Source organism: Pholcus phalangioides, unplaced genomic scaffold (assembly GCF_987345545.1).
Source record: "Pholcus phalangioides strain wild (caught in Gottingen) unplaced genomic scaffold, Ppha-v1.0 ptg000024l_1, whole genome shotgun sequence".
NCBI classification, from domain to species: Eukaryota; Metazoa; Arthropoda; class Arachnida; order Araneae; family Pholcidae; genus Pholcus; species Pholcus phalangioides.
The window spans coordinates 18,887,593-18,956,591 of NW_028301616.1; the positions used below are offsets into that span (position 1 = coordinate 18,887,593).

Genomic DNA, 68,999 nt, shown 5'->3' on the forward strand with positions numbered 1-68,999 from the left:
ACAGTCGTATCTTAAGTACGGCAAAATATTATTCGCCTCAAGTGGCAGAATTTCTAGGACCGGCCCCGCTCATACGGGCAGGGTAGGCGAAGCTTCCGTAATTCTTTTAAAGTGGTGTTTCTCAACCTTTTTTTTTTTAACCACTGCCCCTTTTTGACCATATTTCCTTCTCGGGCCTGGCCCCTTGATCAAGATTTTCGAGATTAAGCTTAGGAATTGGTAATCAAGTAAAAGGGCCTCAGAAAAATCATTTATCCCGCTCTTAATACGGCCCAGCCTGCGTTTGTTCGTTATTGGGTGGGCGTGACGAACATTTGTTGCGTCCAATGTTTTGATGCGTGAAAAAAAAGCAGTCCACGATTTTAAAGTATCAACTCCATTTATTTAAAAGACAGTGCAAAAAAATCTACACAATGAATACTAGCACGTAATTGAAAAATGTACATTATAAAGTTTAAGTGTCCGTTTTTGATTGCCGGTCTCATTAGGAATGCAGTCGGATAAAATTGTGACATTTCTGACATTTTCAAATACGCAGTCGAGTCGCATAAATGTGACCACCAGCTCATGTTCAGAAGAACGGTTTTGTGCATTTCTTTTAGCAGTAAGATGTTAGAACTCTGTTACATAAATCTCTAGATCCGAGCAGGTTGGGATGTCGGAAGATCTACTTATATATATATATATATATAGTCGGATCCACACTCTCGGAACGCTTCGCAGTTTGAACCTGCTGGAAAACCAGTTTGGAGGTGTGGCACGCACAGCGCGCACTATTTTAATGGTCAATTTTGAGTAGACACTCCCATTTCAAGATCCAGTGACGACCAGTCGTAGAGTACGAACATAGTTCACGCTGGTTTCCGATTCTGCAAGTTGGCGCCGTTACGAATTTGTTCAAAAGTTGAATTTCAGGGTCTTTTAACCAATACGTAACAGCGCCGATTCGCAGAATCGGAAACCCCCCCTTGCTTGTTACTCCCTACAGTTGAAAGTGTGTTTCCAGAAGAATCATTGATCCTAGTCAATGTCACAATTGATTTCTCTTAGACCAGTGTAAGGTGTCCACACGGGTTGCCAAGTTCATCAGTAACGTCATATCCGTTGTATATATCCATTAATTGTACAAATTTCTCGAATTTCATTCGTGTTAGCTGGAAATCTAGTTACGGACACTGGCGTAAATATCCGTTGAATTATATAAATCAAAACAAAACTGCAAACGAACAAAGGCAACTGTTGTGTACAAACAAAGAGATTGTTGAAATGTTTGCTGTGAATCTCTAGATATGAGTAGGTTGGAATATGCTCGCCGGTGCGGATTGGTTAAAGAGGTGAATTTCGGGTCTTTTAACCAATCCGTAACAGCGCCGACTTGCAGAATCGGAAACCAACTTCGAGGCGCAAATGCGAGTCGATCTCCCCATTAAAAAGTTTCGCCACAGAGAGCAACAGGCCTACAACGATGAATTATTCAATCATTACACTTCACTCATAGTTAGAAAAACTGGTGGAAGATGGCAGCACTACACATAACAAGCATTACACAGAAACAAACTTCACATCAGGTTTCACTACACGTACACGCACATTCCCGCATGTACCAATTCGTTAGAGGTTCCGCAAAGGAATATGGACGAGGTGCATGTCTGGGTTTAGTAGTAGTAGTAGAATCGGAGACCAGCGTGAACTATGTTTGTTCACCTACGATTGAAAGTGTGTTTCCAGAAGAATCATTGATTCTAGTCAATGTCACAAATGATTCCTTTTTGTCGAGTGTTCCTCAACCGTTGGTTGAATCGTGCCGGCCAGCAATTCCTAGAAATAGAAGGTCTCCGCGTGGGTTGCCAAGTTCATCTGTAATTAAGACTACTTAGCAAGTTCGCCACATTTTCAACCACAGCATCCTATTTCGTTTCTTCTTATTTTGGCGTAGAATCTTTGGCTCACAAATACCACGTGGTGATTGGATATGGGTAGGATGACCATATTTCCTCGAGAGAAATACGGGACATCGCCAAAAATGACGCCAAAATTAAACAAAGTTGCCAAATATTGGTAAAACTAAGGAAAAATCACAATGGCGGGAAATGAAGCATTACTGCCAATTACAGTGGATTAAAATGAATTACACGAAAAAAACGTTCACCAAGACCAATGCGGGAGATTAATATTCTTATTTATAGTTGTAATTATCACACTGTAATTTATGAGTTGAAAAATAATTTGCCTTTGACTTCGATAAAGAATAAAAATTCAAGTAGGCTTCGTATAAAAAACGGAAAAAACCGTGACACTTTTGCCAAAAAGTCGGGACGGCCAGAAAAACAAAAAATACCGGGACTGTCTCGGGGAATACGGGACGTATACGGTCACTCTAGATATGGGGGCATAGAAATTGCCAATGCTGAGCCCGATCATTTCTTTTGAATACTATGAAATTTTCTGAGTCTCTAACTGTGTTGAAGTTTTTGTTCTACCTGTACTAAAAATATTTTAATATGAACTGCTGTTTTACCGCACTCCAACTCCAGTCATATATCGCCATATAGCAATTTCCAACTAGAGTGGAGTTGGGTGAGAAATGAAGGCGTCATCTATCGGTGGTCGCCCCAGGCTCGATACATGAAGAACTTCTTCCCATGTTCTTTTGGCTGGATTCTAACCCATGGACCTTGACGGCAACCTTCTTAGTGGAAGACGAGCATCTTATCTCTGCGTCACTCGCGTCTTCTTACGTTTCAGAAAATTTTTACCCTTTTGTACTGCTTTTTTTTCAGGTTTCCGTAATTATTTTTCTTTCTTTTCTGGGGAAAATTTCTCTTTTTCCGGTCTGGGTGGGCGGGAGGGTCGTTGTTACCTCTTCACATTCAGAAACAAAGAAAACAGGATGCAAACAAACACTTAATGTTGATTCCTAGTGGCGCCATCTGTTGTGAAAATTAGAAAAAAGTGTCGTTGAAAATACTGCGCGCAGGCGTTTTCTCCGTTTTCAAATCCGGTAACCCCAGTTAGGTTTGTCATACTGGTGCTGACATCTGTCTCACATACTTGAAAGTGAAAAATAGCAGATGCCTCGATTTTCTTGTTATGTAAGTATCGTGCTGAAAATGCTTTTATGCGGTTGATGTCAAAACTTAGAGGTGGTCACAATAATGTGACTTAACTGTGTATTTTAATAGGTTCATCATGAAAAATACGATTCAGAAGCATATCATATAGACACATCATGTTAAAATTTCTCGTAGAATGCATCGAAAACGTTCATATTATCACATACAAGGAGCTTTCTAAAGCTGATAAGTTGGCTTCGATGACGACGAATTTCAGCTCCTTCCGGTATCGGCAAGAATGGCAAACGTATGGAATAATATTGTGCTTAGTTATTGGAGATATGATGTAAGACAGCAAAAAAATGCGAGGTTTCAAAGTACAGTTGCCTTCATCTTCTTGGCTATGTCCTGTAAGAGTGTGGCTTGTCCAGCCGGAAGCTTGTAAAATGCATCCTCCGTGATCAAACGCCATCCCATTGTGCGCTGCAAAATCAGAAAAAAAAACCCAATTAAGTACATTTCAATCTATGCATCAGAGGCGCACAACCTGCGGCCCGCGAGCAAATGCGGCCCATCAAAGGGGGGGGTTCCTTTAGAGGCGCATTTATGGTTCTTCCGCCTGCGGGGCTGCACGAATTTTGCCACCCTTCTCCCCATTCTAATCTAATTTTCTTGACTGCTCTTTCCTCGAATTCGCCAGCCTGTGCAATATCCTGCTTGGCCTCTCTCCACTCCTGCAAGCACATCTGTGTTTCTAAATCAATCTTTTGGTCACTCCGATGCTAACACACCCTTCAAGTCACTCATTTAGTCATTCACATGCCTGCGCACTATTTTGGTCACTCCCATGCTCACACACTCTTCAAGTCATTCATTTAGTCATTTATTTATTTATACAATATTGTTGGCTCCAAGGCCTATACAAGAGGACGCGGTAGACTGTACATATGCTTTGAAACATTAGACAAGAAATCGGAGATCGTGAGGGAGTTAACAATAGTAGAGGGGAGTTTGTTCCATTCAACTATGGTATTGGGAAAGAAACTGAATTTAAAACAATCTGTAGAGGCAAGAATAGGTTTTAATTTTTTGGGGTGGTCGAGCCTATTGGAAACATAGGAAGGGCTAGACAATATACCGGACGCATCGAAAATTTAAATTACCATGAATAATTTTGTATAGCATGGCTAAGGGGTCACTCAAGTATTACGTCAGCATCGGGGGGAAGAGGGTTTCGGATTTGCTGACTTTTGATGACAAGGGGGTGGGGGGGGGGGTTCGAAGGTTGTTTTACGTCATCAACCACCCGTTTTGAAGATATGAAATATTCTAAGCTGCTGACGAAATTTTGCTGACAAGAAGTGGGGGGGGGGGGGTCAGTGTTTTGCTGACTTTTGCTGGCAAGTGGGGGTCAAAAATGGCTAAAAATCTGCTTACGTAATACTTGAATGGCTCCTAAGCGGGAGATAAGTCGGTGAGTAGCGAGTGGGTGGAGATTATCAGCCGAGATTATGACTCCCAGATATTTAAATTGAAAAACTTGGGATATGGTTATGTTATTGATCGAGTATGAAAATTCGAGGGGAAGAGTTTTACGTGTAGCTCTCATGAAAACTGATTTAGATAGGTTAATAGGCATGTGCCAACATGAGCACCAATCAGAGATGGAAACAAGACTACGTTGGAGAATTTCTTGATCAGATCTGTCATTAATTGCACTGTAGATTACACAATCATCGGCAAAAAATCTAGCAGTGCAGTTGAGGGTTTCAGGGACATCGTTTATATATATTAAAAACGGTAAAGGCGAGAGAACCGCTCTTTGAGGAGTACCTGAATTTACCGTGGAAAAAGGTGAATCATGATCTTTGAAATGAACGAATTGTTTGCGATTTTTTAGGAAAGCTTCTAACCATTTGAGCAATTGTACATTAAGACCAAGATTTGAAAGTTTAAGAAGGGGTCTATTGTGCGGAACTTTATCATAGGCTTTAGAGAAATCCAAGAAGATGATATCAGTTTGTACCTTCCCCTCAATGGCTTTGGTAAGGTCATTGATGAAAAGGGACAGTAGGGATGTAATAGAAACGGATCGTCTGAAGCCGTGTTGGCTGGAATGGAACAGGAACAGTATGACGTAATAGATATTGACGTCATTCACATGACATGTTTTGGTCACTTTAATGATTGCACACGTTCTAGGTCACTGGCATGCTTGCATACGTTCTAGGTCACTGGCATGCTTGCATACGTTCTAGGTCACTCGCATGCTTGCACACGTTCTAGGCCACTCTCTTGTTTGCTCACTCACTGACATGGTTCCTTGCTGGGTCACTCTTTTGATCCTTTATACGTTTACATATGCTTTAGGTCATTCTTATAGTCATTCACAATGCCATTCAATGTCATTCTTATAGTCATTCACAATGTCATTCCTCATTCTTATAGTCATTCCTCATTCTTATAGTCATTCCTCATTCTTATAGTCATTCCTCATTCTTATAGTCATTCCTCATTCTTATAGTCATTCCTCATTCTTATAGTCATTCACAATGTCATTCATCATTCTTATAGTCATTCACAATGTCATTCATCATTCTTATAGTCATTCACAATGTCATTCATCATTCTTATAGTCATTCACAATGTCATTCATCATTCTTATAGTCATTCACAATGTCATTCATCATTCTTATAGTCATTCACAATGTCATTCATCATTCTTATAGTCATTCACAATGTCATTCATCATTCTTATAGTCATTCACAATGTCATTCATCATTCTTATAGTCATTCACAATGTCATTCATCATTCTTATAGTCATTCACAATGTCATTCATCATTCTTATAGTCATTCATTGCATACGCTCTAGATCACTCTTTTGGTCATTGAGAAGATTGCACGCACTCTAGGCCACTGTTTTGGTCATTCACAAGCTTACAAACTTTCTAGGTCACTTTTTTTGGTCACTCACTGACCTACAGCTGGTGGCTAGGTAGAAGCGGATTTATTGAGGTATGCAAGTTTTGCCGCAGTTCTCCTAATTTTCTTGGCCACTCATTCCTCAAATTTGCCGCCCTTCTGAACTTGCTGCCCCAGGCTATAGCCCGGTATGCCCCTCTGTAAATATATTTATTTGATTATAATTAATTATGAGAAAAATCCATAATTATCATGATATAATTCATACAAGTTTCTGTCGAGTAGCAGAAATATCCCCCATACCTGACCCGCGGACTGAAAAGGTGGCAGTAGGGCAGTAGTATGCCCTCTCGGGGCCCCGGACAGACATTTTCTTGGGGGGTACCCATGGCCCCCCCCACATCGTGAAGCAGGGCCCCTAGGCTGGGATCTTTTACGGGCCCCCGACCAGACTTACACCGGGCCCCCTTTATGATGAATTTATAGCGTGAAAAACAAAAAATGATTAAAATCCTCCCTGGCCCCAGGGCTGGAGCCTTGTCAGCCCACCCCTTGTGGGGGGGGCCATGGGGGTACCCATTCGTCTCGGCACAAAGGGGCAGTGCCCCGGCGGCCCCAGCCTAGTTACGGCCATGGGTGGCACACCGTTTCCTTGATCAGTGTGTTCCACTTTCATCGTCGTTCAATTTTCGCAGTATTTGCCACCTAATAATTGGCAAATCTAAGTGTGGACGAAAAACCCATGATATATTCTAGAAATTAAGAAAAAAAACCAGCGTTTGACACAAAAAAAAAGGGAAATTTGCACGAAAAATAATTATAATGGCGTAAAGTTTTTTCTCTTTCTTCTGATGAATTCAAAAGACGAGGTCAAAATTCTGATTAGTTCAAAATTTCTTTCATAGATGGCGCTGTTTCGAAAAAAAATTCAACATGCATATAATACGACACGAAAAAGTGCATAATTAATGTTTATTACGATTATTGCGTCGTGATTTTTCATTTACAGCGCCATCTGTTAGTGAAATTTCAAACTATTTTATTAAGTTCATCCACACAAAAAAAAAAAAATCTCTACGTCATAATAATTATTTTAGTGCAAACTGCGCATTTTTCGTGATTTGACTGACTTTTTAAATTAATTTAAATTTTGAAAGAATTTCTTCTGAAATTTTTTGGCACCGAAACTGTGCATGCGAATGACCAAAAGAGTGACATGGAGAGCGAGCGATGGACTAGGTGAATGAGTGGCCAAAAGAGCGACCAAAACAGTGTGCAAGCAGTGTGAATGACCAAAAGAGTTTCCTAATCACCGTGGGACCAGGTGAGTTAAAGAACAAGAAAGTGACCGAGAAAGTGAGGGACAGGTCAATGAGTGACCAAAAAATCGACTTAAAAAGTGAGCATGCAGTATGTAGATGACTGAGTGACTTGAGGAGTGAGGGATCTGGCCGGTGACAATCAAAAGGCTGATTTGAAGAGCGGAGGACCAGGTCGGTGACTCAGAGTGTGTGAAAGCACGTGAATGTATAAAACAGTATGCAAGCATGTGAATGGGCAAAAGAGTGACTGAAAGAGCAAGAGATCATTGACAGTGAGAGTGACAGGGATGTGATGAAATCACAGAGTGACTTAGGAAACAGAGGCTGTTTACAAGGGGGGGAGGGAATAGCAATTTCGGAGAAACAGCAAATTAGCGATCAAGAAAATTAGATCAGAATGGTGAAACCATAAATCTGCTTCTGCACGCGATTAAAATAAAAAAAGCAACATTGCGGACCGTGGTCCGCTGGAAGAGTGCCCCTCCCCGGATTCTATTGCTGTGATAACTCTGCTTACCTGAAGACTATCGGCAATAGTTTCAGCCGTATCGTAGTGAAAATGCCAGAGCTCAACTTCTTTCCAGGCGTGGTCAGTGTTGGACGTGTCATCCATGTACCCTTTGTGGACCATTTCGCTCGACACTTTGTCCTCCACGTCGTTGTCCTCCTGGTCCGAAGACGAAGAATCCACAGCTTGGTTCCGGAAAAACTGAAATCAAATTTTTTAACTTGGAATTCCGATGTTATAACAACCTTTAACATTACAAATTAGTGCAAGAAATTGGGTAGGCTGTGTCATAGACACAGTTTTGACGTGAATACGTTATTAGGGCTTACCTTCGCGTGCTGGGAACTGACATAATAAAATTGGTATCATCGTATTTGTCCTTGGAATAGCTAACAGACGATACCAATTTTGTCTGTGTGCGTTGCGAACCTCTCGAGATACAGCGTAAAACAATTTCGTTACGAATGTGGGCCGCGGGCCTGGTGCCCAGATCAGAAGAGGTATTGAAACCACAGTAGCGCCATTGGATTTGTCTTGAAAATGAATATCAGACGACACCATTCATTTTTTCTTGTTTGCGTTGCGAACCTCTCGAGATATAGCGTGAAGCAATTTCATTGCGAAAGCGGGCCGTGAGCGTGGTCAACAGCATCTATATCAGAAGGGCTTCACGCGAAGCTCGTGTCGTCACTTAAGTCGTCCATTTCACCTATAGTTATTGGATATACTGCTAATTAAAGTTAAGAGGTAAAGATATCTTATGCGTCGGCCTGCTATATCCAATGGCTACAGGTGAAATGACCTACTTCAGTGACGTCACGACCTTTCACAGAGGCCTCCCGCTTATAGATGGTGTTGGCCTGGTGCCTAGACCAGGAGAATTAGTGAAAACAGAGTAGCAAGATTTGTCTCAAAAATGCCTATTAGCTTCAGTTAGCGTCGCAAACCTCTGGTAGATATAGCGTAAAACAATTTCATTACTAAAGCGGGCCGCGAGCCTGGTGCCGGACTAGAAGAAGTATTGCAACCAGAATAGCATCATTCGATTTGTCTGAACGAAATCTACCCGCAGACATACAAGCACTGAATACTTCCTGAGACATGAGCGTTCAAATTATATTTCGTTACACACAACTTCTTGCGAATGCACTCGGTACCGCCAGATGATTTAAAAGACGTATTCATGCCAACAAAAAAAAAAGTGTTGAGGCTCATCTTACCTCCATCATGGTGTCCTCATTTTGCCAAACTGCGGATCCAGAAACTTCGGTCTTGAACAGCATACGTATGACGTCATAACGGTGCTCTCCAGACACGAAGCCCTATCAGATAAATAACAACATTCTAATTACGCGTTTTGTTTTAGCTGCATTTTACAAGTATACTATGTTCTCTGACAAATCTAAAGGTAGAAACCGGAACACGGTACGTCAATATGTGGATTTTGCATGAGTTGAGCCTGGATGATATGCACTAAAATAGGGGCGAGATATGCTCTAAAAGAAGGCGAGTGGGCCAATGGGAGATGACCTAATAAAACAAGCTAAAAAAGTTGTTATTTGGGTGTGCGGTACAATAAAAAGGATGAAATTCACAAAGTGAAACCCTCTTTGGCTTTTCGTGACTGTGATCATGAAGGATCCACATCAGAATCATTGTTTCTGGTCTGGATCCTTTTTTGGTTGACTGACTGACTGAGGCAGATGTATTTTCTCAGGGCGTACCGAGTCTATAGACTCCCATAAGCCTTCCTGTTCGATGCTGCTCCGTACGAGCTGGATGAAGAAGATTGGAAATTGTTTGTATGTGATTGTTGGGTGGTGAGTGTACGTGTATGAGAGGCGTGACATTAAAAGATAATAAAATTTACAGCCTATGTACAGCCTGTACTCAGAGAGTCAGTATAATATCAAATCAGTTGAAGTATGTTGAGTTGAATTTTGATACTTCACACCTCCTTCGGAACTTAGCTTAGCTCTGCAACTTACAAATTTCTATGATTAGTAAGCCACAACTTATAGAACTCATATTTTCTAAAATGAAGTTGTGGCTTACTTATCATAGAAAATTGTAAGTTGCAAAGCTAAGCTAAGTCCGAAGGAGGTGAAGTATCAAAACTCAAGAAGGCTGAGTAAACTCACTGCATTTTATTGGCTAAGCCCATGATTTTCATATGTAATTATAGAATCTAACTATCAATTATCTGAGCTAAAAAATAATCTGAGCTGACAAATATGTGTGAAACCCTCCACCTAATGGTTAGGCAGAGTATATACGAATAACCGAGGCTAATTTAGCGAAAGGCGTGAGTGTGCTAACGAAACAGAGATCGCAAGCAATTGAAGATATTTAACAGTTATTATTAATTTGGATCAATCGAAAACAGTTAGAACAGTTAGATAGCGATTCTGTTTCGGAGGAGGCCATCATATGTGAAAAGGCCAGAGTGTTGCATGCCGATTTCATTAAGAAAATGCCTGGGACGAGTGATAGTGCTTACTTAGTGATTTTAAGGCCAGTAATTCAAGAGGTGCACTGGCATACACAGTATTACTAGGCACGGCGAAGGTGCGAGCTCGAATAAATCTGGAGCCGGAAAATTTTTTGTCCGAATTCAAAGATTACGTAGAGGTTGAAGGATTCATCTTCAACTGTGATGAAACGTGTCTCCTTCAGAAGAAAATACTGAAGAGGACGTTCATTACACAGGAGAAAAAGGCAGTGCCAGGAAAGATAGGCTAACTCTTGCGGTATGGTAATGCTAGTGATGATTGTAAAATGAAGCCCTTACTGATTTACCATTCAGAAACTCCTAGAGTGTTTAGATACAGATTATCTGATGATTTTTTTTATGAAGTTTTTTCTCCAGTTTTAACCTGAAAAGTTCTTCCAACAAGATAATTATAAAAAAAACATAACGAAGTGAGGAGGAAAACTATGATCAATAATGAGTTTGGCAAGAAGTGTTAGATGGTCACACTTATTGAAGGCTTTACAAATATCAAAAAGGCAGCTGCCGCTTAATCTCTGTGATTGAATGCATCAGTGATATACTCTGTAACACGTAAGAGCTGCGTGACACAGGAATGCTCATGTCTGAACCCATGTTGCTTGGGATGTATAATATTGTTATATTGTTGTAAGCTATGAAATTGTCCAATCGGGTAGCAATGATTCGTTCAAAGATCTTACTTACATTGGATAAAAGGCTAATCGGCTTGTATGAACTTGGTAAGATAGGGTCTAGACCTGCTTTGTAAATGGCCTTAACTACTGAGTGCTTCCAGAGATTTGGGAAGTAGTGGATTTGAAGAGCTGCGTTAAAAATATTTGTCAGTGAAATAAGCATAAGAATAGATTTTTTAGAGAAAGGTACTGATAGAATCATAGCGCTTTTTTGACATTGAGTCTGGAAATCATATCAGTAACTTCAATCACATCAGTAGGTTCTATAGAGTGAGCGTGATTATTTCTATGATAAGTTCTTCCACCACTATTTAGCGTAAGTCAGTTTGTGTTTAAAGCAATTGAATGTGGTTTGGTGAGAACTGATGTTCGAAAGTAGTAGCAAAAGTTTCTGCAATTTCCTCTTCCGTAAAAAACAATATCAGTACTTGCCTGAATTTTTGTGATACTATGTGTTCCCCCTTGGTTTACAAAATTTCAAAGCCCTCCAAATGCTATTGTCCTCGGCGGCCTGAAGTTCCTGGAATTTCTCGGCCAGTCAGTACGTCTTACTATACACTTCTCGTGAGGACGCAAAAAATCTATTTGGAAAAAGATGGGGTTATGGGGGAAAGCTAAGTATTGGCTTAGTGTACAGTTTCATTTCATGGAGGAGAGAAGTTTTTAGAAATTCCAAAATGAATGACATTTGTCTGGGATGATATGTGAGTTGGTGTGTTGGAAGAGTCACACTTAGATAATTGTCTTAGCAGTATTTCCGTAGGATCCTTCCACAGCTGTTATATCCTCGACTGCAAAAAATTCTATTTTTACAGTTCCAGTCTCCACCAACAAGTAGGTTAGTGTTGAAAATGTGATCCAAGAGAGGGATGTCAATATTATTACGTGGTGGCTTGTAAATGGCACAGAAAGTTAATATTGTTTTATTAAATACAAATACAACGCCACAACAGGCAAATTGCCCAACGAGGTGGCTGCATCAAAGATCCCCGAGCCCCTACCTACTACTGCTACACCACACCCCCCCCCCCGCGGAACCCCCCAACGAATCGATACATGCGGGAATGTGCGTGTACTTGTAGTGCAACCTGACGTAAAGTTTTGTTTTTTCTGTGTAATGCTTGTTATGTGTAGTGCTGTCATCTGCCCCCAGTTTTACTAACTATGAGTGAAGTGTTATGGTTGAATGATTTACCGTTGTAGGACTGTTGCTCCCTGTGGCGAGACTTTTTAACGGGGAGATCGGCTCGCATTTGCGCCTTGAAGTTGGGAACCACAGAAAACCAACTTCAGCCGACCACCACTGTGGGGTTCGAACCCGGATCCTCGCATCACGAGTCCGGCACTGTAACCACTCGACCACCACAGCGGCAATGCCCTGCGGCGGTGATATGAATATTTACAGCTATTGCTTCCATTTTGCGTGGAGGGAGGGAGTATGATGTCCTGAAATATAGAATATCATGCCTAACTAGATTTGCCACACCTCCTCCTCGATTGTGCAATCTGTCTTTTCGTGCAATTTTATATCTGTTGACTTTCATTGTTTGACTCGGTAAAAACCAAGTTTCACTTAAGAGCAGAATGTCGATTTGATTATTAAATAATTCCTCTTTTAGTTCGCGGATTTTGTTTCTAAGACCATTTGCGTTCCACGCCATAATACGCAATGGTCGTGCCGTGGTATTACGTGTTGTGTTAATTGTTGGGTAGTAGAAGAATGGTAATCAAAGCTTGGAGTAAAAAAAAAATTATTTTGTTACTGGAGAAACCGGCTGCACTGAGGAGACCACTAAGGATTTCACTCAGTTGTTTAATTTCTTGTGAGTTTGTAATTTGTTCTTTTTGTGTATTTTGTTCGCTGGAGTTCATTAGCCTCATTGTATATGACCCTTCTGAAATTGTTTGGAGCAAGTGAGGAAACAGATTCACGAAATTGTTGGACATTTGTTTTGATTGTAGGTGCGGAGATGAGTTGTGATTCTCTCTCTCATCACAGTGTTTTTTCGCAATTCATTACTAGTTGGTTCATTGACACTAATAAAGTCCACATCTGAATTTGAGGTAATGTTAAAGCGATATGTGATTGTTAATAATTGATGCAGCACCTATCTGTGTTTTCTATGAGTTTCAGTAAGCAATAACTTAGCTTCGATCACATTCAGCACCGTTGATTAATCTTTAGCAGTAGTGTTTGGGCCAGGCAACTTGAGAATGTTGAGGTGTGAGGATCTCTACACTGATCACATCTAATTTTTTTCCAAATTACGCATTAAGTTTTTAGAATTTTCAATATATTTATCATTAAAGTATCCTTACAATAAAGCGATTGATATTTAAAAATACAGTATTAAAAATTAATAAAAAAACAATTGTCTGATATGAAACGAGTGCAATTTGTGCAAAAAAACTATTATGACATAAAAAAAATTTTCCCGATGAATTTACAAAAATGGTTTAAATTTTTATTCACAGATGGCGCTTTCTAAAAAAATTCGACATAGCATAAAAACACAAATAGTGCATAATTTATGTATATAATGCTTATTAAAATAATTATGTTGAGTTTTCCGTTTTAAAGTTTCATCTGTTTGTAGAAATTAAAATTATTTTTTAATTCATGTATGAAAACAATTTACGCAATGATAAGTGCAAACTGCACTTTTTTTCATGTGTGTGAATTGGTTGAATTTTTTTAAAATCAATTTTTTTAGTGTTTTATGAGTTATTTAGTGTAGTTTTAAGTATTACCAAAACAGTATCGTCAGTGAATGACCAAAAGAGAAACGCGGAGAGCGATTGACTAGGTGAGTGAGTGACCAAAACAGTTTGCAAGCATGTAAATGGCCAAAAGAGTTATCTAAAAGCGAGGGACCAGGTCAGTAAGTGACCAAAAAGTGACCTGGTGCTTATGCTAGCATATGAATGACAAAAAGAGTGACCTATAGAGAACGAGCGATCAAGTCGGTGAGAGACCGAAAGTGTGGCTTAAAGAGCAAGAGACCAAGTCGGCGACAAGCGAAAGAGTGATATAGAGTGTGTGCAAGCATGTGGAGGGACCGAAACTGTATGCAAGCATGCGAATGATTGCAATGGTGACCTAGAGAGCAAGGGATCAAGGCAGTGAGAGACGACCGGAAAAGTGACTTAAAGAGCGAAGGATCAGGGCAGTGAGAGACCGAAAGAGTGACTTGAAGAGCGAAGGACCACGTAGTCAGACAAACACTAGAGTGACGTGAGTGTCCAAAACAGTAAATGGCTAAAAGAGCGATCCACAGAGCGATAAGAGATCAGGGCAGTGAGAGCGACATGGATGTCACGAAAATAGGAGCCCAAGAATGACCAAAAGTGGGACTTAGAGAAGGAAAAGCCATGTCGGTGACAAGCAAAAATGTGACCTAGAGAGTGAGGAGCCAGGTCAAGGACAAACAAAAGAGTGACCTATAGTGTGTGCAAACATGTGAATGACCAAAAAGTGTGAACTAAAGAGAGAACAAGGGACCAGGTTGTTTAGCGATCAAAAAGAGTGACTTAGGGAGTTGGAATTCAGGTCGACGACAAACAATACAGTGACTTAGAGCGTGTGTAAGCAAGCAATTATCAAAAAAAAGGTGATTGAGCGACCAAATAAACATTAAAAACTATGCAATTATTCTGAAAATTCCTTGGTTTTATGCATTTATATGCATTAATGATAAAAAAAAGGCCAAAATATGCGAACGCATATGCACATATGCATTAGCATATAATCCGGGCTCTACTTGCGATTTTTTTTTTTAATGTCGTAATTTATGGAACACCCTGTATAAATATGAGAAAATTTTTTGAATAATTTGTTTACTCACTCCTGGAATCGAGAGATGAAACTGCCTTTCTGTCCACGTGACGACGAATTCAAGGCCACGAGTTGGGAAAAAGGATTCCTTCGATTTTTGGAATCTTCAATTAGAAAAGTAAATGAGTTAATATCTAACAAAAATAATTAACACTAGAGTCATTACATACAGATGTCTGTGAATGTCATGCCGGTTAATGCAATCGCTTCTTATCCTACGGTATCGCAGAGAGGCTTCAGAGATGGGTCGCTCAAATCCGCAAACTTCCCGAAACCAAACATCACCGGGGCCCGAGAAGGGTCTTACGAATCTACTTACAGCAGCGGGGTTCTTAACCCTTTTTTCAGCCGCGACCCAAATATCGATCGGTCCTTAAGAATGTATCGTTCTCAGTCCAGGCTGCAAGCACTTCTTATCCTACGGGTCGCGATACCGCCGAGGTTTCAGAGATGGGTCGCTCAAATCCACAAACTGCTCGAATCAAACTTGATTCACCGGGGCTTCCGAGAAAGGTCGTACGAATCTACTTACAGCAGCGGGGCTCTTGACCTTTTTTCAGCAGCGACCCAAAATCGACAACGCGATAACTTCGCGTGTCCGAATTTTGTACTTTCGCCGGACCCTATATACCAGGCATCTTCAACCCGTTGCTCGCGAGCACTACGGTGTTCCCTGAAGCACCCATAGTGCTCGATGCTCGTGCTCGCGAGCACTTGATCAACGTCCCAGGTAAACACCTTGTACAAATTGCATTGAAGGATTGGAAGTCATCCTGATTTCATGCATTTGTTTTTCAAACTTGTTGTAAGGGTGCTCTTCTTTTAATGATGGGTACATTCAGTGCTCGCGACTAGAAAAAGGATGAAGACCCTTGCTGTATACCGATCCCTTTAAGAGATATCGATATTCCGGTTTCTTTGATCGTTAGGGTTGCGATAGCTAACCATAATTATAAATGGTCATAATTTTCACAAAAGAATATGCCAACGTGGCGATGACCCCTGAATCACACGAATCCATACATAGGGATATATGGGGGATCGATATATAGGGGTCGGTGAAAGCCCGAAATTCGAACATTGTCCGGGTCAAATGGACCGTTCGGGCTTTGGCAATATATAAAATATGGCTTAAGAGGGTCGCTAGAAATATATCGTTCGCGGCCAGGCTGCCGAGTTCTTTTATTCGCCCCTGAAACCAGTGATGCGACAAATGGACAAATAACTGGATTTGTGCGACCCACCTCAGGAGCCCTGCGACCCAAGTTTGGGTCGAGACCCACAGGTGACGAACCTCCGGACCTATGAGCCACTTATTTATTTACTATTGAGACTTGCAGTTAAGGGTATTTGAGGTACTACTAAATCCCTTACATGCATCTCGTCACATTCCTCTGCGGAACCTCCAATGAATTGGTACGCGTTGGAATGAGCGTGTACGTGTTGTGAGCTACTTTGAGCTATGAGTCACTCATTTATTAGTCTCACTTATGATATTTTGTGAGGTGTTTTTGAGTCATGAGCCCCGACCCAAACTTGATTCGCAACGGATTCATTCCGAGATGAGTCGTACGAATCTACTGTTATAAATTCACTTATTACGCCACTGGTTACCCCAATTTCGAAGAGCAAACAGTCTTATGGGTCGCAAAGCTGAAATTGCTGTTGGTTATGGGTCGTGCCTGAAAATATGTTAAGAACCTGGTCTATGCTAAATAAGGAACTACTAAAGATCCCCCTTTTTTTCTGCCTTCAGACCCGGAAGGCTGATTGGGCTTTAAACTTTGCCCAGGGTCCTTGGTGCATGGACCCACCGCGCGAGCTCTTTGATAACATTATTATAGTGGCACGCCGGCTTTATTGAAATGGGAAATGTGGCCCGCGCATTGACTAAGGTTGAAAAAACGCCTGCGTTAGCCTTAAGCTTCTATTAATTTTTACTCGTTAATATGCACGAGATAATCGATTTTAAGCAAGGGTGTTCAACATTTTGGGAGAGTACGGATCACTTCATTGGTTTGAAAACATGTAGCGGGCCACTTGAATGATCTGGAATGGAGCCGCAGGTCACTTGAGTCGTCGGGAAATGTGATGCGGGCTACCTGAGTGATCTGTGATTGTGACGAATGCGCTTTAGCTATCTGCAGCTGTGGGGCGGGTTACTAGAGTGGTTTGCAAATATGGCGCGGATCAATCAAGTGATCTGTGAACGTGTTGCGGGCCGCTCTAGTGATCTGGAACTGTGTCGTGGGTTACTCTGGACCTGTAAATATGCGGCGGGTCACTTGAGTGATTTGGGAATTTGCTGCGGGCCATTTGAGCGAGCCTCTTGAAGAATCCTTAAACGTCACGTGGGCCGCTTGATTGATCTGAAACTGTGTCACGTGCCACTTGAGTGATCTGGAACTGTGCCGTGGGCCGCTTGAATGATCTGGAACTGTATCGCGGGTTACTCCAGTGATTTGTAGATATGCTGTGGGTCACTTGAATGATCTGTAGATGTGCGCTGGCGGGCCATTTTAATGATCCGAAACTGCGTCGCCGGGTTACTCAAGCATAAATGTGCTGCTGGCCACTTGAGTGATTTGGGAATATGCTGCCGGTCATTTGAGAGATCTGAGAATGTACTACGGGTCACTTAAGTGATCCGGAAATGTGTTGCGGGCTACTTGAGTTATGTGAAACCGCAACGCGGGTCCCTTAAGTGATCTAGAAATGTGCCACTTAGTTCATTTTTATAAAATAAGGTTTGAGGTCACGGGCCACATCCGAAGACTCCGAGCGACACATTTGTCTCGCTGGCCATGGGTAGAGCAGGTATGATCCAAAGTTTAAAGAAAATCTGGCCTTCGGGCCCGTTAATCTATAAATTTTACCTAGTAATAATTATGTACAGATAGTGATTTGGGCCCCATCGTGGAAGGCTTCCTCTACCTCTCAGTCCAGTCCTGCCCATAGGATTCCTGAAATAAAAATACACAAATCACCATTTTTTAAACATATAATTTTTTTCGTAAGATCACTATCACATAAATATGTTTCTATGTGCATATCTGAAGTCACTTGCGAAGCCCATGGCCTCCCCCATATACTCTAACCGGGCCTCCTAGGCTTCGGTCGGCCCGCCCATGATCCGATTTTTCTCGGGCTTCACTATAGTGAATTTATAGTGGTCATAAAAAAAAAGGAAGATAAATCGCACCGAGCTGGAGCCCTGTCCGCCCTACCCTAGTAGGAGGCTCGTGACGGAGTCCGTCGCATAATGATTATTGGCGTCTTAGCAGGTGGAACGATGGAGCCCGAGCACTGCGCCCAGAGTCAAACACGCCCTCCTCCAAGCTTCTTTGAAATTATTCCCGACTTCCAATTAATTTTGAATTATCATTTCTCAAATTATTTCGTTTGTTAATTTCGAATTTTCGTGCTCAGTGAAATTATTTTCCCATTTATTTTTCATTTATATTAGTAGTGAATTTTCATCGGTTCTGGGAGCTTTTCTGAAATTATTGATTTCACCGACTCTGCAATTACGTTTTTTATCGATTCTGAAATTATTTATTTAATCGATTCTGAAATTGTTTATGTAATCGATTCTGAAATTGTTTATGTAATCGATTCCGAAATAACGTTTTACATCGATTTTGAAATTATTTTCTCAGTCAGTTCTCAAATTATGTCTTTCATCGATTCGGAAACTGTTAATTTTCTGAACTTATTTCTTTCATCGATTACAGGGGTTTTCCCCCTCCCCCCCCAATTCTGAAATTACTTATCGATTACTTATCTTTTAATCGATTCTGAATCTTTCGTTTATCGATTCTGAAATCATTTCTTCCGCCGATTTTTTAATTATTGTTTTCACCAATTTTGAAATTATCTTTTTTCATCGATTCTGAAATTACTTTTTTTTTTTCATCGATTCTGAAATTACCTTTTTTTTTTTCATCGATTCGAAAATTATTTCTTTCATCGTTTCTGAAATTATTTCTTTCACCGTTTCTAAAATTATTTCTTTCACCGTTTCTAAAATTATTTCTTCCACCGTTTCTAAAATTATTTCTTTCACCGTTTCTAAAATTATTTCTTTCACCGTTTCTAAAATTATTTCTTCCATTGATTCTAAGCTCTCATCGATCCTCAAATTATTGTTTTAATCAATTCTGAAATTTTCGGGAATCAATTCTTGTATCAGTTGTGAAATTTCATCTATTCTGAAGTAATTATTTTTCATCATCTATGAATTTTCATTCACTGCGTGACTCGAATTGCCACCTTCCAAAATATGTAAAATTTTCTCCCCACAGAAGTAAAGTATACTCGTTGAGACGGTCTGGATCACAATACATAAAATATGAGTAAAAAATTAATTTTCATCAAATTTAATACAAATTTAAATGATATGATTAACATGTTTCTGCTTACTGTGGCATGTTTTCAGCATCCAACTTGTAGATGAAAGGTGAACCATCACCAGATGTTATCCAGGATTGTCTGTCCAAGCATATCCCAGTTGGATTGATAGACAAGCTGTTCCACGAGTAGACGGGCAGAGCTATCTGCGAACCATGCTTTTCCCGAAGTCTGATCATGAAAGGCACGAGTTTTAGACATGATTAATGAGAGAACAATATCAATTAACATACTCCAAAATTACTCTCGGAAATTTGAGATTTTGCTTTCCAATACACAATATAATACAGGGTGTCCGAGTTAAAGATATGAAGCAATTTGATAAAGTAATGGCTCCGACTAAGAGGTGGCTTTATGTTTCTGCCACCTCTCTGTGAGCTGTGCAAAAATTTCCAACTTTCTCCCACTCTAGTCTAACTTTCTTGAGCACTCATCCTTCGAATTTAACACCTTGGGCTAAACTCCGCTGACCCCGCCCCTGTCTCTGAGTCCTTTCTTTTTGTCACTAACACTTTTGTACACTTTCTAGGTCACTCTTTTGGTCATTCACATACGTGCACACTGTTTTTCTCCCTCACATAACTGCCCACACTAAGATCGCTCTTTTGCTTGTCACCGACCTGAATTCTAACTCCCTTTTATCACTAAACAACCTGGTCCCTCGCTTTTTAGTTCACTCTTTTGGTCACTTACATGCTTGCATTCTATTTTGGTCTCGTCCATGCTTGCATTCTATTTTGGTTTCGTCCATACTTACATTATATTTTGGTCTCGTCCATGCTTGCACACTGTTTTGGTCACTCACATGCTTGAACACCATTTTGGCCGTGCCGTCTTAACGCATGGGCTCGGGGGCCTCAAGAGAAGAAGGGCCTCAGAAAAAAGAGTAGTTGAATTTATCGAGAATTTTTCCCAGGTAGGGCCTATGAAAAATCACTTGGGGCGAGGGAGACATGCTGTTCATAAGATGGCCCTGCTAAGTTTTGGTCACTCACATGCTTGCACACACGCTATCATCATCATCAACAACCATTTTCAATCCACTGCTGGATGAAGGTCTCCTCTAAATTTTTCCATTCTGCTCTGTCTGATGCTTTAGCCATTCAGTTGACTCCTGCCACTTTCCTGATCTCGTCAATTCATCTTGCGTGGGGACGCCTTCTCGGACGTTTAACATCACACACACTATACGCCTCTCTTTTGTTTGTCCCTGACCTGGCTTCTCACTCTATAGGTCACTCTTTTGCTTGCCCCCGACCGGGCTTCTCCTTCTCTAACTCTCCTACACTTTTGCTTGTTACTGACATGGCTTGTAACTCCCTAGGTCACTGTTTTGTTCATTTACAATATACGAAGGTTTCCACAGCTGGCTGATGGGAAGATAAATCCAGGAAAGAAAATTTAACTGGCATTGATGGAAGTAGAACCCACGTCCTGTTCCTGCCATCTGGTCGCAGCGTCATAAATTGTGAGCTTTGGCCTGAGTTAGGTCTGGCTGTCCATGCAGGTCCCCGTTCAGCGCATACGAGCACTAAGGAAAGAGGATTCGTTGGCTTTGTAGTCTAGTGGTCTAGGGCGCTCCCCCGGCAGGTGAGATGATGTAGATTCAATTCCTTGCAAGGCCAGTTGAATCGTCTTTTACCCTATCATTGGCCACTGTCAAAACATTCGTTAAAAAATTATTCCAATGTGAAATGTGCCCTTTAACTTTTTTTTTCCAGATGGGCTCTCATTGTCGTTTTTTTTCTTCACCTGCACAGACCTGCTGTTTCTCTGCGCACAGAAATTCGATAACTGTGCGGAATGACAAAATAACATGCTGCTTTACACAATATGGATTTTTTTCTGCGCAGCAAAAAATCTCTGTGTATACGGAAGAATTTTCAGACTCTAAACTACCATATTTTGTAATCCTATTCATAAAAAATAGTGTTTTTTTTAGTTTCTTTTGTTCATAATGAATAAACGAGTAAAATAAAACTTTATCAGAAAAAATATGCCTTATAGAATATATTAAATATTATTATACTCTCTTGTACAGCATTATATTACACGTAGGAAACATCGTTGAACTAGAACTCTTGCTGTCACCTATCGAGTAAGAAAAACATAACTACTATAATTCTTCGATTCAAAATTAATCGATTTTCGACTGATGTACTACATGAAAAAAATAATATAATATGACATTAATAAATATTTTCTAACCAATAATATTAGTTATATTATCGAGTTTGCTGCAAAACTTTAATGGTTGCTGTTTGTGAATTGTAAAGTAATAGAAGTAAAATTCTTAAACCTACGTGAATTTTAGGTCCTTGCAAGTGTTGCTTGTGTTATTTTACAGCAAACTCGATTATTTAACTAATACTATTTCTCAAAAATATACCATATTCTTTTTATCATGCGGCGCATTAATTGAAACCTTTCACGAATTTCAATCGAAGCATCATAACAGTTGCGATTTTTATATGCTAGATGGCAGCAGGAGTTCTAGTTCAATGATGTTTCCCATATAATACTGTACAGTATAGTTGTTTTCAATATTTTCTAGAAGGCATATTTTCTCTGATAAAATTTTATTTTCACCCGTTTGTTGGTTATGAGCAAAATTGATCGAGAAAGACACCACTTTTTTTGCCTCTGTGTGTAAGTAATTCTTTCGGTCGCTAATGTGTTTTCAGGCCCTCTAGGTCACTATTTTAATCCCTCGCTCATCAGATCATCCTTTTGGCCACTCACATATTTGCATACTGTTTTGGTCACTCACATGCTTGCACACCGTTTTGGTCACACACATGCATGCGCACATCCTGAAAATTAACTCGAGGAATTTCCCTCTTCAATGCAACTTGAATTTATAAGTAATCACGTGAGGTTAGACGTTAGTTTTGATATAGCTTTAGCCCGGACATCCTTTATATAAATTACACAACAACGGAATGCTGAGAAATTGTACTTGTAAAAGAATCCAAAAAAAGGAAACAACATTACAGCAGAATGTCCTCATCGACATAAGACTGTATAATCACGGGGAAATCAATGCGAGGTCTTGTGTAAGCCACTGGATCATAAGAAATCCACATCACCTCCCAAGGTACATATTTATCTGGAACTGGAAATCTTTGGACCCTCGTTCCGGGGTAAGGCGATCTCCTTGCCAGGATATTCGTCACCGGGTTGGAGAGGTGGCGGCTCGATTCTTGTACTGGCTCCCAATGATCTGCATGGACATGAACATCATCATACGTGTCAAGATAAGCTCTGAAGAAATTATGCAGGTGAAACACGGTACATTAAAATAATAATAATAGCAGGAAAATTTCCCAACCTCCTACATTTTATATTAAAAAACCCACTATTGGGGGACGACGACGACTTGGGGACTCCGAAATGTGAGAAAATGACCGAAAAAAGATGTCCAAATCTATTGTTCTATCACTTTGGTCCGCCTCCCGGAACGAAATTTCTGGCTACGCCCCTGATCTGTAGCGTTGACATAAAAGATTGTGCACCTCTGGAATATACAGTCTGACTTCGGCATAACGTCACTTCTGAGAACCGAATATATATGACTTCATAAGTGGAGTGACTACCAACGGGTAAGCCTTATTATGCTGGCCTCTAAAAACGGACATTAATATAGACCCCATAGTTTCCCAATCTCTTTTGTCTCATCCATAGGCGTACGCAGAATTTCCTCAAGGGGGGAGGGTCAATTTTTTTTTCTTCTCGGGGGGGGGGGGTAACTTTTTTTCCTGTTAAATAACACTATAATCTCGGCTTGGGGCCCCCTGCGTACGCCAATGGTCCTATCGCCCCCTTCTTCAGAAATTTTTCTCTCCCATCTTCCCCAACGCAATCTAACCCACAGGATCCTATGTTATACCCGTAGCTTCTACCGCCCCCTGGAACTTTCCATCGCCTCCAAGGGGGCGTTAATGCCCACATTGGGAATCACTGATATAGATAGATGTCATTCCGAGGTCTGACTGCATCGCAACTTGCATTCATGTTAATGAAAAAAAAAGTACCTGGAGACTCTCTCATGGTGAGGTTCCTGATGTTTTCCAGGTGCACATGAGAGTAGTTCGTCAGCCTCTCCAGGTCCCTCACGGAAGCTTTGAGTTGATGTATCATGTGCTTCTGGTAGTTGAAATCCTCGATCAGGTTTTCAACACTGAATTGAGCAAACAATACATGCATTATAATCCTAAAATGTTGACTATATATCGGTTTAAGAACTTTATATAGAGTGTGTTCCAAGGCTTAACAAAATTTATCGAGCATGTAACTTCAAAAAATAGATTCTTCAATTAATTTTTCACATGCCCAGAAAATACAGTATCATCGCTGGATGTACTTACTTGAGAAAATTTAAAAAAAAATTGATTTATTTCCCTAAAAATAACGAGTGACGTAGATTTTTTTTGTATTTTAAAATCAAAATTTTGAGAAAAAAAGAAATACGAAAATTCAGACGGATTGTGGTGACTAAATATAAATGGGTGGTGACTAATTACGGGAATGGACTTCAGCAGGCGCTGGCCTAGAATAAGGCTGGCCAGATCATGCGATTGAGAAATCGGGACATCTTGGAAAAAATTTTTTCAGAGGACATTATCCCTTTCAGATCCGAGCATTCATTTTTTTGAATTTTTCGTGATGTTTTGCATTTTTAATGCTAAAAAAAACACATTAAAAACATAAATTTCAGCAAATCTTTATATTTTTTTTCCCAAATTTTCAATTTTTTATAAAAAAATATTTCATTTCGTTCAAATCTCTTCAGCTAAGACGATGCAGGGTATATTCATCTTCACATACAATTTTTTCCCAGAATTTTATCGCTAAATTTCATGTAATAAATCACACTTTTTTGGAGACACTTTGCCCTGGAAGCCATTTCTGCCCCCCCATGAAATCGTAACTTTAAGTGCTGTCCCCTGGTGAAAATCTCCAAAGTCCCTATTCATTATAGGAACATTCATATACTTTACATATCATAGTTACATATTTCTTACTCAGAACTTACACAATCCTTTAAGTCAGGCCTTAACTCCCCTGCTGCCACCTATTGGATATAACCAAAACTGTCTGTTATAATTGCTTAAATACAATGATTATTGGTTTTGAACCAGTGTGAAACATGGAAATGAATAACATGTAGTTTGAAATTATAATTTTTTTTAAACTTTTATGCTGCATACTGGTATAAATTCTAAGCACCGAAATCGGTCACCAGATTTCTAAGTTTGCCCTAAATGCTATCCCTGCAGTAAACATAAGAATTATAGTGTCATATCACATATTGTTTATTTCCATGCTGCATATATGTTTGAAACCAGCAACCATTCTATTTCAAAAATTATAACAGATAGTTTTGTTTTTATCCAATAGGTGACAGCAGGACCCAGCGTTCAAACAACATTTATGCGTATTTCCATTCTGGGGAGTCTTAATAGGAACGGAAAAACGTACCCTCCCCCCCCCCCCCCCCATTATTCGCCCCTACCATCTCTAATTTTTTGTCTCAAAAAACAATTTTTGATTTTATCGAATTTTTGATCGGAGGAGAAAAAAACCAGAACAAACAGCAGGCCCGAAATCATTTTTCTGGACAGTGCATTTATTGGTCGAAATCCTGGACCTCTGACCACACCAGCCTAAGACGGAAATCCTATTATTATTTTAACGGAGAGAGTTAAATTTGCTCAAGAGTTCAAATTAACCGAGGAATGTGAGAAAAGGCCCGTAAAAAACCCTGGAATGGGAGCCTACCAAAGATTCCAGCCTATGAGCCCAGTTGCAGTATCTGAGAGCCCACGGCCACTCGTTGCCGCCAAATCCGCGTCGGGCATGCGGTCGAAAAAAAATACATGCCCTGGTCATGTCGGGCAATAGGTTTGTTCGGCCCTGGTGTTCATGGTTTCCTAGAGCCCTATCGCTGAAATGAGGTAGGGGGGAGGGGATAACACACGTCAAGACACTGGAACCCAGGGTCGCAACCCTCTTACCCGAGGGATACGTGCATTAGCACACTTCAGAAGTCACCAAAATATGACAACCTTGCTCAAACCACGAAGAGCGAGAGGGAAATTTTATACTTTGTGTGAAAGGAATTTCTTCCTTCAAGAAATTGTCACCAAAAATGATGCCAAAGGGAAGACAAACCACCGATCATGACTGTAATCACTGAAAAATCGCCAAAAGGCGGGAAATGAAGCGCTACTGTAAAGCGCCGGGGATTGAAATTTAATTCATGGAAAAAAGTTTCAAATGTGACAGATATGAGATGAGTATTAAAATTTATGATCCAGATTGTCATAATGTAATTTATAAGTTAAGGAAATAATTTTAATGAAAAATTAAGATTGATTTCAGCAAAGAATGCCTCGTTTAACCGTGGAACATATATAAAAAAATAGTAGAGATGGCCAAAAAAGAAGGGACGGAAAATACGGGCCATATGATCACCACAAATCAAAAGCAATTTTAACGCTGAGGAAAAGATACTGTCCGTTTTCCTCTCCAAAAAATATTATGTGTTTGAGGGAAAACATCTTTTTTCTTGGGTTTCACTTCTAGGGTTGCTTTAGAAAAAAATTTTGGTGCCTGGAGTTCAAACTTAATATTCTCTGACCATTTGCGACTCCGGGTTCCATTGCGAAAAACTGTTTTGCCTTGACGTGTGCACCACCACTCTTCTCAGTTTAGCTGTGAAGTTCTGGGACATCCCGATTCCAACTGTTTGGGGGAAAATGTTAAACTCTACTTGTTCATGACTGAAATTGAACGGAATGAAGCGTGTCTCACATGTTGATCTGTTTTTCCAAGAGATCTATCTCATTGACTTTGAGTTGTTCCCTGTTGCTGTATTCTTGAGCGAGTTCTTTCCAATAGGAGTAATCTTTCACCAGAGGTGGCGACTCGTCTTTCATGGGGTGAACCTCTTTTTGACACTGGAAAAATATCGAATACAAGTATTAATCACGATTCCCTGCAATAGATAGTATTAAAGTATGTAGTCTGAGATTCTCGGGAAGACTAACTAGAATTTTTTATTGCTGCGCTCTAAACACTATTGTAAATTGCATTCACAGTAATGTTATCATACGAGTGCTTTCTAAGCCGCATCGGTCTCCTAAAATAGCGCTGAAATTTCACAAATGTTTTAATCGAACCTTGTTGCAACAGAAACAGCAGAGGCTCTTCAGTATCCAGACAATGCACTGAAAGGCTATCATCACGTAACTGATAATGTTGAGCGGTGCTGGAAGCCTGAGGCGATTCGTAAAGTCTATGACCAGTTGATATCTTTGGAATTTCCAGATGGCGTCACTCTCCGCTGAAAGTTTGGTTGCTGTAGCACTGAAGGAAAAAAACCAAAGGAAACTGACGATCTGTTGTACCTTAACCATAGCAAACTTTGAAATACACTTGAAATAGTTTTAATGGTATTGCATTCTAGCTCATCCTCAGAGGCGGATTTATGGTTTTGCCGCCTGTGGGCTATATATACAAATTTTGCCACCCTTCTACCATACTAGTCTAATTTTCTTGACGTCGAATTCGCCAACCTGTGCCATAATCCACTTGGCCTTTCTCTCTCTTCACTCCTGCAAGCATACCCGTGTCTCTAAAGTCGCCCATTTGGTCACTCACGCTCCAAGTAATTGTTTTGCTCACTCACGTGCTTGCAAACTCTCTAGGTCACTCTTTTGATCACTGACTGACCTAGTCCCTTGCCGTATGGGCAGAGGTGGATTTATTGAGGGTTATACAAATTTCGGTGCCCTTCTCCCGTTCTACTAATTTTCTTGGCCCCTCATTCCTCAAATTTGCCACCCTCCCCCTCTGAACTTGACACCCTGGGCTATAGCCCGCTGAGCCCCCCCCCCACCCCCCGTAAAAACGGCACTGCTCATGTTTATGGAGTGCAAGGGATTAGAAACGCATAACCTCACAACTGAATGTTGTTTCAGATCTTTGTCTGTGACCTTGACAGATATTTTGCAAGTAAAACACAATTTAGTAACAATATATACATATATCCGAAACCCGCAATTTCTTGAATCTGTTATATACAATTGAAAAATTAATCAGTATGTCTTTTTTTTACAGGCCGATACTAATAGGAACCCCCTGGAAGAATGTTAAATGGAAGGAAGGATGGGTGGGGACCCCCCCCCTCCCCAGGGATGAGGCGTAGTGATGAGGATCGTGGCACAATTACAATAATGACTACAGCACCACCGGGAAACCAAAGGTAGACAATTGTATCAACATAGCCCTAAGTAGGATTGCTAGCTCGGCGTCTGATTGACAAAAAAAAAATCGCATGGCCTTATGGTTAGGACGAGTAATTTATGAGTATACATTGATTGAGAATACTTCGTGATCCATATCATTGGCTTATCAAACATACCTGAATAAGGCATAAAGAAGAGTCAGGAGAATAAGTTTCAGCAACACAAAATATTGTATATTGAAGACATAAGCCCAAAAGCCAACGTTTGGACATTTCCAGTCGTCAACTGGAGGAAAAAAGACAAAAGAAATCATTATTGATGGGATTAATGAGTGGCAACAATCACTATTCACAGGGTGTCCCATAAATTATGATGCCCCATAAAAAAATTCATGTAGTTTAAAAATTCGTAAAAATTGAAGTGATTGGCATATTTGAATGCCGTCCGCGTTGAATTCTGAAAAAGGAGGGGGGGGGGGGGGGTTTCCACTGAAAAAAAATAGTTCACATTTTTGTCGAAAAGAGGGAGCTGCACGTATGCAAATCACTGTAAATACCAGAGATCAGAGTCCTAGAAAATACAAGGTATATGATTAACGCGAATGATTTCTGAATTTTCCTGTTATTGACGATTGCATTACGTTTTCATTGTGATGTCCACATTAGGGGACGACGACGAAGCGTTATTAATGAAGATGCTATACCCCTCAACCCCACGAATCACCAGCTGAGGCTTTTCGAACGTTTCTGACTCAGATTGAGGGAACGTTCAGGTCTAAAATTCTGTGATTTGCTTTCGTGCAGCACCCTCTATCAACAGAAATTTGAACTTTTTTTAGAAGTTAAAAAAAAATACCCCATTTTGAGAATAACTGGGCACAGTAGAGATAAGATACTCGCCTCCAGTACTAAAGAATGTTTGGAGGTGTCACGAGTTCGATACCCGATTCGTCCTCGCTACAAAATTTCCTGACGCGGAGATACGACATGAACGGCGAAAGCATGACTGCACATAAAGATTGCCACTACAGGGGGGTCCCCACACCAGGGGGGTTAGCTCACCAACCGCTCTTTGTGTATAAAAAGGCAAAAATGTCCAACGCTGCCATTCGGAATCGGCAATTAATTGCAGGTACCGGTCTAATTAGACCTCGCGTGCAGAAAATGATCGTGGTTGCGACAAAAATGATAAACTTTTTCATAAACCACGTTCAAATGTACCAATTCCTTTAATTTTTATGAACTTTTAAACTATTCACGAGTTTATGGGACACCGTTTATAATAATCATGAATCATTCTAGTACTCACATTCCCCCGCTCTACAAAATTCAACATTTTCCTCTATCATCTCGCTGCTGAGCGGTTTTGGGCACTGCTCCTCTTCTGCGAAGAAAAAACATCACCGTTGGAAAAAAATTAATAAAATCGATTTATCATTACTCACCTAAAAAGCAAGCAGCAGCAACAACAACAACGAAATGATTAGAGCAAAAAATTAGAGCTCACCATCAAGGTCACTTATAGGCGTCAAGAAGAGGGAGAACCACGCTTTGTGGAATGTTCTCCTGAACAGCTCTTTATCGAAGGGGTAATCCGGATACATTACAGCGTGTATGACGATCCCTCCGCTGATGATGACGAGGATCGTCATCCTCATGAAATTTACGAAATCTACAAGAACCTGTTTAAGAAATCAATCAAGATTTGCGTTTGAGGTGAGCTTTGAATGAGACAAACAACTATCTCGTGAAAAGTTTTGAAGAAGATTATAGCTTTATATATATATATATACCATCAGTTTGACTCTGTACAAGAGAGGTCCCAGGGTCCTAGATATTGGCAGAAATATCGCGATCACCCTGTAGTAAAAATACAGCAGTTCCAGGCACAGTATGACGCGGGCTGAATATGAATCGATGAAACTGACTTGGACCAGACGGCCTAAAATGTAGAGGATGACGCAACCCGTCATGATGATCGTCTCGACTATCTTCCAGAAGAATATGGAGGACTTCTTTTTCTGAAAATATGGGAAAAATCAGGTTTACAAATCTGGAAGAGTTTACTGTGTCCTAGAACTTTATCACCGAAATAGGTGATATAGTACACGTCAAGGCAAACAACGGAACGGAATTTAAAAGTTTACCGTAGCGCCGGGCTCGAGGTCAAAGCCTCTTTCATCACGGTCCACGGGTTCGAATCCATCCAAAGGAACATCAGAAGCAAGTTCTTTACCTTCCAGTCTGGGGCGACCACCGATAGATGGCGCCAAGGGCGTAGCGAGGGAAGGGGGGGACTTGGGGGTCTGGTTCCCCCCCCCCCGAAATGTGAGAAAATGACCGAAAAAAGGGGAAAAAAAGGCCAAATCCATTGTTCTGTCACTTTGGTCCCCCCCCCGAAATGAAAGTGGTCCCCCCACGAATGAAATTTCTGGCTACGCCCCTGGATGGCGCCTTCATTTCCCACCCAACTCCACTGGTTGAAAATTTCCGTATAACGATATATGTGTGGGAAAGTAGTGGCTCAAATTGCCTGTTAACATGCACTGAACAAAAAAAAGTAATTTGCGACTCTGGGTTCCCTTGCAATGATTGTTTGCCTTGCTCCATCCCCCATCCCCAGATGGCCCTTTTTAGATTTAAATCTTGGCTGGATTCGAACCCGGCAACCTTCATACGGACGAAGAGTATCTTAACACTGGCCAATCGAGCCAGTTGACACCAAAGGGGAAAAAAGGAGTAGTAAAAAAGTAACCCATATATATAGGAGTTCAATGCTTAGCGGGAAAAAATACTTTCCACACATACACCAAATACAATAGCTGCCAAGACTCTCGAAAAAATGTAAATATCTTCCGAATTTTTAAGAAAATTTCCCTACTTTTTTTTGGGGGAAAGAAAGTATTGCCGAAGAATTAACTCAGAAAGCAATTAAAAGTCCATTTTGTCTCCGCGAATTAAAAGTCTCCGCAATTGAAAAACGTTTGCGGAGCGGCCGTTTCGAAACGCGCTTTTGCGTTTCATGTCAGACCACACATTCTTTGATGACAACTGCTCGTATTGGTGTGCACTATCACCTCTTAAAAGGTCTTAAGGTCTTAAAGGTAAGGTCTTAAGGTCTTAAAGGTAAAAGGTCTTAAAGGTCTTCCCATCTTTTCTGAATCACACTGTATGATAGAAGGATTAGTTCTGAGAAAGGTAAATGTATATTATATATATGTTACGCTGTTGGGGGCGCGACGTTGTTCAGTAGGCTCTTCACATTTAGTTGAATATAGCGATTGTTAATTATTTACATGTTTTATTTACAATTTATATAACTATTACAAACTCAACAGCGGGAGCGTGTGGCAGACGTAAGGATATGCCGAATGTAAACAACAATGATAGTCGGCTTTGACTACATAAAAATACACATGTTGCCACACTGACATAAATAATAATAATAAAAAAGAATGATAATAAACAGTTGAAGAAGGGTCGCTACATGACCCCCTCCCAGTCGAGAGGATCATAGGCTCTCGACGAATTATAAGTTGAAACGCACTTTCTTTCCGGAACGCAGTTCCATTTCTTTTTGGCCTGAGGGTACAGTCTTCCGTGGGATCGAAATTATGTCCTTTGGCTTCATTAAGAAGGCAGGTTTCAGTCTGTCAACACTTATAGTAGTGACACGATCCGGGAACTGCAATGTGAAATGTCTATCACCTCTGCTGATGACTGCGTAAGGGCCATCATAAGGCGGCCGCAAAGTGGGCTTAACTGCGTCACATCGCACAAAAACGTGAGAACAATCATCTAGAGCTGGATGCCAGAAGATTTTGTGCGAGCCATGTGTGGTTGTAGGAACTGGACGAATTTGCGACATAGTGTTGCGGAGTGTTTCCACAAATTCATCGGGCGGAACATCGTTGGAGAGCTGGAAAAACTCCCCAGGTAAGCGAAGTGGCGTCCCATAGACGAGTTCTGCTGATGAAGCTCCGATGTCCTCCTTTACACACGAGCGGATACCCAGAAGAACGCTAGGAAGCATGTTGGTCCAGTGGTCAGTTTCGAGGCAGCGTAACGCTGTCTTCAGGTCACGATGAAAACGTTCAACACAACCATTTGCGGCCGGATGATATGGTGTGGTACGAATTCTTTTAATACCAAGAATTGTAGCAAGGGCTCGAAACAAGGAACTTTCAAACTGTCGACCTTGATCACTGATGATGGTTTCAGGGGTACCGAAACGGCTGATCCAACCTGAAAAGAAACATCTTGCAACAGTTTCTGCTGTCATGTCCTCCATGGGAATAACTTCCGGCCATCGAGTGAAACGATCCACTATTGTTAGGCAGTACCGGAATCCACGGGATGGTGGGAGTGGTCCCACAATATCTATGTGTACATGTCCAAAACGTTTATCACACAACGGGAATTTTCCAAGTGGCGCTTTGGTGTGTTTGATGATTTTAGATTTTTGGCATGAAAGACAAGTCTTGCACCATTCTGCGCAGTCTTTCTTCATCTCTTTCCAAACGAAACGACTGCAGAGCAAGTTTTCAGTAGCTCGTTTACCAGGATGATTCAAGTTGTGGACAGTGCTGAATGCTTGAAGTCTGAATGGTTCAGGAATGTAAGGTCTAACCTTTCCAGTTGAAACGTCGCATAAAATTTCAATTTCGCTGTTGATCAGCATGGGTTTGAACTCTAAGCTAGTAGAAGTGCGAAGTTGTTCCAACTCTTCATCTTCCCTTTGAGCTTTGGCAATTTCCTTATAATCGAGAGGAGAAGGAAATTCGATCGAACTGATACGGGAAAAAGCGTCAGCAACAACATTTTCAACACCAGATATATGACGAATACCGGTGGAGTATTGCGATATAAAGTCCAGATACCTTATCTGCCTGGCTGAGTTGTTCTTACTGATGTGACTGAAGGCATAGGACAATGGTTTATGGTCACTAAAAATTATAAAGTGCCGTCCTTCTAATAGGTATAAAAAATGCTTTATAGCAGCGTATATGGCTAATAGTTCTCTGTCGAAAGTACTGTAGTTCTGTTCAGATTTTGACAATTTACGAGAGAAAAATGCGATGGGTTGCCAGTTATTTCCAACTCGTTGTTGTAGGGCACCTCCAATCGCATAGTCGGATCCATCGACCATCAGTGCCAACGCAGAATTTTGCTGTGGATATGACAAAAGGGTTATATTAGCCAAATCAGTCTTGCAATTTTCAAAGGCAATTTTGGATTCTTCAGTCCATTGAATGAGACGTTTATCGTGCCTTTTGCTATCTTTAAGGTACGCGTTGAGCAAAATTTGCTTTTCCGCGGCGTTTGGAATGAAGCGTCTGTAAAAATTAAGCATTCCGAGAAATCGGCGCAGCTCTTGAATGGTCTTCGGTTGTGGATAGTTCAGGATAGCTTCAACTTTCTTTTCCAATGGTTTGATACCGTGCTCACTCACAGTATGTCCTAAAAATGCTACTTCAGATTTTCCGAAAATGCACTTATCAATATTCAAGACAATTCCGAATTCGGAGAATTTCTCGAAAATGCATCGTAAGTGAACGAGATGTTCCTCTGGAGACGTCGAAGCGATGAGTACATCATCCAAGTAAGGAAAACAAAAGTCAAATTCTTGAAGTACAGAGTTCATGAACCTTTGCAGTGTTTGACCGGCATTGCACAAACCGAAAGGCATGTAAAGAAACTCGTACAGTCCGAATGGAGTGATGACTGCCGTCTTCTCAATGTGTGCTGGCTGTACAGGAATCTGGTAGTAGGCTTTAACCAAGTCAAGGGTACTAAATATTGTTTTTCCAGCGAGAATATTAGCAAAGTCATGCACGTGTGGAATTGGGTAGCGGTCGGGTTTCGTCCTGGCATTTAACATGCGATAATCCCCGCAACAACGCCATCCTCCATCTGCTTTCGCAACCATATGCAAAGGGCTGGCCCAATTGCTTTTGGAGGGCCGACACCAACCTTGACTTTCCATGTAAGCGAATTCGCGTTTAGCGATAGTAAGCTTGTCTTGCGCCAAACGTCTGGCCTTGGCAAAAACAGGTGGGCCTGTCGTCTCGATAAAATGAGTAACGTTATGTTTAACGGACTTGGTCGAGAAATTTATCTTAGTCAGTTCGGGAAATTTGGATAACAGCTTATGATAATCAGTAGTATCATGCATAGCAAATGTCACACCAGTGGAAGGTACTTCTGCCTTGGATCCGGATATGGACATTTTTGAATCGTGTGAAACTAATCGACATTTGTTCATGTCAACCAAAAAGCTGTATCGACTAAGAAAATCAGCGCCTAGGATTGGCTTATTGATTGAGGCCACAACAAATTTCCAAACGAAATTCTTATGCAGACCAAAGTCCAAGTTCAGCATCTTAGTACCAAATGTAGGAATTTGAGTGCCATTAGCAGCAGTTAATTGAAAGGAATTGGTTTTAGTTGACAATTCAGATTTTTCAGCGGGTAACACAGATACTGATGCTCCAGTATCAACAAGGAAGTGCAATCCGTTTTTACGATCATACACAAATAGACGACTTGCAATATTAGCATTTTCGCTGTGCGCCCCCAACGAATGCTCTACTCGTTTTTTGAGTGCTTGTAAGAGCAGGGCGCTGTGCACTTGTGCGCTTTTTCTCTGAATTTCCTGTGGTACCAGCATATTTGAGATGTTTGTCCCGCTGAGAGAGATTGGCGAGACCTAGATCGCGAACGATAATGAAAACGCTGACCATGAGGTTTAGTTTCTAATCTAGACAGGCGAGTGCAGATCTAATCTAATCTGGTATCGATTGGACACGGCTGGACTGAACTGACATCCGTGGGATTGGTAACGTCCAATATGCCATCTGCCATTTCCGCAAGCTTCGGCAAGTCGTCAGTGCTTACGGCTAATATCTGCTGAACAGCTACTGGCAATTGTTGTAACCACAAGGTTTTCAAAATTTTATCATCAAAATGCTTGCCAGCTAAATCGCGCATCTCCAATAGCAAACGTGACGGGCGCTTGTCACCCAAAACTAGGCCTTGCAAAAGAGCCTTTAACTTAGAAGATTCGGAATCGGCATACTGGGATATCAACCGCTCTTTCAGGGCATCATAGCTATTTTGAGTCGGTGGATTCATTAAGATATCCGAAATGGCCGAGAGTTCCTGCTGATCTAAACTAGTAACTACATAGTTAAATTTCGTCGAGTCAGCGCTAATTTTGGAGAGCAAAAATTGCGATTCGATCTGTTTGAACCATAATTCCGGGCGATTTCGCCAGAACGGAGGCATTTTTACCGCGACTGGGTTGATTTCCATCGATTCGGGTTGAGTCTTTGACATCGTGGCGTTTGCGACACACAAATCAAGAAAAGTTCAAAAAGAGCCTACCGTATGCTTGACAACATCTTCAGAAGGTGAGATTACAGCATCTGTTTTCATCGGAAACCGTAAAACGCCGGTAGCCAAAAACGCAAGTTCACGGTCGTAGCACAAACAACGTGGTCGGGAAAGGGAAACAGCAACTTGCATCTCACATGTTCAAAAAAACAGGTCACCACTGTTACGCTGTTGGGGGCGCGACGTTGTTCAGTAGGCTCTTCACATTTAGTTGAATATAGCGATTGTTAATTATTTACATGTTTTATTTACAATTTATATAACTATTACAAACTCAACAGCGGGAGCGTGTGGCAGACGTAAGGATATGCCGAATGTAAACAACAATGATAGTCGGCTTTGACTACATAAAAATACACATGTTGCCACACTGACATAAATAATAATAATAAAAAAGAATGATAATAAACAGTTGAAGAAGGGTCGCTACATATATATGGGGGAGGGGGAGTAGCCGTGGAGAACATGGGGACGGGGAATACACACATAACTTTATGTTGCATGTCCGACCGGGCATATAAATATTTTTAGATTTGTCCAGCCCCGGGGGGAGGGTTCCATTAGGAAAATTGTTTGTCTTGATATGCACTATATCATTCCTCTTGATTTTTTTGGTAGAGAGCAAGCACCCTGTGTATAGAAAACTCCTGGGAACACGAAACTGTTTGTTCGTAAAAGACACGTATCTTGGAATTTCTGCGATGACTTACTTTTCTCATTTTCATTGCAGGATGGATCGATTCCAAGGCTATTAGCGACATCCACGTGCATACGAGAATGTCTATGATACGATGCCCACAGGATGGCCACATGACTGCGATGCTGAATAGTGCCAAGAATGCTATATAAAACACCTACATCATAGGAAATAAATTTTAGCCTCGACAAGGTACACACAAACTGGCATGACAATAATGTATTTTTCAAAAATTTTTAATTTACAAATGGATTTGACAACAATTTAGTGCCATTAAATTGCGAAATTCAAATAAATTTGATAAAAACTGTAAAATAAATATTTTCGAAAGTGCTAATTATAATTTAAAAAAAAAAGTGTACCGTGAAATGCGAGTGATATGGTCACTACGTATGAAGAATAGTACGTTCAAGAGAGGTCCAATCCGGCACGCGAAAGATGTTCCGTTGGGGAGATATCAATCCACGATAAAAACCTATGCTGACCATAACAATTGTCGAAAGCAATTAAATTGCCAATCCCAGTCAAAAAATTGTACAAAGCAAGTTGAGTTGACATCGAAAAAAATTGTTAAAAGACAGTAATGTTGCCAAATACAGCCAGAAAAATTGTCCAAAGCAAGTTGAGTCGACAATTACAGCCAACAAATTGTCAAAAGCAAGTAATGTTATCAATTACAGCCAACAAATTGTCAAAAGCAAGTAATGTTATCAATTACAGCCAAAACAATTGCCAAAGGCAAGTAAAATTGCTCAGTGCTGCCAAAAAATTGTCGTAAGCAAGTTAAGTTGCAAAATTACATCCAAAAAAATCGTCGAAAGCAAATTAAGTTGCCACTTGCAATGAAAAAAAATTCTCAAAGGCCGTCATGAAAATAATCTCAATTCTTGATTCAAAAATTCAAGTGTCGTTGAAAATGAGGGAACGAACGAGGCATTTTATGAGAAATTTCCGACGACTAAAAATTAGGGGAATGTTCAGTAAAAAATGCCGGTTATATTACACTTCACCCTAGAGATACAAATTTCTGGTCCGCGAGCTTCAGAACTGCCGCGCATCATATGGCTCGCGAACTCAGAACGTTGCGTCTGTACCCCCTGATCAATCCTATCTCGAATTGGAATATAAATATTATTGAATTTTCACAATTTACAAAAAATGACTTTGGCAACTACTGAACCCAAATGATTATCAAGGAAACAGACATTTTCTGGATATTACGCTGAGCTGAACTCGGAAAGAAAAGCCATCTTGTCTTCACTGGGACTCGAAATAAGGAAAGCAGGGTCGTTTCTCCAGTGGTGTAGATAGTAAAATGCTTTCCCGGTATGCAACAGGGCCTGGGTTCTTCTTTTGTACGATTTTGGTGCCCCTCCTTTCCCCCAGTGCAGTCTTAACGCATGGACCCACCCGGGGGCCTCAAGAGAATGGAGGCCTCACAAAAACGAGAACCACTTGAAATTTTCGAGAATTTGCCAGGTAGTGTCTCAGAAAAATCACTTGGCCCGGGAGCCCATGATACTCTAAAGACGGCCCTGCCTTTCCCAAGATGTTTTTTGACATCCCGCCACAGCTGTTGATGATAATGCCATACTGAAGCCAAATGTAAGTCATTTAAACAAAGAATCGAACCTGGAAGGTCCAGAACTTGGTAATAGGCGCGCTCCAGACCAGGTAGACCATCTTCCATAGTGGAGGATGAGCGACCACGTAATTCTTCAAGTATTCAGTCTTTATCCAGGGCTCGTCTTTCTTCTCTTGTTCCTCTTGCTCATCCACTTTTTTCTCGCTTACCCTGCGAAAACAGATTTGCGACCCCGTAAAAACACCATCTGCAGACATGACAAGCAAACGGTAATAGAATATGATGATTAATAAATAATTATAGGGGGCAATATACCCGAGATTCGGATTCAGTCCATTCTGAATGAGAGCCGTGTCGTCTTTCTCGTCTTCGGTTTCTGGGTCTGGAAAATTGGTACATATTTTCAATGACCTTCACTCATAGTTTGAAAAATTGATGGCAGATAGCAGCACTACAACAAGCATTACACAGAAAAAGGTTCACAGCACATACACGCACATTTCCCAGCACGGCCCAGGTCTTCGACCACCTGCCAAAATCTCTTTATTGAGATAGAGCGGTGGGTCATGATATGGTTTGGAGGAGGTCGAATCGCAATAGCAAAGGCGGTAGAGAGTGTTACGTGGTAGAGAGACTCCACCAAAAACAAACACTGCATCATATATTTTCCTGACGGATTTGCTGCGATATCAACCCTTCGAGGGTGCATATGCACCTTTGGATTGGATTGGGGTTTGTTTTTTTTTATTGGTGCAAAACGACCATCAAGGTTATGCTGCACCAAACACTGTTCAAGCGGGACAATAACTTTGGGTGGAATTTACACTGGTGTGCAAAAATTAAGGACGAGGCTGAAAAATTGAGGTCGAGCACTATTTACGGATGAAAGCAGATTGTCTTATTAGCGATTCTCTGGACGCATACAACATCTGGCAATAACCCCTCCAACATCATCGAAAGGGACCGGTTTGAGGGTGGCGGAGGTCTCGTTTGGGGAGGTATCATGCTTGGTATCCGTACATCTGATGTACGGGTACCAAGCATGATACATCAGATGTACGGGTACCAAGCATGATACCTCCCCAAACGAGACCTCCGCCACCCTCAAACCGGTCCTTCAGCAGGGTGCTTCAGCAACTGATGCCCGCTATTTGGCGGGCAACATTTTAGGAAAATAACTTGCATGGAGTAACACGGGAAGAGTAAACATATTCAAACGTCATTTACCACGTTCTTTTTTTCCCCCAAGGACATTGCACATTCGTGATTCTGGCATGACGGAGCCGTTATATTCATTATTGCACTAGTAGAATTCGATGAAATTACAATATCTGATACATGGTAATTAGCTCCAGTTGAATAAAGGCACTCTTTAGTTTTGACATATTTTTAAATAAAAATGAACTTCTTAATTCGGAAATTTCTATTTTGGAGAATCTCTCGCGACTCCACTAGGTTCATTGACGTGACCCCACGGTTTGCGCACCACTGATCTAGGGCGTTCACCCGGAAAGTGAAAGGACGTGGGTTCGATTCCCCCGCAAAAAAAAGGCACAGTTGAATTTTCTCTCTTTCCCAAATATATCTTCGCATCAGCCAGCTGTTAAAAACCTTCGTAATAGTCTTTAGATTGACGGGCCTCGCGATTTGAACCTACTAATTAAAAGGCATGTAAGCAAAACTGGAAAATCTATTTCGATCTCTGTGGATGCTAGCCTAACTACTATTCCCAGCCATGTTCACTACGTTACGGACTTCAAATTTCAGGAATAACTTTTGTTCTATTCCTTTTATACTTAACAATTGCTTCTTTTTCTTCGGTAAGGTCGTATTCGGCAGTTTGGAAAACTATCCAGGCGTACATCGGAAACACCAGGAAAGCACACATCAGTATCTAGGAAATAAAACAAGAGGGCATGCAAACGCCATGAGCTGATTTTGTCCAGAAGGAACAACGTGTGTGTGTAAAGTTAGATTGTCTATTTGAAATGAAATTGGCACAAAATCGTGGAGAATTAATACATACTTTCATGTAGGTTGGGATGGTGAACAAACCCCACCGTAACTCCCGGACGCGTATCTTTCCGTAGAACTCGTTGGTGAGCCACTTCTGGCAACAAATGTGCGAGAGGAACCGCCTGTTATGAGCTTGGGCAGCGATATCGACTGCTGTGCCCCATTCCGGGTTCTCTTCGTTGAGCACGTTGAACGCTCTGCTCGGCGCATCCTGGTAACATACGTCGAGCATGGATGTTGCAATGTCGGCGAAGTCGCTAAGAAATAAACGGGGGAGGGGTACAAAATACAGGGTGTTAAAGCTTGACGTTCCCGTAGTCTACTCATCCGAATAGGCAATTTTCGATAACCAAATTTTTATGGGGCAAGAGAGATTTATGCAATAAAAATAGTTCATTTTTCGACCACCAGGTGAGTGAAAAAGTGACGCTTTTTAATGCATTTTGCTTTTTCGCATGGGTCCATATACCAAGTTCCGACGGAATCCGCCCACCAGAACGGGCTCCGTAAAGGAGTAGTTTCAGTATACTGACATTGCTCACACCCGTGTTGCGTCTGTCTCAGTGCGCTGAGACCTATGTAGCGCTCCCGTCAATATACTGACACTGCTGAAGCATATGTAACGCCGTCAGTGTACTGATACTACTCAAACCTATATAGTGCCCGTTCTTGTAGACCATCGAAACTCGGTGTATATATGCTATATAGACCATGAGGAAAAACAGAAAATGCAATAAAAAAAGCGCCACTTTTTTTCCTGGTGGTCGAAAATTGAACTATTTTTTATTGCATCAATTTCTCTCCAGTGGTCTCATTAAGGTATCCTGAAAGTTTCGATATATTCGGTAGTAATATTCCCAAATACAGCATCCGAAATACAAGCCTTTTTGAGAAAAACTACTCAGAGTACGCGGGAACTCTACTTATAAACACCATGTATCAGAGTTCACCAATACGTATCGAATTTCGAGTTTACTCCTCGAAATTTCATTTAAAGAGTAAAAATACTCCCTCGAATTTTAGGTTTTCTTTCGATACAGTTATTTCTCTTTTTTTTTTTTTTTTTTACGAAATCTACCCCTCAAAATTTTAGAGAGAAGTGAAATTACTCTTCAAAACTATTTTATCGGATAACACCGACTACAGTATTATGCAACATGTAAGAAACATCATTGAAGCGGTGCTTCTGCTGCCATCTATTATATAAATAATACAACTATTGTAATTTTTCAATTATAATTGGTGACTGGTTGACGTGCCGCACAAAAAGAAAAATGGTGCGATGTTACTAAATATTTCAGAAACATATTAGTTTGATTATTAAATTTTCTTCGAAATTTTAACAGTTGTTGTTTGTTGTACATATATATATATTTCCATTATAAATTTCAAAAGCCAAGGCCTACTAACAATATTTGACAATACACAAATAACAACTGTTAAAATTTCAAAGCAAACTTGATAATTAAACTAATATTATTGCTTATAAAATACTTAGTAATATCACACACACCATATATATATATTTTTTGCACTACATCAATCATAAACCGTCACGAATTATAATCGGAAAAGTATAAGTTTTTTTAAATAATAGGTGACAGCAGAAGCTCCAGGTCAATGATGTTTCTTGCATGCTACATAATACTGTACTGCAATTATCCGATATAAAATAATTTTGAAGATAATTTCACTCATCTCTAAAATTTTGAGGGGGTAGTTTTGTAAGAAGAGGGACATTTTTTTCTTAAAGAAAAACCTAAAATCTCTGAAGGAGTATATTCACTCTTTAAATGAAATTTGGAGAAGTAAAATCGAATTTTAATGCGTGAGTCAGCCATCTAGAGGGAGTATATTGGCGAACACTGCTGTACTGTATAGTTATTTTCAATATTTTCTAGAAGTCATATTTTTGCTGATAAAATTCTGTTTTCACTCTCTCTCTCTCTCGTTTATTGGTTATGGATTAAAAACAACTGAGAAAGCCACCATTTTTTAATGGTGAATAAGTTTACAAAATACTGTAGAACCTCGATTATTGGGCTCGCGACTATCCGGTCTAGTCTCTTGGCGCTATGACGTCGCCAAATCAACGGAGCTGTCACCAAACTTCGCTAAGTGTGTTGCCAATTTGGCGATATTTACAGAGGATTCATTTTTATCATCATATCTTCATTTTTACATTAAATACATATTTTACATTAAAATTCAGTTCCCAAGATGGTCACGAAGCGTTCAAATGTTATATGAGGGGAATCATCGCTGAGTAATTTTCAAATTATCAAATCCACGCGAGCGAGGCCGCGGGTAACAACGGCTAGTATTGAATAAGGTGGCACGTTATTTGTGTGTCACTCCCCACAGATATCAAAATTCTGCAGAGAAACAACAGTTCTGTGCAGGTGAATTAAAAAGAATGTAAAAATACTTTGAAGTTCAGGTAACTTTTTTAATAAGGTTATATATATATATATATATATATATATATGGGGTTTTTTTTTTGTAAATGAATATGCACTAAGAAATGTAAAATATTCATTTTGAAAACATGCTTTTTTTGGATGGCGATTGTTTAACGCCTGTTTTCATTTTTGATACGAATTTTGGAATTTTTAACTGTTTCAGGATTTTGTAGTGCATATTTTGGGGGTTTATAATGCATATTTGGCATTTTAAGTGGGTATTTTGGCATCTCTATGTGCATATTTGCATATTTTTAGAGCATATTTCGCCCCTTTTTTGGAATCCGTTCTCTAATAATAACATAGTAACCGGCATTTTGGAGCATAAAATTTACACCGGTGCGGTACATGTACCGCGGTATCATGTCATATTTTCCGAAATGGGCCAGGTCTTTTTTTGACCACATACTATATATTTCTTGCTTGAGAAAGTGAGCCCTGATCTGGTTTGGAGGAGGTATCATATCATACACCCTTGTTCTACAGGGACTTGTCGTTATATCGGGAATCGTCGTAGCGAGTAATTCAAATTGTAATTTTTACTGTAATTCAAATTGTGAAGTATTAATTTTTAGTCACGCCCAGTCCTCACCGGCTGTTGTTTTCCATCTCCAAACTGAGCGTCGTTTCTCGTACGTATGGCATGAGTTTCTCGATGATCATCGACAGCACCAACGCCAAATGGACGGGCTGGTCGGCATGCTTCCACAGGATCTTCGCCAGGGGGATCCTGTTATTGAACACGGCCCAGAACATGAGCAGAGTTTTGGCTCTCCTTTCTGCGCTCGAAGGATCCGTGAGATACATTCCCATACTGTTCAGAGAGAGCTCTTGGGTCGAAACGAAGTTCGACATGCTAGTCGTCTTCTCTATCAGAGGGTTCAGGCTCCTCTCTATGAAATCCTTGTTCAGTCTTGTCATCTGTAATAATCGATATTAATAATCGAGGTCAGTAATCTTAGTGGTAAACGTATCTTATTATACACTATGTTTCCAAAACTCTTTTTTGAAGTTTAGACATTTTTCCCAAATTTATAGAACATTACCAGGCGAATCGTTCTGAAATTTCGGTCATATGTACCCTATATTGGTACGCATCATTTCCAGTGGAAATTTGGTCACGAGTGCATTTAGGGGACCGACAAAAAATTAAATAATTAAAAAGAGTTTTCGATCAACTGTATCAGAAAAGTTGAAAATTACTTGCAACATTAACAAAATATTGTACTTTGTGCGATATTTCTGTGCATTTTTGTGGGAATAGTACGTGTATTCACGAATATACAGAGTGTTCTGTTAATGGACCGACAAACTCAGAGGGTTGTTAGCAGGCATCAAGAGGAACAAAAATTGCGGTGGAATATGGTGTCGCAAACCACGTTGAGAGGGTAAAAGCGCGAAAAAACGCATGCAGGCTCTGAGTCCAGAGGAGATAAAAGGCGGATGTCAGTTGATCGCTGAATACGTTCGTGGGTTCGCTTACCATCGCTTACCATATCTGACGTAAGCAGCGTTGCGAAACGCATGCGCTAGGGTAGGATCACGCCAGAGGATCTCATAACGCGTATTGTCGTCGCTGCGGCAGACATCAAAAGCATACCTGGTATCTTGAAGCGCGTCCGGGAATCGTTTTTACGTCGTTGTAGAGTGTGAAATGACGTCAGCGGCTGTCACTTCCAACAACTCTTGTAATAATTAATCCAATTAATCTTTTCGTAGTATTTATCATTGTACTTTTTGTCGTTCCAGCGTGACGTCGAAACCTGCATGTGTTTTTGGCGATTTTCATCCTCTCAACGTGGTTTCGCGACACCACGTTCCATTGCGATTTTTATTCCTCTTGATGCCTACTAACAACATTCTGAGTTTGTCGGTCCATTAACAGAATACCCTGTGTAAATGTTTCTTATAAAAGTGGCAATTTTTATCGTATGCTTTTTTGCTTATAACACATGCCCAGTTTTCAACAAATTGTTACGAAATTTACAGAAAACATGACACTATACACGAGACATACTGTGTAGGAATTCACACAAACTGCGAAAAGTTCTTATTCAATGAGATGCACTTTCAGTAAATGATTATTAACTGCGCATGCGCAAGAAATATAAACTTTATTTTTCATAATTTTATTGCCAGATATGTATAAAACTTCCAGAGTTGAATATCGTGAAAACTCGGAAAGATATGCACGATATTGTAAACTGTAATTTCGAAAGTAAGTTTTAATGATAAGGGATTTTCCACATCCTACGATTTTATTGGCTGTTATTTCATTTTTTTCACTTCAGTTTGTTTATTTTGGCATCATACACACATGTTTATGCTAAAACACTTCTCTGACGTAGGATCAGACACACGTCTTAACTCATTCGCATAATTCGTTTCTTATTCTCGAAGTAATCAAATAACAGAAAATTGAATAATGATATTTGTCACATTTTAAATTTCTATACAGCATGTCTCATGTATACCGTCATGCTTTCTGTAAATTTCGTAAAAATTGGTTGAAAATTCGGCAGCATGTTATGACCAAAAATCATGCGATGAAAATTGGAATTTTTACAGGAAACATTAAATTTTTTCTATATAATAACGAAAATACAGGGTGTCCTTGAATTCACGGGCCAAATTTTAAGGGCAGGTAAAATACACACCTGGCAGCGTCTAGCAAGTGACTGGCGTACCCTTTCGAAGATGTGCCAGGTGTTTCACTAACAGTTGCAGCAGCGACTGAAAGTTTTGCACAATGAGGTCCTCATCAGAGTTTTTCCCGCCAACACTTTTCATTTCCGACCCCGCATCGCTATACAAGAAATGCTTCTATATGTGTGTCTTACCTTCCCTTAAAGTTTGGTCCATGCGTTCAGGGACACCCTGTATAAATTGTATATTTTCGTGAAAATATGCATTCTATTGTGACGAGAATGCACAGACGCATTGCACAAAGATAGTACAATAGCTTTTTCAAAGTTGCAAGTCATTTGAAGCTTTTTTTGGTACAGGGTTGGTCAAAAACTTTTTTCTCTTATTTAAATTTTTGTTTGTCCTGTATAAATGCACTCATGATTAAATTTTCACTGGAAATGATGAGTACCAATATAGGGTATATATGACTGAAATTACAGAACGATTCGCGAAGTATTTTTCTAAACATTTGAGAAAATGCCAAAAGAAAGACACGGACTTTTGGAAGCACAGTGTATCAGTCAATGAATAATTCTATATAGACAAGATGTTCTGCTTACCGGTCCATGTCCGAGTGCTCCTTCCCAGCAGACGGATTTGAAGAATTCGTGGTTCTGTATTTTCTTGAACAACGATATCAACCGTTTCGGGGTCAGAAACTTATGGACCTGGAAACCCTGGTTCAGGAAGAGATCCACAAAACTTTCACGTTGATTGCGGAGCAGGGCTTCTTCGAAAACGTCTCTTTCTATCTGAAATGAGCACAACAACAAATCATACACCTACACTTGAGCAGGGCCGCAACTATGAGTGGAGCCCCCGGGCCTCAAATTTTAGGGGGGGGGGGAACAGTAAAATATCGTTATAAAATCGTGGAATACCGTAAGATAGAGTTTGAAATTCTGGGATTGATCCCGAACAGAGGCGTATTTGCAGAGGTGGTGGGGGGTGGGCGCCTAGCGGGTTATAGCCAAGAGGAGAAACCAATTAGTGGAACGGGCGAAAGGCAGAAAAATTTGTATTGCTCTCAGGCGATATAACAGAAAAATCCGCCTCTGCCTAGAGAGCGATGGACTAGGTGAGTAAGTGATCTAGAGAGTTTGCAAGCATGTGAATGTCCGAAGGAGTTACCTAAAGAGTGAGGGACCAGGTCGGGAACGGCCGAAAGAGTGATCTAGTTGGAGACATCTTCAACCTGTTGCTTATGAGCACTTTGGTGCGCCCTGAAGCACCAGCAGTGCTCGATGCACGTGTCCAATTTCATGCTCGCGAGTTTTTGATCAACATCCCAACTAAACACTCTGTAAAAATTGCACTCAAGTATACGAATAATGAAGATTTCAAACATACTTATGTCAAACTTGCTGTATGGGTGTTCTTTATTTTATAATGGGCATAAACAGGGCTCGCAATTCGGAAAGAGATGAAGAGCTCTTATCTAAAGCGTGTGCAAGCAATTGAATGACCAAAACAGTGTGCAAGCACGTAAGTAAATAAAAATAGTGTGCAAGCACGTGAGTAAATAAAAATAGTGTGCAAGCACGTGAGTAAATAAAAATAGTGTGCAAGCACGTGAGTAAATAAAAATAGTGTGCAAGCATGTGAATGACCGAAATAGTGATCTATACAGCGTGTGAGCAAAGGAGTGAGCAAATTAGTGACCTAGAAAGTGTACAAGCATGTGACTGCCTAAAAGATCGATTTACAGACAAGCGAATTTACGAGGGCGAGGGTTAAACGGACTGGCCTTTTTGTATCTTAGGAGGGAAAATTTGAGGAATGAGTGGGGTCAAGAAAAAACAGATCGGAATGGAAGGGGGTGGCAAAATTTGCATAGCCCGCAATGAATGAACGCCAGAACTTTGCCACTGGATTTATCCCGTTGCCGAGATCTCTTCCAGCCCAGCTTCGTGGCAGAGTCTGGAACATGCATAGCCCGCAGGCGGCAAAACTGCATATTCACCCCTGGTCTTAAGGGTGTCGCAAACGGGGGAAAAAAATAGGTCGGAAATCCCTACGTGTTCAGAAAATATGTATCTATCGGGTAATATGTTCATGCACCGATCGAACAAACGTACCTTGAATTTGCTCGTGGGATCTTTGAGGAAAACTTCTGCCGTCGCAACGTGTGGGCTGTTCCAATCCAATGTCAGATACAAATCTTTTTGCATCTGGACGTGCCAATTGGTATTGTCCGTTTTCTGAGCTGAAATGTCGATTGCATTTGATTCATTTCACACTGATATATATTCCTTTTTGATTGTCATTAAATTAATAATCTTTGATTAACATAACTGACAGATTCAATGGAGTTATATTGGGTGTCTGCAAATGATTGGAGCAATTTAATATCTCAATACTAAGTGGACTGATTGGGTGGGTGACAGATAGTGGAAACCACAAAAACAAATGTCTTCCCTGACTTCCTTTTTCAGAAAAAACAGGAAACAAATTGCTGCCCACCCCCTTTGGAGTTCCCTTCTCTTCAGGATTTTGACTAACATCATGGTTGAAATAGGATGGAGCAATATTACACGCGCCGAAAAGGAAAAGAAATTCAGAAAAGTCAAGGTGTCAGAAACTCAGAAAGAGAAATGGGGGTGCGGCACAAAATCAGAAAGAGTGATGGGGATTATGGCACAAAATCCCAAAAACTCAGAAATTTCCCAGATAAAGCTCAAAAACTTCCCTTACCAAAACCCTAAAATTTCCCTGAGCAAAACTCAATGCTTCCGTGGCAGAAATTTTTTGTGTGACAGAACTTCCTAGACAGTAACTAAAAAATTTCCTCGACCAAAACTCGAGTAGAAATCAGAAACTTCTCTGATAAAATTCAAAAACTTCCATAGCAAAGACTTGAAAACTTTTCTGACCAAAAGTTGAAAATTTCCTTGAGAAAACTCAAAAATTTCCCTGCCAATAACTCAAAAATTTCCCTGCTAATAACTCAAAAATTTCCCTGCTAATAACTCAAAAATTTCCCTGCTAATAACTCAAAAATTCCCCAGACTAAAAATCAAAAACTTCCCTAGCCAGAAATCAAAAATTTCCCTAGCCAGAAATCAAAAATTTCCCTGCTAATAACTCAAAAATTTCCGTGCTAATAACTCAAAAATTTCCCTGCTAATAACTCAAAAATTTCCTTGCTAATAACTCAAAAATTTCCCTGCTAATAACTCAAAAATTCCTCAGACTAAAACTCAAAAACTTCCCTAGCCAAAAATCAAAAATTTCCCTGACCAAAACTCCTGAAACATCATTCAAAATCTTTCCCAATATTTTTTCGAATTCCGGTTTCCTTCCCTTCACAGAATTCTTCCTTGACCTTTTTTTGCCAAATTATTTTATATTTTCCCGAATATTTTTCATTTCCCTGATTTTCCAGGTTGCTGGGAATCCTGAAATAAATTACAAAACCACTCCAATAATTTGGTAGGCACCCTGTATAATGGAACGAGAAGAAAACTTACATTTGAACAGCGACTGAAGAAGGACGTTGCTTATGTTCTCGAGGTTACAGCTGTGCTGATGGACGTTCAGAATGGTCAGGTAGACTTGCTCGTTCTGCACAATAATGACAAAATGCTGTTTCATTAATGCACATTTCAGAATGTCTTCACTCGCTATGAATTAATTAGTATTAGAAGTTCGGTGCTACCTGTTTGGCGAATCGAATGCATTCCATGATCCTGTCCCGGAAGATATTCCTGGCGAGGCTGTTGTCCTGCAGCTTGGGAATATTCTCAGAGATCATCCTACTCAGTTCGGGCTTCAGGTAGTTCTCGCAGAATTCAGCATCTGCTATACCCTGGGGCCTGCAATCAGAAATATGGATACGAGGGGGTATTTATATATCATTTACTTTACTGAAATTGTTGGCGATAAGTCGCCGTGTGAGTATCTTGGCGTCTCAGGTAGCTCCCTGCAGAGTCGTCTTCACGCATGACTATACCGGATAGTGCAGGGGGATAGGGACCTTCATTTAAGCCGGGTTTCCATCGACCACGCTACATGATTATTTGCGTATTGTGAAATAGCATAAGTAAACTCCTCCATAGCTTCTTTGTGATCCAAAAACGATCCAGACCAGAAATGGTATGGTTCTGATGTAGATCCTCTTCGATGACAATCACGAAAGGCCAAGGGAGACTTCGCTTTGGGTATTTCATCTTTGCTGTTTTACTGCACACAAACGACAACTATTAAAATTTCCAAGCATACTTAATAATTTAATTAATATTAGTTATAACTTATTGTTTCATGCCACACACGCACGCACACACACACACACACACATAGAAAACCGGCCACCAACTTCAATCAAAGAATCATAACAGTTGTGTTTTTTATTTGGCAGATGGCAGCAGATGTTCTAGTTGTTGATGCTTCTTTACATGAGATATAATACTGTAGTGCAGGGGTTCTCAAACTGTGCACCGCGGCTCCCTGGTGCGCCTATAACGAAAATATTCTTTGTTAAACAGCTCTGGGGAGCCGGTGGAGCTCGCGGATAAGCATTGAATAGGGGAAAGGGGTGCCACGAGTGGAAAAAGTTTGAGAATCCCTGCTGTAGCGTGTAGTTATTTTTAATATTTTTTAGAGGGCATATTTTTGCTGATAAAATTTTTTTACCCGTTTACTAGTTATAGACAAAAGTAACACAAAGAAAGGCACCTTTTTTTCATGGTGAATAAGTTTACAAAATATGAACGTTTAGTGTCTAGAATGACTTAGAATGCTTTTCCGTGTACCCTTTTGAAAAAAAAATTCACAGCCTACCAATTCGCATACTTTTTTCTTTCAAAATCATTTTGCCGGATCTCAATTAATCATGACATCATCCTCTACATCTAAAAACGATGGGGTTTTTTTTTGGCAATTCTTTATGCATTAGAAGAGGGGATTCTTGAATTGCAGAATTTATATGTACTTTTTAATTGGGTTGCTGTATTTTTGAAATATATGACATCCATATTTGTTATGGGCATCTTTTTCTCAGCCACCTCGTTGAGCATTTTGTAGTTTGTAGCGTTGTATTTGTATTTACGAGACACTAGAGCCATCTTAACACATGAGATCCATGTGTCGCACGGCACAGGGATCTCATTTGTATAGAGGTCCCTCTATTGTGTGAAAAACAAAAATGATGAGAATTATCCTGGAGCCCTGTCAGCCTTCACCTTCCCCACCATGATGTTCGCGGCGACCTCAGTTGCAGAGGGGCTTCCATGATGATCCGGTACAATGATTTATGACAATAAATATGTACATTATTAATAAGTGGTGCTCTTTCATTTTGCCCTGGGGTTATCGTGGCATTGAGATGGCGGTGGGGACACTCCTTTGGATAAATATTCAGAAATTTTTCTGAGTTTCAGGGACAACTCTCATTATCACCAAGATTTCTGTATTTCTGTGGAACAACCTTATAACTATCAAGGATTCCGCGAGGAATTTTATATGTTGGAAACCCCTGCTCTAGCCTTCGACTCCCATAATCAATAGTGTCCTATCAAGGCTATTATCCGTATGTACGAAAGGATGACAAGACTCAAGCGTTGAGGCTTCCTGGAGTCACAGTGTTCTATCAAGATTAGGGTCCCTATATAGGAAAGGCTACACAATGCTTTAGCCTGAGTCCTCTCCCGGGATCCATTTTATATATATTTCCAATTTTTTCTCAGTATTAAATTTCCTTGAAAATCAATATAAAGGATCCCGATAAAAACCCTATCCCGTCAAAAAAGCAAAGTTCCATCGAAGGATTACCTTTGTGAAATTTCTGTGTAGGCGAAGCCCAAGATGTCCGCAAGTCCACCTGTTCCGGACATTACGACTATCGGTAAGTGACGTTTCACGTGATCCAGAACGAGCCGAGCGCAGTCGGTACCTCCTTGGACCAGCAGGGCTATGACGGGGATTTCCATCGTTCCCAGACATATTTCAGCCACTTTTCGTCCTGCGGAAAGAATTGTAAAAGAGTTTTGAATTGAGAGAGAATTGCAAAAAGTTTAAATGTCGGTTAGTTCATGGGACTCATCCGACCCAACCGGAAGATTATGTGGTACTTATCTGATTTGTCGATGAAAGCCATTCCAATGTCGGTTAGTAATAATTAGTAAGTTGCATGTTAGAAGCATTCTAGAGAGTGGACAAGAAAAGAACCAGATGTAGCTGACTCACTAGCTTTAGCGGCGGATTTCCTCGGATGATCTAGAGAAGTAGCGAGGTAATGTTGGAATCTCAGCAAGAAATAGTTGATACCGTTCTTGTTGATGGTGCTGTCCTTGACGATGACGTAATGGGAATGGTCTGGGTTCAAATCGAACTTGTGGTCCTCGACGCGATTCCCTTCGTTTTCCACCTCGACTCTTTGGTTCTGGAAGAAAGACATGCACGAATATTCAAACACGCGACAGTTAAAACTATGGTTAAAGGTAAGAAATCATGTGTTGCAATGATTCTCAAGTTTTGGAACGCGCCGCTGAGACAGATTAAATCAAGTCCACACAGTGCTCTCTTCTAGCATGGGCAAATAAAGCACGTGCTGCAGCACCAAAATATCATTAAACATATTTACTTTTTCATCTTCTTGATGATGTTTGTAAAATTGACGAAGAATTTTTAAATAAGTCATAAAATACAATAAGCCAGACGTGAAAAACGAACCTGTGCAACATGAATGACGTGTCTGAGTTAGTTGTACAGTACACGTTATTTGGATACCTTTTTAATTGGAAGTAGGTCTCTAGGATCAACGGTTCGGCAGTAAAATGTGGCAAGGAGAATTAAGTAATAGACCTGTATACATATTATATGTAAGAAACCATCACTGAATTTAAACCACTACTGCCACCACAACTGTTGTGATTCTCCGATTGATGACCGATTTTTTATTAATGTGGCGCATGAAAAATAAATAAATATAGTAATAAATATTATTGGAGGAATAATATTAGTTAAGTTGTCAAGTTCGCTTCACAATTTTAACACTTACTGTTTGTGCGCAGATCTTCGTGATTCCAATTTTCAAAAGCCAAGAAGGATGAAAGTGTGCAAGCATATGAGTGACCAAGAAAAGGTGTACTCATGTGTGTAACCAAGAAAGTATGCCAGCATACAAATGACCAAGAAAATGCGCAAGCATGCAAGTGATCGCAGGCAGTGTGCAAGTATGTGAGTGACTAAGAAAGTGTGCAAGCACCCGAGTGACCAAAAAGTGTGCAACTACCAAAGTGACCCAAAAAGCGTGCAAGCATGCGAATGGCAGAGAAAGAGTGTATGCATGTGAGTGTCTAACAAAGTGTGCACACACGTGAGTGACCAAGAAATGCTGCAAGCATGGAAGCGACCAAGAAAGGGTGCAAGCGTGCAAATAACCGAACTGGAACCACTTATAGTGATTAGAAAAAAAATTTATCTCTGCATAAATGTGCAAGTATATGTGAGTGACCGAGAAAGTGCGCAAGCACGTGAATGATCAAGAAAGTGTCCATTGTTCGTTAATTACCAAAAGAGTGACTGAGACAGAGGCGTTTTCGCCGACGTATACGCATAAATACTTTTACATATACGTTGTATATATGTACGTATAAATACTTTTCCACTGAGAAGCTCGGCGTCATTGAGCAGGTCTTGTCTGGGGATGCCGACCAACACTATACCGGGCACGCGTTCGGCGTTGGTGACTCCACCTTTGCTGTGGAGACCTTTGGACGATCTCCTCCGAACCTCTTCTTGGACAGCATCACCGATCACCTTGGCCAGTCCGATGTTCATTCCGTTTGTCAGGATCCACATGTCCGTCGTATTTGTGGCCTGTACCAACGATAGCAATATTAAGGCATTATATTGCCAATTTCCAATAAGGACTCTGTCGATCGATCGATATCAGTTATATTAGAAATATGCATCACTTACACGGATGATACCTTTCTGGAAGCTCTTGATCTGCTTGCTGTTCTTCCATCTTGAAAGAGGCGATACGTTCGAGATCAGCAACAGCACTATCCTCGGCGTCGGGATTTTCCAATCCTGCGTCATCGTGTTGCATACTTCGTGCATCTGGCAGTCGTGGTTGACCCGGATAAACGGCTTACCCTTGAATAATCAAATATGTTTCAGTTAAAAAGGCGCTCTCTAAATTTGAGAGCATACTATACAGAAGGGGGGGGGGGTGTGCACAACCTTCAGGCCGCGAATGGGTTCGATCCAACCCGCGAAAGATTTTTGCGAAAAGCATCTTGTTGCGTCACTGTTCCCTGCTTTGCCCACCTTCATTCCTGCATGGCTCCCACATTCTGGAGCAGGGCCCCTAGGCTGGGATCTTTAGTGGGCCCCGGTCAGACTTTTCTCCAGTTAATTTATGAAGCGAAATTATGTGAAAAAGCGAAAAATGAAAAAAATTGTCCCGGGCCCCAGGGCTAGAGCCCTGTCAGCCCCACCCTTATGCATTCCGGATTAATGCGTTCTCACCGTAGGACCGGAAAGTCCATTTGGGGCACTGGGCAAAAATAACCTCCACCCCGCGAACCAAATATTTCCCATTAAGGGGTTCAATCCGGTCTCTGAAAGATTTTACGAACAAGTATCTTATTACGGCCTTTTTACTGCTCCGTTCATCTTCATTCCGGAATCATGTGTTCTCAAGACGGAGCTGCATATTTCCTTTGGAGCCCTGGGACATTCAACGCGGCCATGGTTAAAACCAGCCCGTGAGAGTATCATGAGTATTGATACGCATGTATCCAGTGAATGAAAAAAGAAAAAATTATGTAGCCCTGTGTGTGTGTGTTCCTGCTCTGCCCGCCTCCATTCCAGGATTATGCGTTTTTCACCTTGGGGACGCACATTTCCTTTGGGCACCTGGGATATCCAGATGGGGGGGGGGGAGAGTTTCCTGGGGAAAAAAACTACCTATAGCCAGGAGCCAAATTTGACCAACGAAGGCTTTCAACCCACTCACATTCCGGAACTATGCGTTTTCATCCTGGGAACGTATAATTTCTTCAAATCCTGTGGTATTCAAAGGGGGTTCAGGGACAAAAACAGCCTACACCTAGCCAACCTACACCTAGCGAGCCAAACTTGGCAAACAAAGGAATTCATTCCTACCCATGAAAGATTTTTGTGAAAAAGTATCTTGTTGCAGCCGTATCTGCTCTGCTCTGCCCACCTCCATTCCGGAATTATGTTCTCAAAATGGGTCGCATAGTCTGTGTGGGGCCTTGGGATGTTTAAAGGGTGCCATGGCCAGAAAAAAAACATCCATTCGTCGAGATATTTGGCGGACTCCTTTTGAATGAAAGAAATACATATTTTTAAAGGAAGTATTGAAAAAAAATCTGTTGAATCTTGAAAAAAAAAAGAAGTTTGAAAGCATCTGAATCGTATAAAAATTGGCGCGATTTCCACTTGGACGATGCTCGGTACGAAACTTGTTCGTAACTCGGATAATGGCTGTATTTATTATTCTCCATGTGTTATGAATTTAATGAAATTGCTTGTTAGCAAAAAGAGAAGAACTGAGTGGTTCAAATCTGATTTTTAAAAAAAATGTTTGGTGGCCCGTGAGCAGTAGCCATCTCGCATATCCGGCCCACCAACTTAAGAAAGGTTGTGCGCCCCCAGAACTTCACAACAAAAATTAGAAGGGTCGTAGTACATTGTCAAGAGAAAACAAAAATTCCCAAATTCCCAATAGGACCGCAGTCATAACTCACTTATTCGGAGGATACGTGCATTAGCCCGTTTCAGAAGTCGCCAAAACATGGCAAACTTAGAACATAAGTAGTGACAGAGAAATTCCCTCCAGTCCTAGGCGAAGTAACGGAGCGAAAACATTTCGTCCCTTTTCCTCTCCAACTGTGTGGGGAAAATGCACTGAAGTGCCAAAAGTCATGGGATACCTCTTAATATTGCTGCACTTCGCCGGATAAAAGGAGGTCCCACACGATATTAAGAGGTATCCCATGGCTTTTGGCTCTTCAGCACTGAAGTCATGGGATATCTCTTAGTATCGTGTGGGGACCTTCTTTTACCCAGCGAAGTGCAGCAGTACTAAAAGGTATCCCATGACTTTTGGCACTTCAGCACTGAAGTTATGGGATACCTCTTAATATCGTGTGGGACCTTTTATCCAGCGAAGTGCAGCAATATTAAGAGGTATCCCATGACTTTTGGCACTTCAGTGTATTTTTTCCCTTTCACTTTCAGGGTTACTTCGGGACTTTTGATCCTCCTTTTTTGGCTCGAGTGGCTGAAATTTTACATTAACATGCGCTGACCAGAAAAGTCATTTGCAACCATGAATTCCTTTTGAAAGAATTATCTGTCGTGACGAGTACTATCCCTCTCATTTCCGCATGTAGGGCTGGGACTCTTATGATTACAAATGATACCTATAATTACCTCGACGTCGTAAGCGAAGTTTCTCCAGAAATGTATCGAACCGCACTTTTCGCCTTTGGCTTCTGTGTTCAAGGACGAGGTCGAGCTCTCCTTACGAGATAATACAGACGATGACGTCATATCGGATGAACGGCAACTTCAGTATGTGTTTCGCTGATTGTGTTCATGATACCATCAAAATCAAACTGATGCGCCCTTTTGATGGGAGAAAAGGAACAGCAGATCAATACATTGGCGTTCTATGCACGATGGCCATTTAGCATTTAATATAAATATCTATTACAATACATTCGAACATAAGTATTTTTTTTAGCAAGTCATTGATCATTTTTGTCGCACCACGGTCATTTTCTGCACACGAGGGCTAATTTGACCGGGACCTACAATTAATTGCCGATTCCGAATGGCAGGCTAGTTTTTTATACTCATCGAGAGGTTGGTGCGCTAACCCCTCGATGGGGAAACTCCCTGCGGTAGCAATTTTTGTCTGTGGTCATGTCGCCGTTTTTTGTTGTACCCCTGTGTCAGGAAAGTTTTCGGACAAGGACGAACCGGGTATTGAACTCGAGACACCTATAAACATCCTTTCGGTACTTTAGGCGAGTATCCTACCGACTGGGCTACCGCGCCCCTTCAGCAAGTCACTGGGGGAATATGGACAAAAATTAAAAATTGGGGAAAGGAAGGATAGAAATTCGAAGATATTGGGAAAAGGGACAGAGAAATTCGAAAAAGAAAGGGACATGGAGGCAGAAATTAAATACTGGGAGAGGAAGGATAGAAATTCAAAAAGGGGGAAAACGGGAATATAAATTTTTAAAACAAGGGAGGAGAAGAGGGTCACAAATTCAAAAATAGGAGAAGGATAGAAAATCGAAAATGTGGGGGGGGGGGGGTTAGAAATTAAAAAAAAAGTAAAGAGGAAGACCGAATATTCAAAATAAGGGAGAGGAAAAACAAAATTCCAAAAATAGGGTTCGAGTGACAAGTTCAGAAACTCGAGAAGCAAAGAAATTTATAAAAGACCACAGGGGAAAGAAATTCAAAAATTTGAATTTTTGATTCAAAATCCTCAATTCTGTAAGTGTGCGTTTTCATCAATTCTGTAAATCTGCATTTTTATCAATTCTGTAAATCTGCATTTCCATCAGTTCTGTAAATCTGCATTTTCACTAACTCTGTAAATCCGCATTTTCATCAATTCTATAAAATCTGCGTTTTCATCAATTCTGTAAATCCGCATTTTCATGAATTCTATAAAATCTGCGTTTTCATCAATTCTGTAAATCCGCATTTTCATGAATTCTATAAAATCTGCGTTTTCATCAATTCTGTAAATCCGCATTTTCATGAATTCTATAAAATCTGCGTTTTCATCAATTCTGTAAATCCGCATTTTCATCAATTCTGTAAATCCGCATTTTCATGAATTCTATAAAATCTGCGTTTTCATCAATTCTGTAAATCCGCATTTTCATGAATTCTATAAAATCTGCGTTTTCATCAATTCTGTAAATGTGCGTTTTCATCTAGGAAAAAATATCTGGAATTATTTCTTTCATTAATTATGAATTTCCACCATGTCTGGAATTGTTTTTAAAATTTATCCTAAATTTTCATCATTTTGGAATTCCGAACTTCCATCAATTCTGGCAATTCTGTAAATTTTCATCAATTCTGGAATTATTTCTTTCTTCCATTCTGAATTTCCATTGGTGCTGCAATTATTTTCGATTCTTCTCTCTCACAGAAGAAAAAAAAAAAATCAGAACTAAAGGGGTCCCCGTGTCTGATAAGCGGGTGCCCATGAAATATCGGGCAGTTTTGCCAACAATTGAGAACATTTTTGGTAAGAATTGTCAATGTCCAGTTCATATGATCCAAATTTCCAATATTTTTCTCGATCAAATATAGTCACCCCTTAATTACAATGAAAACACACACAACTTCAGACACAGTATTTGATTGTATCTTCGATAAAAATATCGAAAAAGCCGCTCTCGGTTATAACGTCGAAATTTCGTGGAATCTTCAACGTCTTTATAACCGAGTCTGTGCCGTCGTACATGTTTCAATTAAGAACTGTAACATGTATGGCGTTCAAATATAATGTCCATTTAATTTCCACTTTCAGTGGGGAGGGGGTCTCTTACCTATTAACATGGCAGAAAAACTTTCTTACGTAGAAATGCTATTAAAAATATTTTACCCATTGTGATTTATTTAATTTTTTTTTTTTTAATAAACAAATCACAAAAACACAGACATGTATACAAATACAAACATACACATAGGTACAAACATAAAAACACACGAATACAAACACTTTGTGACCCCAAGGGACTTAGTAAGTCCTACCAGCAGGTCTAAAGGGGGGGGGGGGTTATAATCACATATGTTTCAGAAAACAGCTTTTTATAAAGATTAGACATGTTATATTGTATTTTTATTCATATATTTACGATTACGGTATACGTTAAGATGTTAGATTTCTCATTTTGAGAGTTAATTAAATTACGTATTATGAATATCAGTTAGTACATTACATGTAGCACCATACATATACATGTATCTATCTATACATATATAATTATATATCTTATATAATTATAGATCTATACTTATATATTTTAATACATATATTTGATTGTGCTCTCCTATGTGAGCACGAAGTTTCACATTAGGTTTTTTTTTGCAAAATTTAAGAAAAAAAGGCATTAAAAACAGCATGTGCACATAATAAAATAACATGGAATCAATATAAGTGAATAAAATATAATCCAAAATAGAGGAAACTGTTCAGTTCATAAAATGATGGAAAAGATTTGAGATCCATTCATAATATACTTAGGTTATGAATTATTTTTAATTTTTAAAATTTTAAACTAAATTTTGAATAAGATTGAGTCAGTAAAATGTCAGTTTTCTTCATCATTTTATGAACTGAACAGCTTCCTTTATTTTGGATAATTTTTTACTCACTTATATTGATTTCATGCGATTTTATCATGCGCTCAAGCTCAAAATTTAATGAATTTTTTTTGAAAATTTGTACAAAATTAAGTATTGAAGATATGTAAAACTCTGTACTAACACAGGATAGCATACACAATCAAATACATGCGGTAAAAAAATTGAAATAAATCAATGATAAATGATGTTTTTAATAATATAGTATTTCTACATAAGAAAATTTTTTTACCGTGTAAAAAGGTAGAGACCCCCCTCTAAAATAAAATGAGGAAAACTTTTTGCGAACAACAGGTTGAGAAACACCAATAACATTAAAAATAGCCTGATGAAACTTGGACAATGTTACTTACCCGTTTAGACACCGAATATCCCAAGATCGAAACTCACATGCGGTGATTATGCCACCCGCTGACATGATTTAAATCATGACGTCGACGCACTAACTACATGACCATGATTTCTTAGGACATAAAATCGAAGAACGGTGGGCTATGGGCTATTTGAGGCTCACTGTTTTCAAATTCGACCGCTGCTTTTGCTGAGCGAGCGGGTATGTGTCGTCCGAACCGAAGGGTTATCGACTTTTTTTGGTGGTCACCATAGTGATGAACAGCCTCCAATAAACATGACCGCTCACAAAATAGCCAATAGCCTTATTGAGTATAAAGTATCAATTTCTTTTCTTCTATTCCTAATCGCGGTGTATGTTTATCCCGATGTATGGTTTTCTTATTAAAAAAAATAGCATGTCATGAATAATTATGGTTACCAACCTTGGATTTTTGAACAAACAACACACACGCACGCACTCATTTTGGTCCCGTGAAATCACGAGACCCTTCTTTGTCGAAGAAAAACAATTAACCTAGTGGAATATTTAGTTTTGGCATTTCCGTGATGGTTTCATCGTAATTTACGTGATGAGAGCGTTATTATTTCATTTCTGAATAAAGTATTAATGCCTGACCGATATACGATATAACGTGAACTCGTTCCGGAAAAGTGGAGCTGCGACTCCACAGGCTCTCCGCTGAGCTTTCCGTAAAAATGTGGAGGTGGAGTGTTCACTCTGATGCATAGAACAATATTAATAAATGTTTAATGTTGATGAAATTTCGTCGCGCTTTATGACACTATTTTAATGTATTGAGGACTAGGATTAAGTGTTTTGCGGCCCGGTGCACAATGACGGCTTAACGGGTCTGTCAATGGGACCTGGGTGCGCATTTAAACGGAAGCCTCCCAAATTATTTAATAATCACATTATATCTCACATTTTTAAATTTTCATTTGGCTCGAAAGGGTTCCCGAAAAAACTTTCGGAAGTCATTGAAACGGCCCTGCTGCTGTTTAAAGTAATTAATTTAAGTCAATATCTTTTTTTAAACAACTTTCGGGGTTGTTCTAATTTTTTGAGACAGAGGAAAAAGTAATTTTACACTTTGAGAAACATTCAATCTACTTTATTATGCAATTTTTTTGAAACCGATATTGTTCGAGAACTTCTTGATGAAAACACAAATTACAACCTTACTCTTATATACATAATTTGGGTTTTCCAGCTTGAGCATTTCATGAACTGCTCACGTAAATTTCTGGGGTGTTCTAATTTTTTCGAAAGGACGTGTACATTTAGATGTAGAGTTTTTTTTTGTGATGCAGTGCCATCTCTAAACGAAATTCGAACTTTTTTTGAATATATCAAAATAATAATAATAACAACAATAAAATACTGTGGAACCTCCCTTAATGGACACTCCCCGTTTTAGCGGGCACCTCCCGTTAATGGATACTTTCCTGATCCCCGGTCCCGCGGAATAGGGCTTTAAGACATTTCACTTCCCGTTAGCGGATACACTCGATAGCGGACAGTAAAATCAGGCTAACTCTAATTTGTGGATTTTTTTTCATAAATCGAGAATTTATCATATTCAACGGTGATTACGTACAGGGTGGGCAAATAGTCCGTAGAAACTTTAAAAATTCATAAAAACCGGAAAAATAATCGAATAGAAAACTGTTTGCAGGGTTAGCATCGGTAGGTCATGGGAATTCATAAGATGATGAAAAAGATTGAGATTTTTATCGACTCAATCTTGTTCAAAATAAAATTTAAAATTTTAAGTCTTTAAAAGAAAAAATTGTGATTTATGAAAAAAAAGATTTATGAGAATGGATCTAAAATCTTTTTCGTCATTTTATGAACCGAACAGTTTCCTTTATTTCTAATCAATTTTTTACTCAATTTCATTGATGTCATGTTATTTTATAACGCGAACAAGATTTGGTTGTTTTTTGTTATTTTTGAAAATTTGTAAAAAAATTAAATATTAGAGATGTGTAAAATTTTTTATTGCCATAGGATAGCATAAACAACCAAAAAAATGTGGTAAAAAAATTTGAAATAAATCAATGATTAAAATCATATTTTTAATGACATTTCTGCATAAAAAAGTTTTTTACCATCTTAAAAGGCTTAAAATTTCCCCTTGGATTGACCTAAATTTGTTCTATAACACATACATACACTACTGACACACACAAGCACACACAAAATCTCGTCTCTCTCTTCATATGCCATCTTGGTTGACCTGTAGGCCGGAAGACAGCCTGCAGGGGCTAGGAACCGACGAAAACGTTCAATTCTGTTATCAAAAGGCAGGAGATCCATTAAGTACATGGGGAAAGCCCAGACAGCGTCGGGTATTGTACAAGATGGACGAGAAAAACACGTTTTAAAAAATTGATAAGAAATCAACCTTGCCACAAAAATATGCGGTGTAAACTAAAATATTTATCATGGCCTAGAGTTGTTGTTGTTTTTTTTTTTTTGGTGAACTGAACAAAAGTTCAAATTTCACTCCTAGGTGGCACTGTAAAGCGAAAAACTTGGCATGACACACATGAAATGCAGCCCAATCAGTGCATAATTAATGTTTATGACAACTTGCGTTACATAAAACTACCATGTTTCAACATGAGCATCCTTTCACCCGTTTAGATGTAAACGGAGCTAATGAGGGCGCCCATATTGAAATGTGACAGTTTTATGTGCAATGCAGATTAACATTAATAACATAAACATTAATTACGCACCGAATGTGTTCCATTTTATGTCGAGTTTAACGTTTTACAGCGCCACCTGTGAGTGAAATCTGAACTTTTTTTAAAAATTTGTCACACACAAAAAAAGTCTCTCTAGACCAGTGGTTCTCAACCGGGGGCCATATGACCTCAGGGGGCCCTAGGATATTCCAGGGGGGCCACGGATGAAAATCTGGCGAAAAGGGAGCCACGGCTACTGATACGGGGGCCACGAAGAAGGTTGTGGAAATTAGTCACTCTGACTAAAAAAAATTGAATTTCAAACAAAAAATGCATAGAATATATATTTTTCGAAATTTTTCCGCTATTCAAGTAACATTAATATGAGGAAGGAAATAAAAAAGTGTTGCATGTAATCTCGGTGGGTTTACGACTTGGGGGTGACAGTAGGCCCTGACGCAAACTATAGAAGAGGTTTAAGCAAAATGGAATAACTGTAAAGACAGGAAGTTGTGTGTGTTCGAAGACTTTTCATTCAAAGAGGGCTGCCATAAAGACAAAGCAGACAAAGATTTGTTGGCCATTCATTGACATTCTTTTGAGTGCTGGTAGTAAATGCAATCCAAGAAGTAGATGGGTGAAAAATGAAAGCTTGTCTGTAAAAAAACCCCATTGTTTTCATGCAATTACAGACGGATAGCCGTCTAGTTTAGCTCAAAGCTATCTTCAACCGGCACTGAGTGGTCTGATCATTGATCATTTTTGTCGCACCACGGTCATTTTCTGCACACGAGGGCTAATTATACTGTGAACCACAATTTATTGCCGATTCCGAACGGCAGGCTTGTTGCTTATACTCATCGAGAGGTTGGTGCGCTAACCCCTCGATGGGGGACTCCATACGGTAGCAAATTTTTTGCTGCGGTCAAGTCGCCATTTTTCGTTGTACCCCTGTGTCAGGAAAGTTTTCTGACAAGGACGAACCGGGTATCGAACTCGCGGCACCTCTAAACCTGAGTGGTCCGATGGGGAATATATTTATAAAAATCGAATAAAGAGCGATTGCTCTGGGGTATTTTTTTAATGAATTTTTGGGGAGGGGTGTGCCAACCCATTGCCCCCACTGAAAAGAAATAAAGTCGAATTCAGTTATAACGAACTCCATCCAAGAGACCAAATCATACATGAGGAAAAATACCCGCGAAATTAAATTTTTTAAAATTACACATTGCTGTATAACTGTCTCTCAATCGCAAGTGTTCTTATGTCATTCATTTCAATTTAACAGGAAAAACGTGATTTTAAACATATTTAAGACGGTCTTAACGTCATTTGGTTTATGCTGATTGGTTTCTATATGCAATCCAAGCAGATAATGTATTGGGACTTAGTAGGACTAAGATTGACACCACATCTTTAAAGTTTTTTTCAATCTATACTGTAATGCTTCCTATTAACTGCCCTACTACATAAGCCTGCTGATGGCCTGCAACATCCCAAATAATTTCAATACAATTTTCCTATCCCGCAAGAACAATGTTGTGGGCATTAGAGAAAAAAAAATTCTAAAATGGCGTATGACAACACTACATTTAAAGCAATTTAAATCCGTTTATTTGAGACTCACTGCGTCTGTTGATTTCTCAGAAAAAGTGCAATAAATTCTCACGCAAGTCTTCATTTTGAAATGTCCATAACTCTCTCAATGCGTATCTCTGTATCTGTCAACCTAAAATTTGTGGTTTTTAGTGTTGATAATAAGCATGCAAAATCAATTCAGCGACGCATTTTTCCCAATTTGCAAAAACCTCGTGGATTTGATAGTTGGAAATGGTGTCTAAATGCCAAAGATTTGGAGTTCGAGTCAAAATGAAAATGCCAAATAATTGAAATTGTGCTTCGTATAAATGAAATATTTTAATATTGAAAGAGCTATATATAGAGGTTAATCGTAACCGTAGTCAAACGTCTCATAAATGTGAAATTTTATCATAAAACTGAGAGTGAGGCTCGAATCCCCTTGCGCACAAGTGGAATTTCAAGGCATTTACGCACAACCGAGCCCCTCTTGGCCATTTTTCTTTTTTTTCTCCCTACCCTTTCTTTCTTTTGTTTCCTTCTTAAATTTTATAAAAGTAAAATGACATAATCATTATAAAAAGGACTGCTTTCACATCAAAAATTGCAAAAATATCAGATTTTTTTGGTGGGAATACAGTTAAACCCCATTATAATGAACTCCAAGCGACCGAGTAATAAAGAAATTTCGTTAAATTTCAGATTTTTATATTGTTCCTATGTAAACTTATCCGGGGGGGATTAGAAAAGTTTTCGTTAAAACGATATTTTTTCCGTTATAACGGTATTCGTTAAAACGAGAGTCGACTGTATTTTTTTACGTGTATATGCAGACTGCATGGGTAACAGGGCGTATGGCACTACTTGCGAGCCGTTAGTCTTAAAGACATACCCAACTAGAAAAAGTATCCGAATCACGTGTCGAACTCAGATATGTCATTCATGTTGTAAGGGGTTGTCTAGTTATGAAATAAAATAAAAAACCAACTTTTTATACCATCCCCGTGTGCCAAAGAACCCAATTAAGAAGTTGTTGCTCTGTCTCTTCCGATGACAACTAAAATAATGTCACGTTTCTAAGAACAATATTCACCGAGATATGCGAATTCGAAAAATTGAGGAAATTTCGGGAAAAAAAACAGCATTAAATGCGGGTAAAATGGTTTCCTCGCATTTAATGATTTTTTTTTTCCAACTTTCTTCGAATATCTCAGTGAGTATTGCACTTAGAAACGATGAATTTTTTTGCTGGAGACCGGGAAATAACTTTCCAATTGGGTTTCGGGGCACAGGGTGTCCATAAAGAGTTAACATTTTTATTTTAATAACTATGTAACCCCTGGCAACATGAATCAAATATCTGAGTACTACACATTATTCGGGTGCTTTTTCCAACTGGAAGTATGCTTCTAGGACCAATGGTTCGCCAGTAAAATGCCATATGCCCCGTTACCTATGCGCCCTGTATATTAAATATAGTACAGACTATTATGTGAAATATTGTGTTGTGTTTAGGCCAACTCGCACGTTGCTTCGTTCGCCTGCGAGAGAGCGGTCACATTATGAACCAAAAAGCCACTTGAAGGCAGCTTGTCATGCAATGAAATCTCAGATTTTCACCGTATCGAAATTGAAGTGAACAAATTTTCTTATTTGAATATCTGATTAGGGGTCCTTCAAGTATTACGTCAGCATCGAGGGGAGGGAGGAAGTTTCGGATTTGCTGACTTTTGATGATAGGGAGGGGGGGGGGGTTTGAAGGTTGCTTACGTCATCAACCACCCCTTTTTGAAGATATGAAGTATTCTAAGCTGCTGACGAAATGTTGCTGACGGTGGGGGGGGGGGGGGGAAGGGGGTCAAAAATGGCTGAAAATCTGCTTACGTAATACTTGAATGGCCCCTTATTTATATTTTCCGATGGGCTTGAAATCCTGATAATGAATCATTATTATGTTCACATGAACAGTTTTGTCACTGCGTTACGCAATGACAAAATCCGTATATACCGGGTGACTCGAACTGTTACGCCGTCCGCCAATAGCAGTTCTTTTTGTTTGTTTTTTTTTTGCCTTGTAGCATTTGCCGCGAATTCACAATGGCACTAACAATTTTAAAAGGGAATTAAAATTAATTTAATACTCCAGAATACTTTAAGAAATTCATTTTTAAAAATATTGTTGGTGCTGCTACCTACTTTCAAAATCAGAAATGCCTTATGTGGTGATGACGAAAAGCTCAGGTATAAAAAAATTTAAATTCTTCATTCAGCTTTGCTCCTTATAAACAAAGCTTATAAACTGACCTGAAAGATCAAAATTCCAGTTCAGTAATTTTTTCATGACCCAAGGAGACCTTTATCCAAAACATAGGACCTCCACACAAGCAGACGACAGGTAAGATCGTAAAAAGTGAATTTTTCCCACACTGCACTTTATAGTAATGTGCTGCCATCTAATGTCAAATTTAAAAGTGACTCTTGTGGTGATAATGAAGTTCAAATTGAAAAAAACTGTATCCTTTATTCCGCTCAGTTCCTTATAAACAAAGCTCGTGAGCTGAACTGGAAATTAAAACTATAAGTTCGGTTATTTTATTTGAGCATAAGGAGACGTCCAAAACAAAGAGCCTCTAAATGAGCAGACGACAGACAAGAAGTCGGTTCCCTACAAGCTAAGCTCACAAACAGAACTGGATGTTCGAACTGCCAGTTCAGTAATTTTTTCAGGACACAAGGAGACGCCCAAAACAAGTAACCTGCAGAGAAGCAGACGACATTACTGGTCGGACTTATCACTAGAGGGAGCATCCAGCCACCACGACTGCAGCGACACCAAATGCAAGGAAATTACGTGACTCGGTCAAAACAGAGTTCCCGCCTGGCAATTTCTCCATAGAAATGTACAGTTCGGTCTCTAAATATTGGGTTTTAAACATTTAAAAAAAGGATAGAGAGGAGAACTCATCTAAAGGTGAAAAAAGATTAAATTATTTATTTCATTAATACCGGAATCATTTCTTTCATAATTTCTTGAATTTTCTTTCATTAATTATGAAACTTTGCTTCATTTATTCTGGAATTTTCTTTCATTAATTATGAAACTTTTCTTCATTTATTCTGGAATTTTCCTTCATTATTTTTTGAATATTCTTTCATTAATTCTGGAATTTTATTTCCTTTATTAATTATTATTTCTTTCATTACCTCTGAAATAATTGCTTTCATCAATTCTGGATTTGTTTCTTTCATTAATGCTGGAATTATTTCTTTCATTAATGCTGGAATTATTTCTTTCATTAATGCTGGAATTATTTCTTTCATTAATGCTGGAATTATTTCTTTCATTAATGCTGGAATTATTTCTTTCATTAATGCTGGAATTATTTCTTTCATTGATTCTGAAATTATATCTCATGAATTCTGGAATTGTCTCTTTCATTAATTTTGGAATTATCTCTTTTTCATTAATTTTGGAGTTATCTCTTTCCTTCATTCTGGAATTATCTTTCATTAATTTTATTATTATCACTTTCATTAATTCATTGTATATAATTCTTTCACTAATTTTGGAATTATCACTTTTATCAATGCTGTAATTATCTCTTACATTAATTCTAGAATATTTCTTTAATTACTGTCATTAATTTTGGAATTATCCCGTCCAAGCTGAAATTATTTTTTTTTCATTTATTGTTTTAAACTCCTATTTATGTCATAAGAAAATAACAGGGGGGGGGGGGGTCGTGTTTGTTTTCACCGAGTCACGTGATGGTTCCGACGAAAGATATTGGGGGACACAGTTCTCAGCACTGCCAAGGCGGAGACCGCTGAAGTCCTACTCTGTCCAGAGGCTTGATTTATATGTATACTGTTGGTGCTGCCATTTAATCTCGAAATTTCAGGCAACTCATGAGATGATGAAAAAAGAGAGAGAGAGAGTTCTTTGATTATTTTTTACAATAAAATTTTTTTATGAGACGAAAATTTCGGTAACAAAATTCGTACATTTGCAATAATCGATTTTATGTTGTAAAAATAATTATTTCTTTCCACAAAATAACATACGGACAATACGGATGATCGAACAAATAAGTGATAATACGGATTATGTGGTCTTCAGATAGGGTTACCAGATTCAAAACTGAAAAAGGAGCAAGCCTGGTGCGAACCTTAGGCAGTGCCGTCTTAACGGATGCTTCCCCCACCCCGGGCCGTGCCCGAAGGTCATCAAGAGAAGAGGGTGCCTCAGGAAAACGAGACGTAGTTGAATTTTTCGAGAATTTTCCATGTAGGGCCTCCAAAAAATCCCTTGGCTCGGGGGGGGGGGGCGGCGGCTATGATGCTATTACGACGATCCTGCCTGTCAGCCCTACTCTTGTGGAAGTCATGGAATTCCAGTAATTGATTCCTTTACTTCTATTAATTTACATTAATTACACAAAAATAGCAATAAAAAATTCGAAAAATGATCAGTTATGGAATTCCAACGTATATTTGATAAAAGGAGATGATGAAGCGCTTTAAAAGTATGACAAAATTTTATGACTGTTCAATATGATTCGAGCCACGATGAAGTGCCAGCAGGTGGACCACGTGCTAATTATTATTAATAATCTATGAATTTTGTAAAATTAATTTAAAATGCCATTTCCCCTCTTAATGGATCGTGTTTGATTACGATCCAGACTATCAACGCGTTCCTGAAATAAGGAAAAAAATTAGAGTAATAAAATTAGAGAATAAAATCTTTTATTAGAGTAATAAAATCTCTGAAAAAAAATTCCCCTCCAAGATTTATGTTCGCAACTCGAAAAGTTTGTAAGTCGGGAACAACTACATAAAATGTTTTTAGAGGAAGCCGCAAAAAATTTTTTCTGGATAGGGTCGCGAAATTCTCCCGATCCTGGACCTGTCTCCGATTTTGAATATCTCAGGGAATAATGCAGTTAAAAACATGTGATTTGTTTGTTGATCTCAGAAGAGAAAGAGCAACAACTGTCTGATTGGAAATTAGGGGGGGGGGGGGATCGTACAAAAATTTAAATTTTTTATTTTGCGTACACTGTATTTTCATCCTCAAAACTCGTACAGGGTAATTTCTGGTCATATTTTGAGAATTTTTAAAATTATAACCATACCACTACGACGAACGGTTAATGGATAAAGGCTGTACCAACACTCCAAGGAGAAACCATTGAATATTATAATGGCCGTAATATTACCAATAGGCAGGGCCGCTACTAGTGGGGGGGGGGGGGGAGAGCAGGCGAGTCTGGTGCCCCAAGCGCATTACAAAAGGGGGCGCAAATTCAACCATTCAACCTATCCTTCAGCATTGCGAGGGGGGGGGGTGCCTAAATGAGTAGTTGCCCCGGCTAACCAAGTATCCAGTTGCGGCCCTGCCAATAGGTATCTTGTTTCTGGCGATTCACCGTTATATATATTTTGGGTATTTTTTCTTTTTAGATACATTGTCAAGTTTGCAATTTACACCTGGTAGCATTTCTTTTACTTCTATGGATCAAACTACACAGTTGATCCACTAATGACCCACAAAAATCATGTCCTTATTCTGTAGAACTTGGTATTATTCTGTAGTATACTATGTAGTACTTATTCTGTAGAACTATTCTGCTGCATGGGGCCCATCTGGTCACTTCTGGCAACCAAGTGACGATTAGATCTGGTTCCGATTTCCAAGAGTAAATATGCAAATAGGTAGGTAGGAATTTTTAGCAAGGTAGTAGTGCCTCTTTCAGAAAAGTCGCTTTGTATGTGGGCGTGATGTTAAGACAGCCCTGGGCGTACTTTATGAAAATTGTGAAAAGCTAATCGAGAGAAAAACTTGGCAATAATGTGAAGTCTAGTTTGCAATATTATTAGATTCTCATCTTTCGTGCCATTCTTGTGATAATGATCTTCAACTGTACAATCAAGTGTTCTTACAATTTTAGGATCTTCTATCGGATGATGGATGCTGAAAACAAATCGTGCATTAAAAAGAAATACCATATGATATTTTTTTGGTGGTGCCCCTTTAGTACTGATGCCCTAAGCACGTGCTTATTTTGCTTAATGGTTAATCCGGCCCTGTGACTGCGTGCATGATTTCTCTGGAATGAATGTTTCAAACAAATATTTAAAAATTTTCACACGTATTTTAGTTCATTTTTTTAAGTTCATAGTATGGCTACAACATGTGAACCTATATCCTTGATACATTATTGAAAACGATGTGAAAGGTTGAACTTTTCAATTGTGATTCATTTCTGTGTGGCTACTCCCTCATTATATATTACTTTTATCCGCATGAAGAGAATAAAATCAATAAAACTGCTTGCTGCCACTTTTTTGAGATTTTCATCATTATAAGAATGCGTATTTTGGAAGCTGCAACTGACATTTTCTCAACGAAACCATAATAATTTACACAAAAATAAACTAATTTGAAATAATACAAATTTCATCCAGTAAAGAGTAACTTGATGACTTTGTGTCATCTTCAAGCGCAGAATTTACATTGATTGAAAATAATTTATTCTATTTTTTTTTTACTGTATTCTGTTACGTTTATTTTGCTCTTTCGTTATTTTCATAAATTAAAAATTAATCAAATTAAATTCAAACATATTTATATACTTCAGACAATTTTTGAATAAC

The 68,999-nt window shown here is 39.6% G+C and overlaps 1 protein-coding gene across 1 annotated transcript; it reads right to left on the minus strand.

Annotated features, from left to right (window-relative positions):
- Positions 1-360: 360 nt before the first annotated feature.
- On the minus strand, positions 361-58,248 carry LOC149068902 (transient receptor potential cation channel subfamily M member-like 2). Its single transcript, XM_089251275.1, has 30 exons — positions 58,067-58,248; positions 54,744-54,938; positions 52,254-52,433; positions 51,933-52,151; positions 50,517-50,712; positions 50,103-50,292; positions 47,992-48,148; positions 47,804-47,897; positions 46,412-46,539; positions 44,894-45,085; positions 42,238-42,566; positions 39,194-39,440; positions 38,968-39,061; positions 37,483-37,549; positions 37,215-37,377; positions 35,596-35,739; positions 29,284-29,511; positions 28,998-29,172; positions 28,800-28,874; positions 27,668-27,776; positions 26,424-26,610; positions 26,056-26,201; positions 23,274-23,419; positions 22,234-22,462; positions 19,252-19,410; positions 17,706-17,792; positions 14,840-14,933; positions 9,029-9,130; positions 7,818-8,009; positions 361-3,536 (listed from the first exon to the last, which is right to left on the minus strand). Exons 2-30 carry the CDS (start codon positions 54,861-54,863, stop codon positions 3,426-3,428), a joined length of 4,560 nt encoding a protein of 1,519 aa, XP_089107401.1. The 5' UTR covers positions 54,864-54,938; positions 58,067-58,248; the 3' UTR covers positions 361-3,425.
- Positions 58,249-68,999: the final 10,751 nt, after the last annotated feature.

Coding starts and splice junctions, on each gene's coding strand:
- LOC149068902 (XM_089251275.1), bottom strand. CDS start 54,863: ATGACGTCATCGTCTGTATTATCTCGTAAGGAGAGCTCGACCTCGTCC. Junction 37,378..37,482: donor GGACTGAATCCGAATCTCGG/GTATATTGCCCC, acceptor CTGTTTTCGCAG/GGTAAGCGAGAAAAAAGTGG. Junction 23,420..26,055: donor TTGGAAAAACAGATCAACAT/GTGAGACACGCT, acceptor TGCTCAATTCAG/TGTTGAAAACCTGATCGAGG.